General features: G+C 41.2%; 2 protein-coding genes across 2 annotated transcripts in view; both read right to left on the reverse strand.

Moving 5' to 3' along the window:
• Positions 1 to 24,855: 24,855 nt before the first annotated feature.
• On the reverse strand, positions 24,856 to 51,934 carry Nus1 (NUS1 dehydrodolichyl diphosphate synthase subunit). The gene is made up of 5 exons (XM_034524562.2): positions 51,374 to 51,934; positions 35,109 to 35,234; positions 34,227 to 34,376; positions 30,259 to 30,358; positions 24,856 to 27,517 (listed from the first exon to the last, which is right to left on the reverse strand). Exons 1-5 carry the CDS (start codon positions 51,792 to 51,794, stop codon positions 27,427 to 27,429), a joined length of 888 nt encoding a protein of 295 aa, XP_034380453.1. The 5' UTR covers positions 51,795 to 51,934; the 3' UTR covers positions 24,856 to 27,426.
• Positions 51,935 to 65,003: 13,069 nt separating this feature from the next.
• LOC117724890 (nephrocan) overlaps positions 65,004 to 72,089 on the reverse strand; it is an 11,283-nt gene continuing 4,197 nt past the window's right edge. The window contains exons 2-3 of the mRNA XM_034524864.2: positions 68,520 to 69,421; positions 65,004 to 65,451 (exon numbers count right to left, since the gene is read on the reverse strand). Coding sequence (XP_034380755.1) covers positions 65,004 to 65,451; positions 68,520 to 69,421 — 1,350 coding nt within the window. The remainder of the gene's footprint in view (positions 65,452 to 68,519; positions 69,422 to 72,089) is intronic.

Below are 72,089 nucleotides of genomic sequence, written 5' to 3' on the forward strand. Positions count from 1 at the left end.
CCAACCTAATACAGAGGTACATTGCTTTTGATAATGCATATTCCACAACAGGTAAGAAAAGCATTCTTGTCAGAATGACCTAAGACAGGCTCAGTCTTGTTTATGAAATAAAAAGGGGAAGAGGCAGGGAGCTTTGGGGGCTGCTTGGAAAGAATCTGACATGGGCCAGGGACAAGGAAATGGGCTGCTTGGCAGAAATATGACATTGGCCAAAAACAAGAAAGTGGGCTTCAGGCAGGAATCTGACATTAGGCTAGAACAAAATAGTAATTTCAGGCAGGACTCTAAATCTTAGGCTAGAACAAGGAAGTAGGCTTCAGACATGAAAATGACTTTGGGCTAGGATAGAGAAGTTGGCTCAGATATTTTGGTCATCCTGATAAGCCCTTAGGAACAGTGATCAAGGAAATGTTCACAAAATTTTGTTTATCGCCTTGCTTGTTCTTTGACTATTTGTGTTTATTGTCTTCTTTGTTCCTTGACTATTTCCATCTATTGTATTGCTATTTCCTCAACCTAAAACTGACCTTATTATTTGCATGTAATTAAAATGGCATAAAAGCAAAAAGGACAGAGGGATGGAATAGGGCATTTTTAGAGAGGGGAAAGGGGGAAAGGGGATGGCATTTAAAATGTAAATAAATAAAATATCCAATGAGAGAGAGAGAGAGAGAGAGAGAGAGAGAGAGAGAGAGAGAGAACGCTCTGTTGGGCAACACAAGATTATTATTCTTTGATATTTATAAAACAATGCTTTCTGAATTTTTGGCACTCTTCAATTTTCTTCCTCCTGAGTTTATATTTTAACTTGAACCAAATGATTCTCAACCACTGTGACTATTCAGAATCATTTGTATAAATTTTTAAAGGTCACATGTGATAAATTCACTTCCTATGGTTGCCATTATATCAAAAATTTTGACAAATTTGGAGATGGTGAGATGGTCCAGGGGATACAAATGCTTATAGTACAAACATGATGAACTGAACTCTACTCTAAGATTCCATTTCATAAAGACAGAACTGATGAAGAAACTGTCCTCTGCTTCATACACACACACAAAGAGAGAGAGAGAGAGAGAGACAGAGACAGAGACAGAGAGACAGAGACAGAGAGACAGAGACAGAGACAGAGAGACAGAGACAGAGAGACAGAGAGAGAGAGAGAGAGACAGAGAGAGGAGAGGGAGGGACTTTTATATTTTGACATGCTTTCTTTGAAGGCCTCCTTGACTGATAGGTGACTCTACCTTCTCTGTGACCTCAGTGTCAACTCTCTACAAGTGTATCCTGGTGTCTCTATGTCAGAGTCTGTACTGTACACAAAGACACTAGTCAAATTGGACTAGGTCCAACCCTTGACCTCATTTTTTGTTGGCTTATTTTTGATATTGTATTGTTTAATTTTTATTTATTTATTTATTTATTTATTTTAAACTTCAGATTTTATTCCCCTCCCTGTTCACCCTCCGACGGTTCTACATCCCATACCTCCTCTCAACCCCCATGTCTCCATGAATATATCCCCACCACACTCCTACCCCACCAGAGCTCTAAACTCCCTGGGGCCTCCAGTCTCTTGAGGGTTAGGTGCATCTTCTCTGACTGAACCCACACCTGAGAGTCCTCTGCTGTATATGTGTTGGGGGCCTCATATCAGCTGGTGTATGCTGATACATACATGGTGGTCCATTGTCTAAGAGATCTCAGGGTCTAGGTTAATTGAAACTGCTGGTCCTCCTACAGGGTCACCCTCCTCCTCAGCTTCTTCCAGCTTTCTCCTAATTCAACCACAGGGGTCAGCAGCTTCTCTCCATTGTTTGGGTATAAATATCTGCATCTGACTCTTTCAGCTGCTTGTTGGGTCTTTCAGAGGGCAGTCACGGTAAGTCCCTTTTGGTGACCACTCCATAGCCTCAAAAATAGTGTCAGGTGTTAGTGCCTCCCCCTGAGCTGAACCCCACTTTGAGCCAGTCACTGGACCTTTTTTTCCTCAGGCTCCTCTCCACTTCCATCCCTGCAGTTCTCTCAGACAGGAGAAATTATGGGTCAGAATTTTGACTGTAAGATGGCAACCTCATCCCTCACTTGATGCCCTGTCTTTCTGCTAGAGGTGGGCTCTACAAGTTCCCTCTCCCCAATGTAGGGCACTTCATCTAAGGTCCCTCTCTTTGAGTCCTGTGAGTCTCTCACCTCCCAGGTCTTTGGTACATTCTGGAGGGTCCTCCCAACCTCCTTCCTCCTGAGGTTGCGTGTTTCCATTTTTTCTACTGGCCCTCAGGGATTTCAGTCCTTTTCCCCCCACCCAATACCAGAACATATTCCTCCTCTCTGCCCCCACCCCATCCCCTTTCCTTTCCAGGTCAATCCATCTATCCTTGTGGTTGCTTTCTTCTCCCTCCCAAGTGGGACAGAGGTATCCTCACTTGGGCCTTTCAGCTTGTTGACCTTTTTGAGTTCTGTAGGCTCTATCTTGGGTATTCAGCACTTTTTTGTTTTGGCTAATATCCACTTATTAGTGACTACATACCATGCATGTCCTTTTGTTCTGAGTTACCTCACTCAGGATGATATTATTCTAGTTCCATCCATTTGCCTGCAAAACTTAGGATGTCCTCATTCTTAATAGCTGAGTAATATTCCATTGTGTAAATGAACTATATTTTCTGTATCCATTCTTCTGTCGTGGGACATCTGGGTTGTTTCCAGCTTCTGGCTATCACAAACAAGGCCACTATGAACATATTAGAGCATGTGCCCCTGTGGCATGGTGGGGCATCTTTTGAGTATATTCCCAAGAGTGGTATTGCTGGGTCTTCAGGTAGATCTATTTCCAATTTTCTGAGGAAACTCCAGATTGATTCCCAGAGTGGTTGTACCAGTTTGCAATCCCAACAGCAATGGAGGAGTGTTCCTCTTTCTCTACATCCTTGCCAACATGTGTTGTCATCGGAGGTTTTGATCTTAGCCATTTTGTTTGGTATAAGGTGGAATCTCAGGGTTGTTTTGATTTGCATTTCTCTGATCACTAAGAACTTTGAACAATTCTTTAGGTGCTTTTAGTCATTCGAGATTCCTTTGTTGTGAATTCTCAGTTTAGTTCTATACCCGATTTTTTGATTGGGTCGTTTGGTTTCTTTGGCGGTTAGCTTCCTGAGTTTTTTTTATATATTTTGGATATTAGCCCTCTATCAGATGTGGGGTTAGTGAAGATTTTTCCCAATTTGTAGGTTGCCAATTTGTCTTATTGATTATGTCTTTTGCCTTACTGAAGCTTTCCAGTTTCATGAGGTTCCATTTATTAATTCTTGATCTTAGAGCACGAGCCATTGGAGTTCTGTTTAGGAAATTTCCCCCTGTGCCAATGAGTCAAGGCTTTTTCCCACTTTCTCTTCTATTAGATTCAGTGCATCAACTTTTATGTTGAGGTCCTTGATCCCTTTGGACCTGAGCTTTGTGCAAGGTGACAAATATGCATCTATTTTCAGTTTTCTACATATCGACAGCCAGTTAGGCCAGCACCATTTGTTGAAGATGCTTTCTTTTTTCCATTGTATACGTTTGGCTTCTTTACAACATTTCACCCTTCCTTTTTTTTTTTTCCCTCCAAGCCCTCCCATAAACCCTCCCCAGCCCCTTCAAATTCATGAGCTCTTTCTTTTATCAATTGTTATTACATGTATATATGTATTTGTATATCATATATTTCCAAATATAATCTGTAAGGTTCATATAACATATGTCTATGAATGTTCTCAGGGCTGATCTTTTGGCACTGGACAACTAATTAGTGTGCTTTCCTCTAAAGAGAACTGAAGTAGAAATTTCTGTTTGTGTCATATAATGCAGACTCATGTGTTGTTTTACTGAAGCAGACTTATATGATGTTTTGCTGAAGCAAGACCCATAAGAGGACATGTGATGTTTAGAGAGAGTCTAAGCAGGACCCAACAGATAGTGACAGCACACTTAAATTGCTTTTCACTGATCTTTACTTTGTTGAGAGATGTATGGCAGAGAAATTCTCCTGGAGTCCTGTCTGGTTATGGTCACTCCCACTGCCCCATGCTGATTTGGCAGAGGCCTGGCTGTTTCTGCTGGATGCTTCTGATTCATGTTTGGTGAACTTGTCTGTTGGTATCCTGACACTACTAAACTGGACTGCTGTTATCCTGGTAATGCAGATTATAATTGCCCCCAAAGAACCACTTCTCAACAGGTCCACATTCCCTTGTCTTATTTACCATGTTTTCTCTCCTACCTTGGATGGTGGGCTAGAAGGAAGATCAAAGCATTTGAGAACTCTTATTAAGATAGTTTTTGAAAACTCTAAGCCTACAGAGAACCACCTCTCAGCTTTACTCAGTTGTCTGTATTTGTACAGTGTTGAGAGTGCTTGGGCTTTTCCCTGTCCAGCTCGTATTGTTATTTTTATCCTTGTTCAGCTCACATTTGGAAGGTCATGTGGGTGAGACTTTACTGGTGTGGTTTCTAATGTTACTAGGAGACAGAAACTCACAGCTCGGTCTCTGATCCTCTGGCTCTTACAAATCGTTTAGCCCTGTCTTGTTCCCTGAGCCTTAGGTATGAGAGTGTTTTGTAGATGCACTGAGTGGGTTCTATACCTCTGCATTTGGATTGATTGTGGTATTTCATAGTGGTCTTTGTTGCAAAGAGAAATATCCTTGTTGAGGGTGGGGACTACACTTATCTACAGATAGAAGGACAAATGTTTACTAACTGTTGTTAGGGATTATGCTGGTTTAGTAGCTTTATAGTCTCCAATAACCATGGTTTCACTAGTGTTAGCTCTCAATCCCCAAACAGATCATTGAGGTGCCTATTAATATAACAATATGTTCTCTCAGCATCCGTCAGTCTCTACCTGTTACAAGGTCCTCCTGGATGGCATATCTCACCCCCTAAGGATGGCATATCTCACCCCCTAAGGATGGCATATCTCACCCCCTAAACTTCTCCAGTCCAGGGCTGCCTTTTCCCCAGCTGCTCTTTCCTATATAACCCAGCCCTTTTGGCTACAAGGTCCTCTTAGGCTCTTTTGGCCTCTTGGCCACAACTCCAGCTTCCTCTCTCCATCCCTCTCATCACATAGCCTAGTTCAGTTTGCCGGTCATGTTGAATCCGTCTCCTCCAATTGTCTCTACCTCTGGCTATGTTCTGCCTCATATCTATATAAACCCATTCTTCCACTATATCTAGAAACATTCATGTTCTCTCTCTCTCTCTCTCTCTCTCTCTCTCTCTCTCTCTCTCTCTCTCTCTCTCCATTCAGCTAGCACGAATGAGTTAACTAGGTTTCCAGGCCCAGATATCCCTCTTGTTGAACGGGTCTTAAGTCTAATTAGAGAACGGTTTGTTCCTGCTACTAGCACACCTACAGTTACTGTGCCACACTGATTGTTGTTGTGGTCCCCATAGGGGTTGTAATTGGTTGAATCTGTACAGATCTCTCAGCCCTGTTTCTGAATGGGTGGTGTATTCAGAAAAGGAGACTTATCATCCCCCTCTGCTGGGTAATAAAGAGAAACAGCAATAGTCTGGGGGCTTAGGGAGTCTCTCAGCCCCAGACAACAAATCAAAAGAGGACTCCTCATGCCTGGTATTGTTACTTTGATTGTTGTTCTTTTAGCTTTGAGACAATTGGTCTCTCTGTAGCCCTGGCTGTTCTGCATCTATGTAGACCAGGCTGGCCTCAACCTCACAGAGATCTGCCTGCCTCTGCCCCCTGAGTGCTGGGCTTAAAGGCATCTTTACTATAGTATTGAAAGTTTTGTTAGGTGGTCTTTGGCTCTGGAGGGAGCACCATAAGACCAGAAGATAAAAGTTCATTTAGTGTATGTAATATAAAATATATTAATATATATGCTAAATTAAGTAGGTTTTTGGATAAACCGTTAATAGTATGATTCCTTGTAGCTTTTTCAGTTGTCCATATTGTTAATCACATTTTAACTTAACCACCTTCTTTGGAGACATTCAGTACATAAATTGATAGTGGGTGGATCAAAATTCAGCTCACAATGCCTGCCAAAGCCTTATTCATGGGTTCAGTGGGGAGAACTTACCTTGGAATCTTTATGTTTACAACTACCACAGGGAACATAAAACACACAGAACAATTCCATGGACATTATATTTTCTGGTAGAAGTGTTTCTAGTAGAAATATTCTAGAAATATTTGCTTCATAAAGCTAGAAACTGATTGGTGCACCTGTGTGTGCAATCACATTTGTTTTACAGTACCTACCACACGTGTTTAGAAAATAGACTATTTTGTTTCCAGTCATTACTATATCCTTTCTGGCTTTTCCCTTCTATTTATGCTCAATATTCAATTCACTGTGGACATGAGCATTTCACTGTTCTTTTCTGGGGGACCATTATCCTCTCATCTCTCTGAGTCTGACGAGGATTCACCTTGCTACTGCCCCCTTAGTTCTCCATTCTCCACCTTTATTCTCCAAGGTTCAAGGATCTACACCTCTATTGAGAGAACTTTCTAGGATGATCCATATTTCAAATAAGATAAATTCAAGGCAAACTTGCTACTTGTCACATCATCCTTGTACCTCTGTGTTAGCGCCTGGGCTCCTGCCCTGGTTTCTGTATTATATCCATGTGCCACACATCTCTTCTTGTCTAGTTCACTGGCTGATATCTAGCTTCCTGCTTCAGTTGCTTCTCCATTGCTCTAATGCCTGTAGTTGGCGTTTTCCCATCATTGGAATAAATCATTTAGGATAGAAAGCAGCAAAGGTTTTATGTTAAGAAATGAGAAGTAAATTAGGCAAGGTATTACACGTGTGTAAATTCAAAAGCTAAGACACAAGTTTGGGACCAGCCTGGGCTACATAGTGATTTCTAGACAGCATAACAAGCAATAATCAGGCAGTAGAGACCCAGAAAATTCCTGGAGATCTGCTGGTCTTGTCTGTGCTCAAAGGTTGGAAGAAAGCAGGCTCTCTTCAGCAGAGGATGGCAGCGGTAGCAGCAACAGAGTAAATGCACTCACCAGCAAGAGGTGAAGACAGGAAGGCAAAAGCAGCACTGTGTTTCCCTCAGGTCTCTTATATTTTGGCTGCCAGAGGTATTGCCCATTATGCAGAAGGGTTTTCCCAACCTAGTTAACCCTTGCAGGAAATAATCTTACAGACTGGGCCAGAGGCATGTCTCTTAGTTGATTCCAGATTCCATCAAATTGACAACCAAGATTATCATAAATGGGAAGTTCAAGATCTAGGTGCTTGAAGATGTGGTACCTGGTGAAACCCACTTCCACATTTTCAGATAGCCATCTTTTGACTGTGACCTCACAGAGAGGGAGGGAATGACCCTGGTATTTTTAGCCCTTTATAAAGATAGTAAATCCATTTATCATAGTTCCATCTTCATGACACAGTCACCTCCCAACAGCTGCACTTCTTTAATCTCATCACATTGGAGATTAAGTTTCAACACAGAGTACAAATTTAGACCATATCAAAATCTAAAATTTTCTTCATAAAAATAATGAGTCTATAGCTTTAAAATAACAGATTCAAATACTGGTCACATATTGGTCTAAAATACTCATAACAAATGAGAATACTTAGATGTGAAAAACAAGAACAAAACAAATGCTTCATCATTGGTTGCAGAACTGATGTCAAGGAACTGCTTTTGAGTCCATGCATTATGCTCTGATACTGAAGGAAACAAGGACATGACAGCTCTGAGTTATGGTTGAGGAGATGGATCTTATTGTAGATATGAGGGAGAACACAGCCAGAGACATCTGGAAGGGTTCTGACTAAACTGAGCCATTGGGGGGTGGGGATCAAGAGGAAGGAAGAGAAGGGAAAGAGAAAAGGCAAGTGGACCAAGACAGGAGAGGAGTAAAAAGAACACATGGCCAAAGTGGCAGGGTTATATAGGAAAGAGAAGCAGAGAGAATGTAATCCCCTGGGCTGAAGGGGTTTAGGATCAGGGGCATGGTGAGAAGAGCAAAGAGGAACCAGAACTCTGTAACGGGTACTTGTGATGCTGAGAGAGCATGCACTTGGTATACTGATAGCCATCTGTTAGCCATCTGTTCTAGGTTTCTTTGGGACCCGACAAGACATCACACTCCAGTCAGTGTCACACAGCCACAATGCTATTGCCCAGTGAAGATAGAGAGAGAGGTGCTTTGAAGTATGTACAGGAACCACTTGCCTTTTTAGATTCTACAGGGAGCAATATTCCCCACTTTAAAAAAAAAAAAAAATTGCTTCGTGGGTGTGTGATTAATGCTGTCAACATCTGCAAACTCTTAATAACTTTTTAGCAAGAAGCCCTGAACTTTCATTTTGCACTGAGCCCTGCAAATCACACAGCTGCCCCTGTTCTTTACCATCGCATGCTTATGTATTCCCTTTTTGTAGTAAGACTCCACAAACATCCTGAGAGGTGATTTCCCAGATGACTTAATTATCTTAAGAAATGCTTGCGATTCTGACCTGCTTCTAACCGACTCAAGTGTCCAGGGCTGCTGGTTTATTTATGAGCTTTACAAACAATGGAGTGTGATGACCTAAGGCAAAATCTGCAGCCAGCCAAGCCGGCCCTTGAAGTTTGCTCTCATCCCTCTAGGAATAGCTTCCAGACTTGATCTTTACCTGAATCCTTTCTGATCCTGTCCCTACCCAGAGTTCACCATTACTCAGTCTCCACTCCATTTAATTCTCCCTGACCAGCATATACTCCTTGTGTAGTATGTTCCAGGGCCAGATTTACTTCTATTACTTGCTTTCCAAGATTACAGTAAATAAACTCATTTGTACAGATGGAATTTAGCAGACATTCTTGTTTTCCACATCTGTTCCTAACAATCAAGTCACACTTTCGTTTGGACACCCACATTTAACACATGGGCACAAATGCAGAGGAGATTGGCTTTATCTCCCAGCCCACAGCTCATCTGTATGAGGAAGCCATGACTTTATTCTCCTTTCCAGTGCCAGCTCTGAGAAAATGCATGGCACAGTCTAATCCAGGGAATGGTACCAGAGGGTGGAGGCTGGATCCGGGGTGGGAGAGGCTTCTGAGCTCTGGTGTCCTGCTCTGAGATGTTGTAAGCAGCACCCTTGTTTTTCCTCAGTGTGCCTAGCTTTGTTCCTTAAAACCGAAAAGCTCAGATTTAATTGGCCCCTTCTCAGGGTTGACCCAAGCAGAAGCCTATTTTTTTGTGGTTTAAAATGACCGCCTAAGCCAGGTATGGAAACATGAATTTATACCCAGCACTAGGTCATCACACAAAATAATTACAAGTTTCAGAGCAGCTTGGCCTATATAATGAGACTGCATCTCAGAAGATGATAGATAGATAGATAGATAGATAGATAGATAGATAGATAGATAGATATAGAGATACATAGAACAACATTATCCAAAAAGATACATTTTTCTAATAAAAACATCAAAATTTTCAGAACTGCAAGGACTTTATAAATAAATTACACAAATTTCTTCAACTTAAAAGAACAAGCCTCTCTCCAGACTCAGGGAAAATACGAATAAAACTGATGAGTATTGTGATGAACCGGTAAGAATGACTTTCAAGGAACAGAAGAGGCTGATGGAGACTTAGAGGAAAAGGAAGGCAAACTTGAGAAATAACATTGGAGCAGCTTTCATGGAGGAATTGTTAAATCAAGAGGAACTGAGTTAGGTAGAACAACTGCCAAAACAAATAATAAGCCAAACTTCAGCAGATGAAACGCTGGGTATTGGTGGAAGAGTAAAGCCACTCAATCAATATAATTCAAAGGTCCAGACATTGAGGAGTGTGTGTGTGTGTGTGTGTATGCGCGCGCATGTGCGCACCAAAAGCCAACATTTGCGAGTCTCCTTACACCAAGTCCCAATTGTCAAACTAGGATCATCAGGCTTGGTGGCAAACTGCTTTGCTCACTAACATCTTATCACTCAAAAAAAAAAAAAAAAAAAAAAAAAAAAAAAAACAAACAAAAAAAAAAAAACCTCAAAAGTGTTGGGAGTAAAGTTCAGAAAGCAGCAGAAAAGGCAATGGTTCTAAACCTATGTCCCCAGCAAAACCACTCAAGGAGTCCCCACCTGTGGACACCTGTTAGTGGAGGCACCTGACAGGGACATGAGGAAATACGAGACATCTCAGCCCAGCAGGCATGACTCGAAGCAGAGGTGGACTGGCTTTTCTCTTCCCTGTCTGATTTTCTGATCCTGAAAATTTGTTTTCAGCCAGGTAATTTAGGGTGCATCATTCTATTCCACCAGAATGCTGAAATACATGTCACAGATTAAGCAGTACAGGGAATGCTGGGGGCTGAAAGAGGAATAAGAGGTAACATAAGGAACCAAAAATTACAGAACAGAAGAAACTGAGGCATGTGCAAAATAACGAAGGATATTTCAGAAATCTTGGACTTGTGTTGGTGACTCTCTGTTTCCTCTATGTAGCACGTTTAGACACCACACTACAAGAGGGAAGACACCACTGGACTAAAGAACGCTGTAAAAGCAGCAGTCTAGAGAGATGCTTCTGCCGACTCCTTCACAACCTAAGGCATACTTATGCCTTATTTATTCTACACCTCTATATGAAGATTCTCCTTGTTTACAGCTGAGCTGTAATAATGAGATTTCTTAGAAAATCCCACATAATTTTCAAGATGAAGGTGTTCTTTTAAGAAGAATACATTAGGAGCCAGGCGGTGATGGTGCAACAGCTTTAATCCCAGCACTCGGGAGGAAGAGGCAGGCAGATCTCTGTGAGTTCAAGGCCAGCCTCATGTATAGAGTGAGTTCCAGGACAGCCAAGGGAAAACCTGCCTTGAAAAATAAATATACTCAGATAGCTCTGTGGTTAAAGGTGCTTGCCACCAAGCCCACTAACCTGAGTTTGATCCCTTGGACCCACACTCGGTAGGAGTGGACAGACATCTACACATTGTTCTCTAGCCTCTACACACACATGCTGCCCCTACTCCTCCTGGCTCACAAAGTGCTTATTTTTTTAAGTATGCATTAAGTTATCATGCCACTGTTTCAAATAAATTAACAAATATGAACAAATTGAACTACAAACTCATCTCTGCAATTCTCCAGATGGCTTTGATCTACATGTGCCAATCAGCTGCACCATATATATAATGTATATAATGCCCTTCTGAGAGTCACACAGCAAAGGGCACATGGTAGTTAGACCTGGCTTTGCTGAAGAAGCCCTAAGCTCACAGAACTGACTAGTATGATACCAAGCACTCTTAAGGCCCTGAGTTTGATTCCCAGCAACAACCTAGTCTCAGTAACCCCTAAGGGTGTAAGCAATGGGGAGTAATATAACTCTCAGCTACCTGCTGTTTGCTTTTTCAAATACCTTTGTCTTCTCATAGGAGGAGGAACAAGCAGCACTATCCCCTGTATCCTGTCTCTGCTACCCTCTCCCAAGGAATACTATCTAGACTGGATGAGAATGTTGCTTGACCACCTGAATTTGTATAATAAAAACTTAAACTACTCCCATTCAATGCTTGTCTTTCCTTCCGTTTTTCTGTTCTGTTTTATTTTGTTTTGAGACAACTTCGTCGTCGCACTATGTAGCCTTGCCTACCATGAAATTCCCTGTTTAGGCCAGGCAGATGTCTTAGCCTCCTGAGTGCTGGTATTAAACACACTGCCACACCCGGGAGGGTCAGATAATTTTGAAACATTCAAGTTTGACTTAGGATAGTCATGCTCTTTTTGACAAAGCTGCCAAATGTTCTTATTTCTAAAACTCAAGCAAACACAGACAAGATCATTGACATGAACTGTGTTTATGAAGTCTTTACCACTGCCACAAACCACTGGGGTGTCTCTAATAATGCATTTGCAAGTCAGGCTCCTGCCTTTGAAGACAATCACTAGTAAATTGCATACAGGTAAATGAGTCTAGTTCATTTGCCTGGCTCACAAAGAAGGTTAAAGATAGAATAGGCAAAAGAGGCCGGGCAGTTGCAAACAAAGTGAAGCAGAGTTGAGTGCTTGAGAGTTCACAGGGGGGAATTCAGGCTCCAAAGCATCCCTAGAAGTAAAGACGCTTTACAGTGAATGGCCAAAAGCCATAGCAGAAATACAGCAGTTCCAGGTATCTAAGTATAAAATATGTATGTTGCCACCATAAAATAGATTACAATATAGGCAAGGCAGAATCAGCAGAGACATACTAGTAATGCTTCAGATCAGTACAAAAGAAATAAAACAAATACATGTTATGTATATAAAAGGCCTAAAGAAGTAGTTAGTAAGGCACATATTATAAATCTCCAAAATTCCTGACGTTAGAGAATCTATTCTTTTCAAATAATGTGAAATATTCAAAGAAATTGACATATCACGAAACAAAGAAAGCTACAGACTGTTGCAGAAACTAGAAAGAGTGCCCACAATATTCTCTGATCACAGAACTGTCATTTTAGAAGCTAATAATTCTTTTAAGTAAAAATAAAATAAAATATAGCTGAAGAGATAGCTCAGCATTAAGAGCTTTTCTTGCTCTTACAGAAGACCCAAGTTCAGTTCCCGGCACCTACATCAGTCGGGTGACAACTAGCCATAACTCCAGCTCCAGGAACTCTGACACCCTCTTTGGGCCTTCATGAGTCCAATACATGGCACTCCTTCACATGGTGTTTCGGACTGCTCTATCAATGTTGGAACCCGCACTGCCAAAAGCCTTGGGGGCTAAATTGTTAGAGCCCGCACTGCCCCAAGCTGCTCCAGTCCAAGGGTCGGTGTTCAGCAAGAGAGAGAGTGAGGACTGACTCAAAGAATGGAGACCAGACAGAGTGTGATTCAATCCTGTTTATTCTTCAATCTCTCTTCTTCTCTCCAAGTCCCTAGTTCCAAGTCCAAGTCTCAAGTCCTAATCCTAGTTCTAAGTTGTTAGTCTCTTTCCCAGTTCCAAGTTACCTGCCTCAAGTCTCAAGTCTCAAGTACTCTTCCAAGTACAAGTGTCTAATAATCTCTTCTGTCTGCCTCTCGCCTTTTATATGTCTCATTTCTAAGCCACACCTTCAAGTCACGCCTTTAAGTCACACCTCTAAGTCTTATCTCTAAATCACACCTTTAAGTCTCACACACCCAAGGGAAGATCCTGGGTATCTAAAACAAGATGTTATCAGACTGTGCTCAGCTGTTGTAGGCTGTTGTAAACAAGTCTCTTGTCAGGGTATATGGCTCAAGGTGGTTGCAAGGATGATAGCCGCCTTCTGTCGGCTCTGCACAACATGGGAACACAGATGTACATATAAATAAAACACAAATGTACATATAAATAAAAATTAACCTTTAAAAACCTAAGACTATAGGCTGGAGAGATGGCATAGCAGTTATGAGCACTTGCTACTCTTATAAAGGACCTGGATTCAGTTCCCAGCACCCATGTGGTCTATAACTCCAGTTGCAGAGGATCTGACTACCTGTGCTCACTTCCATAGGAACCAGGCATGCACACAGAGAAACTAAAATGCATAACTCTAGAGAAATTAAAGTCTAGAAACAGATGTGATCCACACCATAGCCTAGAACTTCAGAGGCTGGCAGAGGAGAGCAAGGGGCTGAGTGAGCATGACCTACACAGCAGAGCCTATCTCAAAGCAAACAAGCAAACAAAAGAGTTCACATATAACCCAGGCAAGTCAGAGACAAATAAAAGTCAAGATTGACAGGTACCTACAAAAATTCCAATACAGATTAGATATTAAAATCTACAATATGAAATTAAAACAGCTGTTGGTAAAACTTTAGAGCCTATATACTTCTCCGATAAAAATGAATATATTTCTTAATTTTAGAAGCTACAAAATAGCAATAAAGTCAGGCAAAAGAAAATGTAATAAGCAAAAGGTAGAAATAGTTATTTAAAATCAAAATAGCAAAGTAAATGAAAAATATGGCTCAAAAATATTAAGCAATAAGAAGAAATGATTCACTGATCAGCCAGTCAAGGGGCTGGGGGGGGGAGGAGACTAAACACAAGCATACACAGAACAGGAAGTGAGAAGGGAAACAACTTGGGTGCCAACAATGTATTTGAAAAATTAAAAAAAAAACAAAAACAAAAGATTATTTACTTTGTCTCTTTGCAAACAAGTTTTAAATTAGATAAAATAGGTAATTACCAGAAAAGAACACACTTACCAAATTTGACACAGGACAAATTATTGCAAGTTTGAAACTCACCAAAAGCCTAACCTAAACAAGCCAGGACTATACAGTTCCACCAAATCTTCAAGGATCAAATCATGCCAGGCTCCTTAAATAGTTGTACAAGGAGAAAATCATTCACTTACTGTTACAAAGAAAACACAACATCAGTTGAAACACTTGAATTGTATTTCAAAGAATGAAAAATTTCAAACGTAACTCATTTAAGAGCAAAATTCTTAAAAAAGTAAATATTAAACAGAGCCTAGTGGCATATCATAAATGAATAAACAATAAATACCTACTATCTGTGAATTCTTACAGGAATATAAAAATAATTGTTAAGAAATCCATTAATTCATCATACTAAAAGATCTGAGAAAAAACTATACATTCATGTCTACATAGTCTTTGTGTGAGCATATGTGTGTGCAGATGAATGTGGAGGGTAAAGGTTGACATCAGGGGTCTCCTCAGTCATATTCCACTTTATTTTAACTAAGAATTTTTTCATAGAACAGACTTTCTTGTTGCCCCTCCTCTAACTTCTCTCAGATTCTTCCCTACCCACATAATTTTCCTTTTTTTCTCCCCACTCCCCCAAACAGCAAAAATAAATAAATAAATAAATAAATAAATAAATAAACCTGGAAATCAAAATACAAAAAAAATGTGAAAATGAAAGAAAAAATTCAAACACACAAAAAGAAAACAAAACAAGCAAACAAACAATGGAGTTCATTTTGTGTTGGCCAACTAACTACTCCTTGGGAGGGGGGCTTACTCTGAGTGTGTGGTTGAAGCACCCAGTGACACTCCACTAGAGAAAAACGGATTCTCCCTTTGACAGCAAGTGCCAACTACAAACAGCTTCTTTGTTGGGTGGGACCACATGTTGACTAACCCCTCTCAATGCTGGGACTCCATCTGGTTTAAAGTTGTACCAGGCTTTGTGTGGGCTGCCACTGTTTCCGTGAGTTCATCTGTGCTTTGGCCCTGTTGTGGTCTGGAAGACACATTTTCCTTGGAGTCATTCATCACCCCAGGCTCGCACAGTTTTTCCATTTCCTCTTCTGCATAGAACCCTGAGCCTTGAGAAAGAAGATTTGATAAAGATACCATTTACATAGGAGTGCTCAAAAGCCTCCCACCCTCAGCACATTGGTCCAGTTGTGGGTCTCTGTGTTACTTCACATCTACTGCAAGAAGCTTCTCTGCTAAGGCTTGAACAATGATCTGTGGAAATGGCAATGTGTCACTAAGAGTCCTTTTATTGCTATGTTCTTCAGCAACATAATAGTAGCTTTCCTCAAAAGGCCCATGAACTATTGACCTCAGGTTTCTGGATATTTTAGTAGTAGTATCAGGTATGGGTTCTATCTCCTGAAGGGAAATCCAATCAAAAAGTGGTAGGTTGTCATCATAACATTTGTATCTGGAAGGCAGGTGGCTGTTGTAGATCACAGGGTCCATAGTTTGGGTGAGATTACTTTTCTCTTCAGATAGCATACAGTGTGCCTTCCAGCACCATGAACACTAGTCAGTAAGTGTTAAAGTTTCTAGTTATGCACCGACTTGACTTTTCCATGTCAGACAACCCAGGTTAACTGTTGTCTTCAGCAATAGAACCTTATCATCAAGTTGTGAGAATAACCAATAGCCTTGACAACAGCCTGTGATGTTGAGGGTTAGGGGTAGGTCCATGGGAACTCTTAGGCCAATGACTCAACGTGACATAACTCATTCCTGGCACTGGATGTCTAACTTGATAGCCTGAAATGTCTAGCTGGGCCACTGTCTCCCCCATTATATGATAAATCCTTTCATATATGCATTTATCTTAGAAAGCTTTTACAGTAGGTTTTTATGTGGCTTTTGAAAAGTCCTTTAGTGTCAGCTGCCCCTCTCCATGTCCGGATAGAATTGCCCCAGCCCTCTCATCCCCTCCCCAGTTAATCCTCCTATTCTGCTCTCTTTTATCTTTTCATAACACTATATTCTATTCCCCCTTCATATACAAGGAAAACTATAGTATTTGCCTTTTGGGGTCAATGTTACATCACTCAGGATGACTGTTTCTAGCTCCGTCCACTCATCTGCAACTTTCTTCATTTCATTTTTCTTAGCATCTGAATAATATTCCATTGTGTAAATTCCCACCATATTTTTGATCAAAGATCTAACTGAACCTGATTCGGCTAGCCTGGCTGGCCAACAAGGCCAAGAGATCCTGTCTCTGCCTCTCCACGACTGGGATTACAGGCACACTCATTTTTTATGTGGGAGCTGGAGCTCAAACACAGGTCTTCATGCTTGTGCAGCTAACAGTTTTTTGAATAAGCCATCTCCCAGCTCCTATGTCTGAATATTCTGAAATATCTGCAACCAAATTTAGCATTTATTATAATAAATAAGACCCACATCTATTTGTATATAAAGAAATATATATATATATATACATATATATGTGTATATATGTATATATATGTGTGTGTGTATATATGTATGCATATATATATATATATATATATATATATATATATATTTTTTTTTTTTTTTTTTTTTACAAGTATGGCCAGGCAGTGGTAGCTGCCTTGATCACAGTACTCAGGAGGCAGAGGCAGGTGTATCTCTGTGAGTTCAAGGCCAGCCCAATCTACGGAGTGAGTTCCAGGACAGCCAGAACTACAAAAAAAAACCCTGTCTCAGGAAAAAATTATATATATATGGGTACACATAGTCCCCAAACAGTACTTAACCCAAATATGCCACATGGATGACCATAATCTCCAACCCTGTACATCTGAGGTATCAACTAACCTGAATTTAAAAAGAAAAATATATATATATAAGAATTTGCATAGAATTAAATCAATATTATTGTCCCAGTTTTCTTTCTGTGACTGTCCAGAAATACTGACCAAAAACAACTTGGGAAGGAAGGGATATTTCGCCATACACTTTATAGTCCATTATGTGAGTAAGTCAAGGCAGGGGCTCGGGCAAGCAGGAACCTGGAGGTGAGAACTGAAGCCGAGACCACCACGGAGGAGCACTGTTTACTGGTCTTTTGCTTCTGCTCAGCTAGCTTCATTCTAAAAACCCAGGGCTATGTGTTCAGGCGTGGCATGACCCAATCTGACGGAGGCAATTCCTCAGTTGATGTTTTCCTATCCCAGATGGGTCAAGGCTAACAAGGACTGCCAACATTCAGAGCAGTATCTCGTCCTCAGGCTGTTCTCCCTCCCGCACCCCTTTAATAAGTCATAAACCAATGTTCCAGACAGTTTAGTGTGCCTAGACTTAAACAATAGGATCTTGAATGTACAGTTTAAGAATGTGTCTTGATATAATGGATTAGAGGGGAAACTGTAGGAAAGTGACACGAAAGGACTTTTACAAAGCATTATGTAATGCAAACAGGGAGTCCTAATGGCACCAATTTAATTTCAACATTTTCCCCACACCATGTAAATATTGTAAGAGTTAGAAACACCAAATCTCATAGATAGATAGATAGATAGATAGATAGATAGACCTATAATGTGTAACTTAACTTTTTCAAAACCTATTTTTAATGATGGTTTGACCTCCTTTGTAGCCCACCATCTACCAGAAGTAGTGGGAAAGAAAGGATATGGGGAGAGTAGACCTATTTAGAAAGGTCCTTTGGAGCAACTCCTTTCTTTCTGTGTTGTCTAGAAATTGGCAATTCAATTCACAGGCCAGCCATGGCAGCTCAATCCACTAGCCAACACTTCATGGATACACCAGCAGTGCAGTTCAGTAGAGTCAGGACAGCAAACACTGATCAGGAGCAGTGGCACAACCTAGCAGAGAGAGCCAGGCCTCAGCCTCAGCACGAGTCAGCAGGAGGACCAGGAAGAACACAAGGAGAAGTTCTTGGAAGCGTAGAGACCCACAAGCATTGCACAGCTAGCTATACCAGCAAGCCAAGCTCAGCCTCCCACACTGTTCATCCAGTCCTAGTTATACCCTCCAAACGTCATGTGTCCTCCATGGGTCTTGCCTCAGCACATGCACTTGCCTCAGCTGACATCAATCGCCTGAGTCCACTGCAGCAAAAAAAAAAAAAAAAAAAAAAAAAAAAAAAAACCATAACAAACCACCAGACCTTTTTTTGGCAAGTTTCTCTCTATGGAGTCCCAACAAATAGAGCTCAACTACGCAATGTAAGTTGAACCAATACATGCATGTTGTTAGCAAAGAATCCTTCATCACGTGTCCTTTCACATGTTTGCTTTAGCAGAACATCTTTTCTCCTGTGTCTGCTTCAGCTAAACGTTCCTTCACATGTTTGCCCAACGAAGCCCCACCCAACACACCTGACTATCCAAAGATCCCTTAAAGTTTCCACTTCAATGCATTAAAATATTTGTTAAGAAACTACTGCATTGCCGGGCGGTGGTGGCGCACGCCTTTAATCCCAGCACTTGGGAGGCAGAGGCAGGCGGATTTCTGAGTTCGAGGCCAGCCTGGTCTACAGAGTGAATTCCAGGACAGCCAGGACTACACAGAGAAACCCTGTCTAGAAAAACAAAAACAAAAACAAAAACAAAAAAACAAGGAACTACTGCATTTCAGACATAGAAGTAAGTCTGTCTGATAGAAAACAGAACATTCTGTGTGGTGGAGTGTCTCAGGCAGACAAAGCTGCATCTAGCTGAGAGAAATGAAGAAGACATCATAGAAGCAGCAACATTACCGATGGATGACAAAAGGTAAACGATTCTAACAGAAACAAAAGCACATTCCTATTAAATCCAACAATTTGAGCAAAGTTTCAGTATACCAAGAGCAAACGGTGCGTGATTACAGTAAAGCTATAGTTATTTTGTGGGTGTTGTGGGTTTTTTTGTTTTTTTTTTTTTTTGAGATGGGGTTCCTGGTAGCACGAGCTGGCTTTGAATTCCTGACCCTCCCAAGGGCTATGATTACAGGTTAGAGACAACAAACCCAGCTACTACGGAGTATTTTTTTAAAAATGGGAAACACGTTGGGTGTGGAGGCTGCGATTATACATAGGGCTCCTTACCTGCATGACTATGACACAGAAGACGGGAAGCATTGCATCAGGAATGAAGAGGGCAAAGTTGTGCTATGGGAAGTTTTTCTGCAGTAACTTATAGAACGTACAGAAGAGAGACAGGGTGGTGTAGCGGTTACAATGAGAATGCCCCGTATTGGCTCACATAACTGAAAATTTGGTTTCTAGTTAGTGGATTGTTTAGGAAGAAGTGGGTGTGGCCTTGTTGGAGGAGGTGTGCCACTAGGAGTGTGCTTTGGGGTTTCAAAAGTCCATGCCATACCCAGTTAGGCTCCCTCCCTCCCTTCCTACTTCCTTCCCTCCCCTCTCACTTCCACTGTCTCCAACTTGTGGGTAAGGTGTAAACTCTCAGCTGCTGCTCCAACACCATGCTTGCCTGCCTGTTGCCATGCTCCCCACTATAATGGTCATAGACTCACCCTCTGAAACTGTGAGGAAGCACCCAATTAAGTGCTTTCTTCTATAAGCTTCCTTGGTCGTGGTGTCTCTTCACAGCAATAGAACAGTAACTAAGATGTTGGGATAAATGGATTAGTCTCCTTGGACAGCCACAACAAAATACCATACACCGACATATAAAACAAACAAACAAACAAACAAAAATCAGGTTTCCTTTTCTGGAAACTGGGGCTCTCAGATCAAATCAGCATCTGGCTGAGGGCTCCCTTCTTGACTTGCATCCGAAGGCTACCTTCTTCAGCTCTGACACACCCTCCTCTTTAGAGGATAGCAATTCGGTTGGATTTGGGTTCCACCCTTACAACCTACTTAACTTTAATTACCTTCCCTACAGGCGCTATTTCCACATAACAGTTCACGAGGAAGGTGGGGTGGAGGAACTGCTTCAGGATATGAATTGGGAGAGAAACAATGCAATGAACTAATTTAGTGCTGAACATAACAAGTAGAAAGGGCCAGCTTTAGAAATGAGAAATTTCTTACAATCCAGCAACAAGGTACATCTGCGGGCCAGATAGTTCTAATAAAACTTAGACTTTTAAAGGCAGAATGGCTCAAGAGAATAAAAATAAAATTACAGAAAGACAATCTCCTCAGTCCTTTGAATATGGTGATGCTATTTTGAGTTAGGTGAGTATGCTGGGTAGTTTTTATGTTAACTCCATACAAGCTAGAGTCATCGGAGAACCTCGGTTGAGAAAATGATTCCACAGAACAGTCTGTAGGCAAGCCTATAAAGCATTTTCTCAGGGTTTGGTACAGGAGGGCGCAGACCATCATGGGCATTGCCATCCCTGGGTTGGTGGTTCTGAGATCTATGGACTGACCAAGACAGGAAAATGAAGCAGTCTAGTTTAAAGCAGTCCTCTACGACCTCTGCATTCGACACTGCCTTCAATTCCTGCCCTGACAACTTTCAGTGGCAAACTGTGATATGGAAGGGTAGACAAAATAAACGCCTTTTTAATTCAACCACAACACAAACAAGTTAAAGACAATACTAGTGGGTCTTTAGAGTTCAATTTTTAGGAAAGGAAGTAAATAACAAATCCCAGTAAGTGTTTAAGAATTTAAAAACTCACAGGCACAGAGGAGTGTAAAATGAAATAAGAAGTTGGCAGACACATAGTGTCCATGCCTTTAACCCCAGCACCTGGGAGGCACGGGCAATCAGATCTCTGTGAGATAGATGGCCAGCCAGCCGGGGATACATCATGAGACCCTGGCTCAAAAAGAAAAGTAACAAAAATATAGATTTGGCTTTAGTAACATCCAGGCTAATGTTGCAAGTTAGCAAATTAGATTTCAAAGAGTCCTTATATTTTCATTAATTAAACAAATACCAAGCACTTGATACTGAACAAGGCAAGTCCCTGTCCTGAATACATAAAAGTCAGAAGAAAAGCATTTAATGGTGTTTCCATACAATTACCTATAAAAAAGAAAAATCTAGAAAACAATCTCACTACAAAACTACAAGAAATAAATACTTGGAAAAGTGTTCAAGGTGATAAAAGATATATACATTAAAAACTGCAAAAACATTTATGAAAGAGATAACACAGAATATAAACAAATGGACTGGGAAGACACTCCATGTTTGCAGACTGGAGTGATTAACATTGCTAAAATGTCTACATTACTTGGAAGTGGAGTATAGCATACAGACAGACAGGAAGGGAAGGAGGGAGGGGAAAGGAAGGAGGAGGGAGCGAGGAAGAAAAAAAAAATGAGAAAACAAAATAAGTTGAAAATTAAAGCCTTGCATGTTGGTGGTAAAACAAGCTACTAGAACCATGGTGAAAGCAAAAGTATTATGTAGTGATCCAGCATTCCCATCACTGGGCTTGTATCAAAGAAAATAAGTACACTGAAATACAGCCTGCCTGTTCATATTCACCAGCCACCTGTGTGGTATAAATGCATCATTCAGTACTATTTTCTTGTCTAAAGGTCATTTTTTATGTGTGCACGCTAAAGACACTGCACAGGGCTAAGCATAACTCTACTTCCTATGTCTTTGAGTTCAACTTAGTATATACAACATGGAAGCAAGATCATGCCACATTTGTGGTTTTGTGCCTGTTTCATTTAATATAGTGGCTCCTATGAATTCCCAGAACCCATATGGCAACTCACAACCATCTGTAACTCCAGTCCTGGGGCTTTTGATGTGTTTTTCTGGCCTCCTTGGGTACTAGGCATGCATATGGTACACACACCACTCAATTTTTTTCAAAGAATAAACTCTATTGTGTGACATGGTGACTGAAGTTAACAGAATGTGTTGTATTCTTAAAAACTCCTATTCGTACTACTATACTACTACTATTACACACACAGACAGACAGACAGACAGACAGACAGACAGAGAAAGAGAGAGAGAGAGAGAGAGAGAGAGAGAGAGAGAGAGAGAGAGAGAGAGAGAGAATGAGTCAATCAGCCATTCCAGTGTACACACGTATCAGATCACTGTGTTGCTGCATTCTACCAACAAGCAGGCTGTATAAACAGCTGCATAATTAACTGAATCACACAACTGAATCAGAAGATGTTGTGTGATACTGGGACGAGTTAAGGGGTCGAGAATTTGAGGCAGTAAGAAAGGAAGTTTTGGAGGTGTTTTACCAGTGAAGGGTGACAGAGACAAAGCCACAGCTTGAAGAAACTACAAACACTAAAAGCCCAAGCACATTTGGAGCTGGGAGTAAGAATGAACAGACAGAAAATAGGAAGGGGCAAAGTTCCTGACAAAAGGAACCGATCATATTAGACGTCATTAGCTGTGAAAGGATTCAGGGCCAGCAAGATGGCTCAGTGTGCAAAGGTGACTACCAGCAAGCATAAGGACTTGCGTTCTATCCCTAGGATCCACGTGGTGGAAGGAAAACAACTTCTCAATGTTGCCCTCTGACTTCCACGTGTGACGTGGCACACACAAACATATAGACATAAATGTAAAACAACACATTTTAACAAGAAATCCTTTGTTCCCACAGAGGAAGAGACTTAGATTTAGAAAAGATAGGCCTAACTACCAAGTGTGGTTCATCTTTTTAAACAACTTAAAAAAATATGTAGTTTACTATAAACAAAACCTCTCAATAGATGACTTTGGGCAACATCCAGTATTACTTCTCCCCAAACTAGGAAAACAAACAAACAAAAAAAAGACAAAACTCTAGAAGTCATAACTAGAAGAAAGATTCTGAAGGGTTTGAAACCCTAAGGGTGGATGATTCTGTTGGGACGGCTGCCCTGTGCATGCCTACCCTAGCCTCTTCTAATAAAGACAGTCATCCCTCCTTGACCAACTGACAAATGTCTCCACTGTCATGCGAAGCACTGGACAAACCCTATGTCCGACATCTCCAAATAGATCGTTTTCTCGTCCCATTTTCTTTCAAGTGATCTGAAATTGATCACAGAAACACTTGGTCACTGTCACTATTGCCAACCCCCACTTTCACACTAAATAGAATAAATTTAATACAACCCTGTAGAGCCAAAGGACTACCTAGTACTGCAAGGGGTACTCACTACTCACAACAGACTCCTACAACCAGACTCCTACTATCTTGGATGGGTTTATCCAAGATATAGCTACTGAAATACATGAACCACAATGGACATACTCCTTGACAGACCACAGACTTGAGCTGACACACCCATTTTCTTAGGGTTTCTATTGCTGTGAAGAGACATGACCACGGCAACTCCTATAAAACATTTAATTGGGGCTGGTTTATGGTTTCAGAACTTTAGTCCATTATCGTCATGGTGGGAAATACAGCAGTATGCAGGCAGACGTGGTGCTGGAGGAGATGAGAGTTCTACATCTTGATCAGAAGGCCTGGCTTGAGCATCTAAGACCTCAAAGCCTGACCCCCACAGTGATGAACTTCCTCCAACAAGGCCACACCTAATAATGGCATTCTTCTGGGCCAAGCATCCAAACAGGATTCTGCTCTTATTCAAACCACTACACTCGTCTTCTAAACTGAGCTGATGATTGCCCATCTTCTGACAGCTTCTTTCCTTCCCCACAACCCCCCTCCCCACAAGCTCCAGAGTTTCTTGTCTTCCTAACGGAAACTTGTCACTATTTCTAAAGGAATGGTCAACAACAAAGAACCAGATATTACCTTTCTCTTTTGCACTCCTTTGTATTTAATGCTAAAATTAATTTCTAGTCCCTAAAATGTTATAGGATGGAAAGAATTTGGACAATAATTAAATACTCATTAAAATGAATGTGGACTGTCCTTTTTCCAAATAGCTGATGGGCTGATATTACTTTTATATCTACAAAATAACCAAATACCAAACAGAAAAACTCAAATTCTAGGTGTAGAGCTTAAAAGAGTATCTTTATTAAGCCTGATATAATATCACATTTTAAAATAAAAGTACGAGTATCCTGAGAGGATCATCACCAAAAATGTAACCCTTCCTTTTTGTTCCCAGAATCCTTTTAGTTTCTTAAATTTTATTAGTCTGTATCAAGAATGTTAAGTCTTGAGCAAATTCTTTTCACATTCTCCTCGGCAGATTTTATTACTTTACAGATATTGGTTAGAATCTTGGGCAACAGCTAACACTGGCCCTGGGTTTTCCTTCAAACCATCCTGCTGTAGTCACTCTCGGGAAGTCACCTACAGTCACGTTTGTTAAAGGCATTTCCTATAAACAGTTAAAATGTGGCCTTGGGGAGACCTAGACATAGATGAGTTCTATGCATATAAAGCTGCCTTACACTGAGGTCTTCAGAAAGGGAACACTACACTGCAGAAGACATCAACGTTCTTATCTTTCAATTAAAGTACTTCTTAAAAAGCTATACCCTTGTTTTTAAGTTAGTTAACATTCCTATGTTCAGTGAAAATTCAGCTTGCAATTACTGTGGAACCTGAGAATCCCAGAAAGACAAAGCTGAATCTCGCTCTGGTATTAAATAGAAAACAAACATAAGATTGCAGATGTTTAAGTAGATAAAAATGAAAATGCATTCCAATCAAGAGCATGCTATCTAAAGGCAGGATTGCTATCTGGTCACACATGTCTCCTTATACTTCAGAATCTGCAACTGTCCAAACTAAATGTAACATTTACATACTACTGCAGACCATGAAAAGAGTATATTCTTTTATTGATTTTTTTTGTTCATACATCTTATTTCAACTTTCAATAATAAAATTCAATAAATTTGATTCCTTAATCATAAAAACTTACTATACACATTATTTACAAGATGCCAAAATCTACAAGCATAACAAACATCACAAGGACTTCACTGACTTCTAAGCATGGGACCATCACATAGAAGGGAGTAACTAACATACATTCAAATGGAAAATTATGATCTGCACAGTGTATTTGGCACTGTTCATTAATATTGGAACATTTTACTGTCAGAAACAGGCATTCTTAGGCCTCAGTCACAACATAACAACACACCAGAACTTGCTATTCACAGCCAGCATTTCAACTTCAAACAATAACTCTTCAGTTTTAAGGAGCAATCACGATCAGACTTTAGAACAAAGTTAATCCCGCCAGTTCTTCATATGCCCCATGTCATCTGCTGAGTAGGTTTGACTTGGTGTCTCTGCCATCGTGGAGAGTGTCAAGGAGAAACAATGTAAAGGAAACACCTTTTGATACACATGAACACGAAGCTTTTGGGAGTACAAAGTGTTTTGATGATATCCAACTTGGGATGATCTTGGAAGGAACTGAAAAATGCTGAGTGCTTCTCGAAGCGTGGAGATTACATTAGCAGTTGACCTCATGTGAGGAGATCCTGAAGGCCTATATTTAAATTCCAAACACTTGACTTGCTTAAGCAATTGTTCCTAAGGCCACAACAGTCTTGGCTCAGAGGCTACAGATTTGTTTTGTTGTGTGGAAGAAAGAAAGTATAGAAACTCACCTCTAGGATTTTGGGTCTATTCCAAAGGGTAATTTGACAAACTTCATTACAACAAACTGTGAGTCCTCTTATTTCAACTGTCCAGTAAATTTAACTCATTAAAGCTGCATATCCCAGAAGGTCTATAAAGGACATTTATACCTACTGTGTTTATAAAAGGCCTTAAATTGCCTTAAATTACACAGCACTCCGTCCCCTCCCCCATCCCCAGAGGGAATAAAACCAGAGGAACACAGACCACACACAGCACAGGGGAACAGAAATGGGGAGTTCTCTAACAACCTTTAGATACACTGTAACTTTACACAGAATTTTGGCAATAAATTAAGTCTTTAAAATTTTGTACAAAAACAAAACAAAACAAAAAAAAAAAAAAAAAAAAACCTGAAGTGCAAAGTAATGTCACTGGACCAAAATTCATTTTAATCGTTTTATTTCAAGTATGTTTAAAAATCATAAATGGGGTTTGTAATCCAAACCTGAAACACATCTTCAGAGTCTGACAAGCATTCCAGACCATACGTTCCAAACCCATTTCTTTGCTGTCTTTTTTCAGCTTTCTGAGGCCTAGTATTTAAACTGCTCTACTGTCCATGACTCTTGTACACCTGGTGATAAAAGTTTTCTGAAAACTGTCTATCAAGTATAAAGAATGGTTTCCAACCAAAAATTAGCAGTGTGAGAAAAAAAATTAACCATTTATCATGAATTCAATTCTGTCAGAAGCAGTGCTGTTCTCTGGAACACAGAAGACCAAGTTCAGTTATGCTTACAGACTTTGGTAATATAGGCCTCCATCCTACTTCATCAACAAGATGCTGTCACTGAGATTTACTGGGAGAAAAAAGTCCCAGGTGCCACTCAAGAGGAACAGGTTACTTCTGAGGACACGAGCTGCCTTGATAACTTCTCTCCAATGTTTGTTTTTAAATGCTTTGGGTGTTCTCCAGCACACGAGTCTTCACACAAAGAAGAAAATCAAAACTGTCCTTTAAGAGGTTTCCCATCTTTAGATGATTGTTTATTCACTTTGTTGGTTTTTGAGTGCCTAATTCAGTATTTACACATTTTATATTCTGTACATCAAATATTGTAAGATTTTTTTTTCAAATAATCTCTATAACCCAGAATAGACACCAGACTAATCCTCTCAAGTCATACTGTTTACTCTAATGAAGAAATGAAACGGACGGAAATCTGAGAACGGATGTTCCCTTTGCTCGGCAGGTGAGCAAACGTGAACATCCAGTGCCTCTGAATGTCACTCAAAATGAAAACACTTCCCCTTAGTATGTCAATATATTATTCTTAGAAATTAAAGTTTGGTCACTAAAAAAGACTGAACAAAAATTATCCCCACCCACCACAGACAACTAACTTAGTCCTACTCTCACCTTCTACTCCCCAGACAAACAGGGAAGTAGCAGGAACTGAAGCCTCTAGGCCTGAAATCCCAGTTCCTAAGACACAAACTGCTGCTATCTGCTTGACCTCCAGTCTATGTGCTTCATTCTCCATGTCCCCCATTTATAAATTTCCATACACACGTGCACACACACACACACACACACACACGCACGCACACACTCACGCATACACACACTCAATCACTCTCAAGTAAGACACTTTTTTGTGTTTGTTGATAAATTATGAAGAATATGAACTAGGTGTGTACAGGGTTTTATAGGTACTTTGTAAACATCAGGGTCACTTGGGTCCTTTTCTCCAAAAGCCTGAAGTCAAAGTATGCAACCGGGGACCATTACTTTCCCAGACGCTGTTCACAAGCTGCATACTGCCGGAGGGCGGAGAAAAAGTCCTCATAGCTGATGTTTCGGTGAGAAGGCAAAGAGCTAAGAAGAGAACATAAGAGGAAAGATTAGATAACTCACTATAATATGGGGCCGAGGGGTCAAGAGGAAGTCAAGGGCAGAAAAAAGGAAATTTTACACAGAATAGGCTAATCTTGTTAAATGTGATGCGAGACAGCTCAAGCAAAAGCAATCTGCCCTTCTTTTTACAAGAGAAAACTGATAGAGAGTGAGTTACATTCACAACATATTAACACAAAAACCGATGTTAAGTTAGAAATCTGTGTATTAACAATGTACTCAAATTCACTGTAAGGATTCTGCATGTTCATGGTAAAACCAGTCCTCTTAACAGCTCGTGGAAGCCAGGTTTAGCCCTGGCCAGAGCTGTGTGCAACTCCCACACAGTGACACAGTGAGCAACCAGTAAGTGACGTCTACCCCACCCCACCAACTGCTGCAGGAACACTTATCCTCTGAAGACAAGCATAGGGCAGGCAGTGTGAACACAGGATGAGAGGGTTCCAGGTACTTTAAATACAAATTGTTGAAATAATTTTCAACAATCAGTATGAAAAAGCCCTCTATTTTGTACAAATTCAGAATGAGATTTGGAAACTCAAAACTGCAAGAGGCAAACACACGGTCAGATTACAAAAGCCATACTCAGAGCTCCAGTCACATCACACACACACCTTTACACACACACAGCACCCTACAATTAAACAACCTCCTGCCTGACCCCTGACCCTATGACTGTCCTCTGCTACAGTTCTTTACTATCCTTCCTCCAAATGCCAAGACTCTTGAAAGTGGCCAACTTTCTCTCTAACCTCTCAACATTGAATGAAAATAATCATGTCTGCTGCCAACCTTGCCTTACTATCTCTATTCAAACGAGATTTGATGACACTGTTCCTTAAATCTGCTTCATGCCCTCCTGGATGAACCATGGACAAGGTTTCCAACATCCCTATGTGTTCCACATTTGAGCAACTGCCCTATCTACCAGGTGTGTCTACTCTGTGCCACTACCTCTGGTGTCAGATGCTGCTGAGGCTTCTTAGCTTCTGACCCTCAGATTACTTGACGTCATGGTCTTAGTCTTCTGAACAGCATATAAATACAGACAAACCTCAAGCAAATACAAGCACTAGGAGAAATGTACAGACAGAAGTACAATGGGCACCCTGTTGTGTGATGGGTATCTGTCAACTGTGCTATACAAATCCTCAACTCTACATTCAAATGCCTATTTAAAAATAACAGTAGCCAGGCGGGTTGGTACATGCCTTTAATTCTAGTACTTGGGAGGCAGACAGATCTATTGAGTTCAAGGCCAGACAGGTCTACATAGAAAATGCCAAGACTAGAGAGACTCTGTCTTATGAATAATAATAATAATAATAATAATAATAATAATAATAATAATAATAATAATAGATTATTCCAATTTCCCCAGGCTACGTTACTGAGCTGCATAGCTGAGACTCAAGACCTAAAGGTCTTTTCTCCACTTCCCAGCTAACTTCTTGGCACTGACCTAAGAAATTCCTGAAAAGAGTTGGCAAACCTTGGAGCAAACAGACACAGGCCTCTCAGAAAGATCCCCAGGCCTGGAGAGGCGAGCTGCATGCAGTCTGCTTCCCCTTTCCTCCCTGTGCATCGGCTGGACAGTGGCCACACTCTAGTATGCTCAGGAGCCTCTTCAGTTCACGCTTTCCGTTCTTCTACTCTCAAACCTGCAGTTCTTACAGGGCGCTCTGGAGAGCTCCTGTTCTGACCAGGCCGACCACTTCTAGGGAGCAGGTGGTCCTTTTCTGTTCACTCTTCTCCCATCACCAAGTGCTTCCATTAACAAGTGTGCAGCCTTGCCATCCTCTCCTAAGTGTGACTACAACTAGTAAAGTACTAGTCACACTCAGTAAAGAATCCTCACGGGCAAATGATTTCTAGTGTTGTTCCGTTCGTAATGTAGAAGCTGAATATATTCAAGTTTACTCAATCTCTCTTTTATTCTAGCTGGCATGGAAGCACACACCTTTAACCCCAGCACTCAAGGCAGAGACAGGCAGATCTCTTGAGTTTGAAGACAGCCTGGCCTACAGAGCAAGATCCAGGACAGTCAAAGCTACAGAGAGAAACCCTGTCGTGGAGGGAAAAAAAAATCTCTTTTTTATTCTAAAACAGGGGTCAACAAATAATAGACTGTCTTTGTTTATTTGTTTTGTATGTTAGACAAGGTTTCAGTCTTGTCTAGAATTCAATTATGTAGGTCAGGCTAACTTTGACCTGTTCCTCCTGTCTCAGCCTCCTGAGTACAGGAATTACAGGCATGCCCAACTTAACAGTATATTTTTATAAGTAACAGTCATACTTGTTCATGAGCAGTCTGTGATTTATCTGTACTTGCTAAGTCAGGCAAATTTAGTGGGTTAAGCAGGAAATACATGACCTAAAAAGTCTAAGATACTCATTTTCTGGCTATTTTCTGTCTGCAAACCCTGCTCTACATGACTAATCTCATGGCCTTCATCGTACTAGTCCCCAAACCGCAGGTAGAACCCTTCAACTGTCTTCTCACTTTGCTTTCTCCAGTCCAGCTCTAGCCATAATGGCCAAATAAACCTTCCAAAATCGCCATTCCAGTATTGCCTATGCTTCAGGCTGTTTCCACTACCAGTCTACTCCTTCTTGTTAGAGTTAGAGGAGGAGGTATTGGCATTAGATCTAGTAGAGTGCTGGGATCAGACAGCAGAGCCCACATACTTTCAGTTACTTACACGATCTCAGTCAATCTGATTTGCCAGGGAAGAAAGCCTAACGTGCTGTCCACAGGACCAAACTTCAACACTAAGTCAGGGTCAGGGAAACCATGTGAACCTGGGGAAGAAAGACACACATGAAATTACCATGTACCATTTACACACAAACATTCAAAGGCTTCTTAGGTTCCCTTGCCTGTTCTCTTCAGAAGCCTCATCTGAACATCGCCAGCCCCACTCCCTCCAAACAAATCCTGACATAGTTGTGTTCACTTCAAATGTGCAAATTCTCAAAAGTCCATCCAACTGCACTGATTACTTTATGAAGTAACTTAACTCTCACCCTCCCAAGGACCTTTTGTCTTAGCATCTTGGGAAAAACACTGCTTTGAGCACATAACTGCTTATATTGGCCCCAGAACTAAGTAACTTTAAAAAAGAAAAAGTTTGTCAAGAATTAGCTATTTCTGGGCTGGACAGGTGGCTCAGTGATTAAGAGCCCATAATGCTCTTCAGGAAGACTAGAATTCAGTTCTCAGCACCCACAACTGCCGCTCTAGAGGATCTGACACCTTCTTCTGGATTCCCAGGGTCCTTACACTCTTGTACTTAAAAGCTTAAATAAATAAATCTTAAAAAAAAAAAAAAAAAAAAAAAAAAAAAAAAAAAAAGACAAATGAGAACTCAGGAAGCAGAGGCAAGTAAATCTCTGAGTTTGAGGCCAGCATGGTCTAAATAGTGAGTGAGACCCCTATCTCAAAAAAAAAAAAAAAAAAACACAAAATACAAAACAAACACAACAAAGAAGAGGGAAAAAAGAAGGAAAAAAAAATCTCCTTTCATTCCGTGGCCATATTTTAGCTAAAAAAAACAAAAAAAAAAACCAATTCCCAGCTACACCTTATAAATTGTCTTCAGTGTTCCACTGACCTAAAGCAGCCTTAAGAGAAATGAGGGCCAGACAACAGTGATGTAAAAAAGCATCTGAAATCTTGTGTGTTTTACTTTTACAAAAGCTAAGTCAAAAAACTTGTAAAAGAAGAAAACACCAGAAGAAAGAATTGAGACTGTGGGTTAGGCAAAGAGCCATTACACATGAAAACAAATGTGTATATTATATCCACACAATAAAAAACTGCACTCACAAAAATTAAACATGTTAACAAAATCACTTTTAATAATGAGAAAGTAAGCCAAAGAGGTATCTGTAAACCCTGTATCTTATCACTCCTTTTTTCAAGTGCATGGAGACTATCAAAGGGTCATCCTAAGACTCAACATTAAGAGTAAAGGTGCCTGCTGCCACAACTGACAGCCTCAGAGTGATACAGGTGGAAAGAAAGAACTGCTACAAGTTGTGTCCTCTCATCTCTACAATGTGCAACACACACAAACACACACACACACAGTAGCACATAATAAAAATAGGCAAAATATTTAAGCACATACTTTACCAAATAAATTATAGGTGGCAAATGAGCACAAAAAAGATACTCAACAGCATTCATTACCCATGAAAAGACTATCACATACTTCAGCAAGAATGAGGAGACCGCTGTGTGCCTCGCTGACAAGGATATGAAACAGATGAAAGACTCATTCAGCACACAATACAATTCCATTATTAGGTATCTACCTCAGAGAAAAGGAAACATACTCACACAAAGACATGCATGCAGGTGGTCACAGCAATATTAATTATCAAAAACTACCAACAAAATGTCTATCAACTGGTGAATGGATAAAATGAACTGAATCCACAGAACAGAATACACTCAATGAAAGAATCTAGAGTAATGAACTACTAGCAAACTAAACACAGACAAACCTCAGGAGTATTATGCTTGCTGGGTATCACATCACATGCCTTTAATCCCACACCCAGGAGGGAAAGGCAGGTGGATCTCTATGAGTCTGAGGCCAACCTGTTCTAAACAGTGAGTTTCAGACCAGTCCTGGTATCATCGTGAGACACTCATTAAAAAATAAAATAAAATTATGCTGAGTACATATATGCTCAATATTAGGCAGAATATGAAAATCTACATACTATATATAATTTTTAATAAATATATAGTCAAAAAGCAAACCAATGGTTGTCTTCTGTTTTTTTTGTTGTTGTTTTTCTTTTTGTTTTTGTTTTTTGTTTCTTTTTTCTTTTGTTTTTTGGTGGGGAGAGGGAGCACCCAAGGGAAATGTGAACACAGTCATAAAGGACTTTGGGAATGGTGGATTCAAAGTGTTTGGTAAATAGCCTATCATTTAACTAAGTTTAAAAGATTGTAAGATCAAGAAAATCAGGGTATCTTTGTGAGAATGTGTCCCCTAGTAATCTGAGAAGCTACACCCATAAAATGTTACCAATATAACTGCCTAAACATGTGCCAACAGGGATAACAGCAAAGTCATGCTAAATTGCACAGGAGGGAAGCCCATAAGGCCTCAACCCTCCACAAAAAACTACAGGCAACCAAGAATGTCAAGAGGAGAAAGTCTTCAACTGGTTATCCAACACCAAATGGTCAGTCCCCAAAAACATACATATAAGTAACATTATAAAGACTGAGCAGATTATATTTAGGGGAAAGAGGATGGGAGAGAAGGAAGAGAGAGGGGTGGGGAGAAAGGAGGGGAAGAACTGATGCAAGGAAAAAAAACATAAATATAAAACATAAATATAAAAGGGGAGAAGCAGTGGGAGAGGACATATATATATATGATAAAAATAACTTCTAAAAATCTGTGTACATCCTCATAAATTAACAAACCCTGAAGCTCCTAGGCTCTGCACTACATTCTTTCCCATGGGCTATCTGAAGGCCATCTATGGGGCCACCCCAGGCTACTATTTATTACATATTTATAAATTCCTCTCTGATTAAGCTTCAAACTGTCCAAGAAATGGTCACTATCCCAGTAACTCTGATGAAACAGCTCTCTCTACAATGGTCTGCTGCTCACTGAGCTCACTGAGCCAACACAGTTAACCAATGACAGAAAGCAAGAGGTGAGCAGTCCACAGAAGTAGATAGCAAGTGAGGGCAAAGGACCAGAATGAAGAACTAAGTAAACAATTGAGGCAGAAAATGCATGTTAGTAAATAAGGCATGTGGTATTCTATGGGATGAAGGAAAAATGAATGTCTTGGTATCACAAGCCATCAATGGACAGTAATTTTTAGAAAGATTCTTTTTTTCTTTAACCCATTAAAGATAATGCTAGGAAGCAGGACCACCAAGTTAGGGCAAAAGGTTCCTAAAGGAACTGCAGTGAGAAACGGCACATCAAAGACTATATCATAAGCAGTATGGCGTGAGGTGGGGGATGCATAGACATGTTTATGTATGAGCATTTACATGTAATGCTGTATTTTAACAAAGTGTAACATATACAGTGGTTTGTATTGTAAATTGAATGAATGCTAAAAGGAGAGATGAATAGGCTGTGCTGGGGAGACCACCTCACAATAAATTGTTTAAGCTAACAAGGGAGAAGCAGTGGGAGAGGACAGAAAACAGCCATGGCCCACTGAAATCCCAATTTCCAAGAATACTCATTTTCTAAAAAAATCCTCAAAAACCTTTCCCTTGAGCTATCAAAATGGGGAAAGAGAGCTCCACCCAGCCTGGAGGCTAAATTCACATTCACACAGTGGAGGAAGAGAAGCAATTCCAGAAAGCTACCTTCTGATCGCTGCCCACATGCCCACACACGTACCCAAATTAAAATAACTAAGTAAATCTTTTCATTTATTACGTCTTCACATTAGGTACAAGGCGAAGCTCCATATCTTGAAATCATTTTCATATGTGGGTCATTAAATGTCAGCGCTGTAGAGGTATAGCAATAAAAGCCTCCCCCTCTCCCCATTCCAAGACAGTGTCTCACTCTGTGGCCCTGGCTAGCTCTGGTACAGAACAAAAAGAACTTAAATACGCTTTCATCTGTGTGTTTGGGAGACAAACTGGAAAACATTTCAGCCTTACTAAGTAAGCTGTCTAGCAGATCTACATCCAGATCTGTGGGCTTCCTCTGCTGCTGGGCTACTAACTGGCAAAAGTCTTGGGCAGCTCTCAAAATATCCGCTTTTCCATCTTCTGGGGACAGCACCTTCACTGCCGAAGGGCAATTTAAAACTAGAGAAAAGAACAGACAAGATAAAATTTAAAACACTCTTCAGTATTTATTTCAAAATCAGGTTTATGACGTAAGTTCAGACCAAAATAAAGACGAAATTGTTATAACCAGGAACCACTCAAGTTCTTCCGTGTCAGTATCTTAACAGACCTACTCTTCTCTGAAAGAAGCCAGGCACACAGGTCTACAAGAAATGGGGCCTATTTTTATAAACACCATCTCCTAAGTCTCCAAATCCCAAAAGTAACCTTATATAGTAAAGAAACCCTCTATAGAAGGGGCTACCTACAATCTCTGCTTATCTAAAAATGCCATCTACACTCAGAGTCAATTTAGTAGTAACACAAAAGAAAACTAGGTTTCAGTAGAGTGTGTGTGCACCACCCATATGTCTTTCTGACTCTGGAAGCTACTTTATAAATGTTAGGACTCTAGCTAACTGGTAACACTGCAAAAGTATTACTTACAAACATTCTTTCATATTGCTCTATAGGAAAACCAGGTTTGCATAATTTACATACTCACTAACTCACTAATGCAAATTATCCATTCCTGGGCTTCTCTGCTCGAGGACTATAAAATCTGCCTGGTTAAATAGTCTTTAATGTGGATTTATTTATATAATGTCAATTGTTGTTTTATCATTTTCTAAACATTATTTTCTAGCAAGATAACTTACTGAGAATAAAGAATAACAAAGCAAGATAAAACAGGTCAAGTCACAAACTTACCTTGATCGTCTTTGTCATTACTATTTGCAAACTCTCCTGAGTATTTGGAACAATCTTGGCCCAAAAGTTCCTGCTGTTGTTTTAAAATTTCATCCATCAATCTGGAATTATTCCTCTTGAAAATACCTGAAAAATAAAATTATGAACAAATAAATTCCAGCCAGGTTAGGTGACGCGCTTCTGTGACTAATCACTTTCTACTGTGGATTCAACAGTAGACCCAAAGCTGCATTTCAAGTAGAGCACAAATGACCAGTCTCAAACTGGAATCTAAAAGGAAACATGACAGCAGAGCTGGTTAATACCAGAGTCTGGCTTTATTCTCAGTCAGAAAAAGGGCCAGGGCTACCTACTTGGAAGCAAGTAAACATGTGAGTATGAAAGACTAAGACCCTCAGAGGAATTAAGAGACCCCTCACCTGAAACCTTTACTTACACAGTAAGAAACTGAAATCTAGTATCTGGATGGAGCTGGACTTTGCTCCTGATTCCCAGTCTAACATCTTTACTTTGCATATTTACTATATACATTTTGATCTGTTTTGGAATAAAAGTAGTATAAATTATACACAAAGTAAAAGATAGAATAAGAGCAAAATTAAGAAAATTTACATTGAAGTACAAAAGTGCAAAAGTAAAATGTGATCTTCCAACCACACACGGATGCTCACATTTGTTACCACTACATCCCTGAGAAACCATGCATACATTTAATGATTGAACTTTTTTTAAAAACGGAAAAAGAAGTGGGGAAAATGATGGGGCAGGAAAAGAAGGGAAAGAGAGGGAAGAGAATCAGTGATATGCAAATCTTAAGCTGGGCTCATCCCTGTAACAGCAGTGTGGTGGTCTCAATGACAGTGGCCCCCACAGGCTCCCAGGGTGTGGCATTATTTGAAATTAGGATGTGTGCCCTTGTGGAATAGGTGTGGCCTTCTTAGAGGAAGTGTGTCACCAGGGGTGGGCTTTGAGTTTTCAGAAGCTCAAGCCAGGCTTGGTGCTTATTCTCTCCTCCTGCTGCCTGCCAATCCAGATGCAGAACTCTCAGCTTCTCTCCAGCACCATGTCTGCCTGCATGCTGCCATGCTTCATATCACAACCATAAAGAACTAAACCTCTGAAACATGAACAAGCCCAGGTTAAATGTTTTCGTCTATAAAAAGTGCTAGGATGTCTCTTCACAGCACAAGAAAACCAAAACAAGACGTAATAAAAAGCAATGTCTTCCAATGGAAGAAGGCTTATTATAAGCATGAGGACCCACAAGGTGTCTCGGCAGGTGGGCAAGTGTTTGTTTTGAGGTCACGTTCAAAGGCCATATGATGCAAAGAGGCAACTTCCACACACATGCCCTGGCACATATTCACTGCCATCACCACCACCACCAGACACACACAGACACACACACACACACACACACACACACACACACACACTAAATAGATAAATAATAGAAAACAGTTTGTTAAAGCAAGATTTGAGCTGAACTGAATCTAGGAAATTAAAAAGCTCCATATAGAGAGGGCATTAGATAGGCAAACTTAGGACAAAGTGGAATCTGGAATGTACAACACACACACAAAGGCTGCTGATGAAATGGCACGCGTGAGAAAAGGAGAGAGGGAAGGAGACGCTGGTTGTATTTCATTCTGCTTGCCAACAAGTATGGAACAGTTTACAAGCAATGCAGAGATAGGCAGCAGACTACTTCAGGACTCCTCAGATAACTCAAGGACAACTATAAGCAACCTGAGTATAGAGAATATGACATAGAGGAAAATGTAGACCACCCCACAGCTTTTATACTAGGTAGTAGAAAATCACATTTCTTAAAAAGTATTTATTTGAGCAGGAATGCCTGACTGCCATGGGGCATACAAGTGCCACAGCACATGCATGTGAATGTCAGAAGACAACTTTAAAGGAGCTGGTTCTATCCTTCTGCCAAAAAAGGCAGGGCCTAGGGTGGCTCAGCAGTTAGGAGGACTTCTTGTTCTTGCAGCAGACCCAAGTTCAGTTCCTGTGGGAAGCGGCTCCGCTCTCGCAATTACAAGGTGGTGTTTGGCATAGGCATTACTTGAGAGAAAAGACAACTCCATATATGGAGTTGTATGCGCTGAGAGGTGTGGCCAATTAGTAGTGACATTGTGACAATCGCTGATTGGAACAAGGAAAAGGTTTTAAGGGGATGCATGGGGAGGAGAGAGAGAGAAAAAGAGAAGCTTGCTGCACAGGGATAGCTGAATAAACCACTTGAAAAAGAACATGGTTGCCGTTGTCTTATTCCTCGGGTCGGACGTGGGTAGTGACAGGTTCCTAGCACCCACACCAGGCAGCTCAACCACCTGGAACTCTAGCTCCAGTGAAGCTTATGTCTTCTGGACTCTATAACTGCCTGCATCCACACCTGCACATTCCCTCACACATATACAGAATTCAAAGTAAATTTTTGTTCTTTTACTTTTTCTCTTACTTGGGCATTTTCTTTGAGAGTGACTGTAAATTAGGAAATATAAAAGTGAACTTAAGAGCTGAGAGTGGTGGAGCACACTATAATCCCAGACCTTGAAAGGCGGAGGCAGGAGGACCAAGAATTCAAGGTCAGCCTTCCTACAAAGTAAGTTCAGAACTAGCTTGGGCTCTGTAAGGGGGACAACACCACACCCACACTCAAAAAGTGGTTGTTTTGAAATACCCATATCCAAGCAAGTTTGAATTTAAAGAATACATATACACAATTTTTTCAGAGGAAAGTGGTAATATCAGGAACTATGTGCAGCAATGTTCAGAATAGGCATACTTATGTAAAGACAGTTACAGATGTTGTTAATTTCAAGTCAAAACCCCACATGTATAATACAAAAATGTCTGTGCTATGTCACAGGGCAGATAAATACAAGATACAGACATGCAAGTATTACAAGTCTCAGTTACCTACTAGAATGAAGTCCAGGCCACCCAGGGCCAGAGTGAGATCCTGTCTCAAAGAAAAATAAAACAAAACAAACAAAAAATTTGACAATTTAAATTTAAAAAAAAAAAAAAAAAACTTTCTTAATTTAAAAAAATTGTAAAACTCTCAGTAACAACCAGCCAGGACATATCAATTTATTTTAAAAGATGGCTGAGTGGGTCTGAGAGCTTGGTGCACAAACATGAGGACCTGCTCAAATCCTAGAACTCGGTTAAAACCAGGAATGGTCGCTTAAGTGCCTGTAACCCTAGTTAGGCAGGCACACGGGAGAACTGCGGGGACTTACCAGCCACCAGCCTAGCTGCAGGTCCAGTCAGAAGCCCTGCTTCAAGGGTAGTAGAACCAGATACTTGACAGTCTTCTTGGCTTCTGCAGCGCACACGCCCCATGCGCACACCACACTTGCACTCACATGCGCTAGTCTTGCTTCTGCCTATCGAGACCACAATAATCCCCCTCTTACTAACTTTTTCAGACCTACACGTTAGTCCTCATTCATTTCTCAGCTTTACTTTAGCTTCCAGATTTAAAGTGGGAACACCTCAGCAACTCTTGCTCTAAGGCATCCCAGAGCCTTTTGCATTCCCGGGAAGCACTCTACCAGCACAGGCTAAGGTCTGCCCAGAACTCAAATCTCTTGCCTCTGTCTCCCACAGTGCTGGAATCCCAGGTACCAATGGTGTACTTAGTCACCAAAGTGGGCCCTAGGTCTTCCAATCTTTACTCTTCCCTCCTCAGCTTCCAAAGACTATCAGCATCTGCTTCCTTCTCACATTTTCTATTGATGGCAGGCCATTACAGAATGCTCCGTCAACATCCTCCTCTTTCTCTACTGAACCTATGTCCTCCTACCTCCCCAAATGGAGAAAACTCAGCCCTCTCTCACTGCCCACGTGCTTTTCCTTGGGTCTAGTCATACAGAGATCTTTAAATCCACTAGGGGACAGGACAAGGGTAAGATAAGTATGGAAAAATTTAGGGTGCATATTTAAAGGTATGCCAAGAAACCTACTAAGAAAATAATGCAGCATCTCTATAAAATGAATGAACAAGACATTTAAATCTTAAGTAAGAAGCTATTGTTTTGTCCCTAATATGTCCAGTTCATTCCAACACTCACAGCTACCCTAAATTTCTGTAAAAAAGTAAATGTGAGCAGAGTGAAGACATTCTAGTATATCATCAAAGGCTGGCTCTCAAAACAATCAGGGCAAGTTGGGAGATGGCACGGTAGCTCACACCTGTAAGCCCAACACTTAGGAAACTAAAGCAAGGTTACTGCAGATCTGAGGCTAGGCTACATCCAAAATTCCAGGGCATCCTGGGATACATGCAGCTTGAGGCTGAGACCTCATCTCAAAAGGGGAAGGGAGCTGTAACAGTACAAGTTATATGCATTTAGGGTCAAGGCATGGAGGAAAACAGTAAGAACTATACATGGATGAGGTGAGTGGGCAAGCTTCCGGTTCTGTTTCTAAAGGCTGCATGACTTGCCCAGCCACCCAGGCATCTTTTCAACTCGGTAGCATTACCACCTTCCTGCCACTACTAAGCTAAGCTCTCTGGCTACTCTACAGCAATGGCTTCTACACCCTCACTCCCTTCAGTCCCCTGCCACTGTAGTTTCCAGTCACTGCAGCCCTCTTCATGCCCTCCCAGCATGCTTCACTGGGCTACCAACTACTCAGCTTTGGGTACACCTTCAATCCTGGCACATTCCAGCTGTCGTCTTCAATGAGTCCATGATGTGATAACCACCCAACATAAACACTGCTGTCTGTGCTTCCATAGTAAATGGGCAGAAATAATACATGATCAGGAAACAAGTCAACCTGTTTCTTCTCTCTAGCTTTATAATCGGCAAAATAAGGACTGCCTTACACTTCTGAACAGATGGGGTCACCCCAACCCCTATCCTTGGTGTGCCCTTCCCTGGCCTACCCTGGAAAAGCCTCCCAATTCTTTGCAGGGCAGCTAAAGTGTCGTGCCCTCCAGAGACCCTCCCCAGTGTCCCATTCTTCTCCCAACATACATAAATTTTGTTCCAATCCATTAATAAAGTCAACACTGAACTTTTAAGTAACACTAACTTAACCAACCACCGCTGCCACTGAAATACATTTCTTACCTGTGAATTTCTAGCTTATGAATCTCTTTCCCCAAGTCACTTTCCATGTAAAAGAAATTCAATGTTTATTTAATAAATAATCCGTGTACACCAAAACCTAAGGGACAGAAGACTGAATGGGAACTCTGGTCTCCAGGAACCTCCCACAGTACAAGGAGACACTTCCTGACTGCATGCAGAATTCACAAGAAAAGAACGGTGGAGCCAGGCAGTTATGAAGTATCTCTATATAGACTGGCAGGAAGTTAGAGAGAACCTTGCTGCAGGCTGAGCTGGACAGATAACAGCTAAAACATAACCTATAGTTTCTGTCTGAGGCTTCTGTGAATTAGATTATGAAGTAAATAATTCCTCATGATACACAGCTTGACTACTATAGACAATCGTACGCTATGGCATTTATTTCATCCATGAGGTATTAAGTATTGCTGGTGTACATTTCTCTGTAGCAATCTACACACAGCTCACCTGATACACAACAAAGGCCATAGACAGAAGGCTGGCTTTGACTGGCAGATGTCTGAAGTAATAGCGTAAGGTATGTGGAAGGTTTTTTTCTCATTTCATATTTGCCTTTCACGCCCAAGCTGACTGAACCAAGAATGATGGAATGAAAAAGGTGAGCACACATATCCAATTTAACCAATTTAAGGAAATCCCATCTGAAAAAAACAATTCTGAGAAAACAGAATACATTTTGCATTTTTAACCTGGTGGCGCATGTGGCAGGGAGACTGAGAATTCAAGTCCAGCCTGAGTTACATAGTAAAACCAATAAAATAAAATGTTTATCCTACCCTTGAATGACGAGGGAATAGATTCAAGATGGTCAAACAATTGTCCTCAAGTGTTAAATGATTTGATCTGAAATCTGGGTGTAAATTACTACTCATTCAGTATTTATTGCGCACGCATGCACGCACACGTGTGTGTGTGTGTGTGTGTGTGTGTGTGAGAGAGAGAGAGAGAGAGAGAGAGAGAGAGAGAGAGAGAGAGAGAGATTAGGTGCACTTGCCATGTTTATACAAGTCAGAGGACAACTTTGTAGAGAGGCTTTTCCACAAAGGCTTTGACATGGATTCTGGAGATGCAACTCAGGTTGTCAGGTACACAGTATTCTTGCAGTAACCTGGAAATCTCATGTAAGTTTTGTAATGACATAAGGAATTTCCATTGTGTTGCTCTATAACCAGCTTAAAAAGACTTAATTTCCCAAAGGAAAGTAATCATAAATAAAGAAGGTTTGTAAAAAAGTCATCCTTGGAAATGCACCTGCATGTACACAGAGGCACACTCCAATTTCCATGAAAGAGAAACACTTATGCTAGGAAACCTGTATCTCAGAAGAAAAAAAAACAATTTTTTTTTTGGGGGGGGTTAGTTTTGGTTTTTCCGAGACAGGGTTTCTCTGTGTAGCCCTGGCTGTCCTGGAACTCACTCTGTAGACCAGGCTGGCCTCGAACTCAGAAATCCACCTGCCTCTGCCTCCCAAATGCTGGGATTAAAGGCATGCGCCACCACCGCCCGGCCAAACATAATTTTTTTTTAATGTTTCTTGATAAACATGAGGTTGAGAGCCAAACATGTATTTCTTTTTATAGTCTACGAAATGTTTTTAACTGTGGTACTAAAACCTAAGTGCAAGGTTTAGACAACACGAGACCTTGCATGCTATCTAATGCACTAGAACGCCCCTGCCCTAACGTAACGCATCGCATCATACCACAGCTGTTCTGCTTCTGTGGACTCGCCCCTGGTGCATGTCTACACACAGCACTCCAGGAATCAGTAGCAGTGCAGTGTGCCTGCTGTCACTGATACAGCAAGGATCCTTCCTTGTTCCACTGTCCTGGATATTCAATCCTGGTATTCTACCAACAACATTTTGGCTGATTTTGTTCAAGTCTCAGAATAGAGAAGCTGGTATTTCTGGAACTGAATCATGTAGTCCGGAGGTAGAGCACTTGCTTAGCATGCTTTAAGGCCCTGGGTTTGAATCCCAGTTATCACACATTAGCCAACCAAGAAATCAAGATTTCCTCAGCTGCAGGCTATCCAGAGCTAGCTCTGTTGTGTATTTTCTCAGCATTCAAAGCTCATCTTTTAAGAAAAGAGTACAACTGTGAGCATTTACAAGAAAGTGGAAGAGGAATTGTCCCAGTTGACTTAATTATCTTGGTTTTTCTGAGAAAACATCTCACTCTAGCTGAGGCTAGCTTGGAACTCACTTGTTGCCTAGGCTGGCCTTGAACTCAACATCTTTTAGCATTCCATTCCTAACACAGGTGTACACAATCAATCCTGGCTACAATCTGTTTTATTTTAAAATAACATCATTCAAACTGAATAAAACCCTGTAGTAGATTCCTATTGTACTTAGAATGTTATATTCACTACCAGGACTGAGGGGCCGCCTCAAGTTGTGTTTTCCAATGTCTCCTGTCTCACATAATACCCCACCCAGTTCCAGTTTTATCACTGTTGTTGTAATAAAGTACTGTGACCAAAAGCAACTCAGGGTAGGAAAAAGTTTGTTTGGTTTATACGTAACACAATTTACAGTCCATCATTGAGGGAAGTTAGGGCAGAAACTCAAACTGAAACCAAGGAGAACACTGCTTGCTGGTTCTATCACAGGTTCATGCTTAGCTACCTGCGTAGGGCCCAGGACCACTGCTTAGGGAATGATGCCACCCACAGCATGCTGGACCTTCCTAAATTTGTTAAAAATTAAAAGAGTCTCCCACAGACTTGTCCACAGGTCACTCTGATCTGGGTGATCTCTCAATTGAGAGTTTGCAGGTGACTCTTGGATGTGTCAAAATGATAATTAAGTCAACTGGAACAATTCCTCTTTCCACTTTCTTGTAAATGCTCACAGTGGTACTCTTGTCTGTGGCAGGGTATTCACAGGCTCTATATTTACTCCCAAATCCATGCCATCGCCAGAAAATTATTTTGCTGATAGGTGAAGAATGGATTAGGGAGGGGTCAGAATCTAAATAAAGACCAATGGGAGTGGGGAAAGCTAGAGTAGTAACACAAATGAAAGGTAATGTCACTGAAACTTGGGTGGGACAAATTACACCAATGCAAAGGGGACACTTCAGACATATTCCACACACGAGGCTCCAAAGGGCTGATAACAAGCTCTAACTTCCACAGAACAACCTTCAACATGAACAACTTGAGGAAAGTGACTCCTATTTTCTAGCATGGAGGAAAATATGAGAGGGCAGATTTGGTGGAACTTTCAAGACTACTGTTTTAGACATGCAATATTGGAGATACAGTGTCAAGTTATGAAGTGTGGGGAGCCAACAGAAGGCGGCTATCATCCTTGCAGCCATCTTGAGCCATATACCCTGACAAAAGACTTGATTACAATAGCCTACAACAGCTGAGCACACTCTGATAACATCTTGCTTTAGATACCCAGGATCTTCCCTTGGGTGTGTGAGACTTAAAGGTGTGATTTAGAGCCAAGGCTTAAGGGTGTGACTTAGAGATCAGATTTAGAGACAAGCCCTAAGGGCATGACTTAAAGGCGTGACTTAGAGGCATGGCTTAGAAGTGAGACATATAAAAGGCAAGAGGCAGACAGAAGAGTTCAGTACAACTTGGAACTAGGCATTAGGTTAGAGAGTACAACTTGGAGTTAGTTATTAGGCATTAGGTATTAGGCACTTGGCACTTGGAGGAAGAACTTGGAATTAGACATTAGCCACTTAGCACTTGGAAGAAGAAACTTGGAACTTGGAGGCACTAGGGACTAGGAACTAGGGACTAGGAACTCAAGACTTGGGACTTGGACTAGGAAGAGAGACTGAAGAATTAAACCGGATTGAATCACACTCTGGTCTCCATTCTTCACGTCCGTCCTCACTCTCTCTCTTGCTGAACCCCTACCCCACCCGTGGACCGGAGCAGCTTTGGGCAGTGCGGGCTCTAACAGTTTAGCCCCCAAGGCTTTTGGCAGTGCGGGTTCCAACATTGACAGAGCGGCTCTCAACATTCCTGGCCCCCAAACGTAGGGCAGCTCGGTTCGAAATATTTTTGGCACCCACTGTGGAGCAGCTCGGGCTGCAACAATGAAGCAATGGGGCTAGAGGTACAAACCGCATGTCAACACACAGTGATACTTAAAATCACAGGAGAGACACCTGAGACAGCACTAAACTGCCCATACTCAGCCAGCTGTTCACGGCCAAGCTGAGTAGAAAGACAAGAACTCACCTACATCTCACGTTTAGAAGAGAAACAAAAGAGAAGCCAGGCATGAGACTTCATAGATACAGATGTGAATCAAGACATCCAAGCAAACATGGTGTTACAGAAACCAGGAATACCTACATTTCAAACAGAAGTAAGTCTGCCAGTCTACATATAAGATTACAAACTGATCGCAACTTTTAAAATCTCTGCTCTGGCCTGGTGGCATGGTGGTGGCAGCGGTAGTGCGTGCCTTTAATCCCAGCACTAACCCAGGAGGCAGAGGCAAGCAGATCTCTGTTTGAGGGCAGCCTGATCTACAAAACAAACTCCAGAACAGCCAGGGCTACACACAGAGAAAAAAAAAAAAAAATCTTCGCTCTGAAAGGTAAATGACATTCTGGAATCACGTAGAGGTCTCAACATTCAGCCCACCCTCATGCCCAAGCATGTGCAAACTAACCGGGTGATAAGACAAGACACGACCTTTCCAAATTAAAAGAACCAGGAAACAAGTTTAAACAAGTATTCTTTCAACAAATCTTGCCTGTACTTCTTAAAGGTTCTTTCAAAACTTATGTGAAATATATAATCAATCTAATAAAATGACTTTTAAAATATGTATTTAACATATCTTTTGATATAAGTAACTACTACTAAAATAGTGGAGAGCCTCATTTTTCCTCACAGACCAACAATTATGCTAGAATGCTAACATATCACAGCAACAAAACAAACATGCTGGTGGCTTCACATAATGGCACCTCAGACCCAGGAAGTATACGCTGAAAAAGACGTATACACAGGCTTTCTCAGCTCCAGCTGCAATTTATGTGTCAGTCTGTTTCACCAACATCCAGAAGCAAGCACAGAGCTTCACAATGAGGCAAGCACATCTCCAATCCACCCCCAATGTACCCCAGCAACCTTTCCAGCTAAAGCTGCACTTCTGAAACAAGAATGTCTTCATAACTCTGCTTATCTGACACACAGTTCAACCGAGAACAAAAGCTCCACAAAGTTAAGCTGTGGTCATTAAACAGGTATCCTACAGCTTGGGGTGAATGTTAAGATCAGTGAGATATGATAAGGAAAACTATCGGCCTTTAAATGCCTTTTATAAAAAGTTTTTATCACCTGTAAGTCAGTACCATGATACCAGGACCTGAAGATGATGCAATATGTCAGTCCATAAAGGGACTATTGTCTGTTCTCTAAAAGGGGAAAATCAACAAAAGTGATAAGAACAAAAGCTTTAAAAACTTGTTCAAATTCTAAACCTGGTTCCCTAGGGAATATGTCTCCTGGCTTTCTGATTGTCTCTTGAGCTGGAAATCTTTTGACATACTACATTTTTGCATAGCAAGTGGCACACAGTAAGAATCAGCAGAGGGGATGTCCAGCAAGTCGAGGCTCTTCTTGTCTTTGAGCCTGGAGACCTGAGTCACACGTGCTGGAAGACAGCCAACTGCTACAAATTGTTCTCCAACCTCCGTGAGTGTGCTGTGATACACACACTTCTGAACCAAAGAACTAAGTGGCTTTTTAAAGAATTTAACAAAAAATAATCGTTTCTGTTAAAATTTAATACCTAGGGCTGAAGAGATAGCTCAGTGGTTAAAAGCATGTACAGCTCGTGCAGGGGACCAAGTCCACGTCCCATATCCAATACTTTAACACTGGCTTCTGCCCTCTTCTGGCCTCCTTTTGTGGCCTCCACTTACGGCCTTCGAGAATACCAGCACTTAAAGAGCACACACACAAATTAAAAATAAATCTTTGTTTAAAAGGCTTAATGCATAGATCTAGTACTAGTTTAACAGAAGAGTATTAAGAACAAAATTATTTTTCACATCAAAAAACAAAGCAGGAGAAAACCTTTCAAAGAGAAAGCAGGACACGGATGAAGATCCTACAGAGGAGCAGGGCTCGGCTTGATACTCTAAGAACCATCATACCGAGGGGGTGGGCTTGGCTGGATACTCTGAGAACCATAATAGGATTTTGGTAAAGAATCCTTTGTCAGAAAAAGGAGATGGTAAGATAAAATGCAAAGTTCTAGGAAAGAGTGAGCTATACAAGGGTGAGATGTACGGGCAGAGGTTCTCTTCCACTAGTTTCTACACACAGGAAAATAAACACTCCACACACACTGTTCAGTATATAAAATACAATCCTGAGTGTATTTGGACTTTCAATACCTCTGACATCTAACTCAACACAGGAGAACAATCACATTAAGAGTTATACCTCCTGCTAGTATCTATGTCATAGGTCAAACTAGAACAGACTAGTTTACTTTCCTGAAGGACTCTAAGGTTCCACTCTTGGGAAACAAGAGCTGCAACTCTGTTCCCTGTGCACAGCCCTCTTGGAGTCGAAGAATGTGCACTGCCCGACCACAGTAGGCATTTAACACCAAACATACCCTGGAAGAAGCCAAAACAAGAAACAGAGAGGACATCTACAGAGCTTCAGATGTATGGACATCAAGTGCAGACACACAGGAAGAAAACACAAGTATCCTTAGAGGTGCCCAAGGTTCTTAGGAGATCCAGGAACAGGGTATGGCAGAGGCAAGACTGACTAACAAAGGGCAGGAGACACTAGCACGAGATGAAGGCACACGCACAAGGATCAGAAATAGCCATCTGTGAAACAGAGAGTGAATACTCCAGAAGGAGGTGGTAGCCAATGGCCTAATGTGGATATGATATGAGGTACTGAGTTGGGGAGAAATAGGTTGTGAAGGCTGAGGTGGCACTGCCGTCTTTTTACAGCTAGTGAAAAATAATTACACAAAACCTATTGCACAGCACAGATTTACAAATAAAGAGATAAAAACAGAAAGAACAACAAAATATTTTTGCTGTCCTGTTGCTGAATCTCATACAGAAAACAATACCTTGCTGACTCATTTCATTTATAATAAGTAGCACTTCCTCCAAATTGTCCTCACACATGAATAAGAATGTAAAGGCTATAAAGTGTGGTGCGTGCGTGTGTGCGTGTGTGTGTGTGTGTGTGTGTGTGTGTGTGTGTGTGTGTGAGCGCGCGTGCGTGCGTTCGTGTGTATAGGATCTCAGTACCATATCCACTAAGCTACATCTCCAGCCCATGATTACTCTTACATAAGGCAAGTGGCAGAGGACCTTTTGTTCTACGCTAAGGTCAAACTCCAGTGTGCAGAAACATCACATAAGTAGCTTGATAAAAAGAGAGATGCCCGGGTTGGACTACCTTAATTCAACTGATCAGTGAGTGTGCTGAATTAGTGTTTCCTATGAACATTCAAGGACTCATTCTCAAACTGTCCTAAACAAACCTACTGTAAGTGTGGTACCAACACAACTGGGCAATAAGGGGGTACTCATCCCATTTGGAGCACTGTGTACTTCAAGTGAACACAAAAAAACATAAGAGCCCCAAGGCTGTAACATCAAATACATTTAAGAAACACTTTTCTAACACAATTCCTATCATAATCATTTTCCAAATCATAATCACATAGACAAAATAGTCAATTCTCTTTATGAGAACTATAAGCTCAAAACTTCCTGATCAATCTTCTAAGAAAACTTTAATTTCCAATGAATAAATACAGCAGAAGTTAGCATAATCAGAAAAAGTTTGAAGTATAATGAAAAAGTATACAAGCTTAACTGAATCACTCAGGACTACAGTGTTTAACTTGCCAAAAGCCCAGAGTTTGATCCCCAGAATGACCACCAAAAAACAAGAAACTCCAGGTATTCAGAAGAACTCATTTATAAATAAATAAATAAATAAATGCATGCCAGGTTTGGACACATGCCTGTAATCCCAGCAGCAGAGAAGCTGAGGCAAGAGAATCTTAAACTGAAGGCCAGCCTACTATGTGACAAAAGCAAACAGACTTGGTCATCAGTTCACAGGAAGAGACAATGAAAGTAAATGTCAATGGGTATTTTAGTCTAAGAATTAAAAGCAACCTATAGCCCATCATAATCAGAATGAATGGTATTTAAACACAGATTTGAGGTTGAAGAGATGTAGGCTAGGGGGAAATTAAATCACAGGCATGTCTCCACAGTGGCTGCTATCAACTCCCCTCAGAGCTACCTTGAGGCCTAAGCCATTTTCCCACTGAGAAGTAAAAGCAAGTTCCTTCATTCCAGACAGACAGATGTGTGAGTGCTTGCTTAAACTAGGCCCTAAAGCCTTGCAGCTTTGGTCTAATTCTGGGAACCTTTGATCTGGAGGCAAGTGGGTCATTCTGAAGGCTCTGTTACATAAGAAAGCCCACAGTAGCCTTATGAACACAGGTGACCATTCCAGCCATTACGAACCAGGCATAAAATGGATGACCCATGGCAACCTTTATGTCCCTGCCAGTTAACTGGCTGCAATCACGTACGTGAGTGACTCCAAGGAAAACTACCCAACTGTACTGAATCAACAATTATTTTAAAACACTGAACTCTGGGGTAGATTTCTACAAAACGGCTTATGAGAGAAATGAGCATTCATTTTACCTTGTTTTCTAACATTATGTTACTGAAACCTGCCTGTTATATTCACGCCTCACTCAGCGCTATTGAAGTAAAATCTAATGGGAATGCTACCAAAGAGGTGGCATCTCCAATTCACACACAGGGAAGGACAGGTGGTGTTTGAGCTCCAAATCTTATGTACCTTTAGTAGTTCCAATGCAAACGTGTCCCTTTCCCTTCTTCCTAGAGCCACCCGGGGACAACAGCACTTTTAAGGGTATTTCCCCTCTTCTCTACCTGGTCTTTCATACTTATTTGTCATGACTTATGTATCAGCCTGCACTAATGTATAGTAGACATCCCTCCTTGAATGTTTTATCATTTATGTACATGTCAATATGCAAAAAAAATTCTAAATATCTATAGCAAAACAATCTTAAATAGAGGCATACTAGAGGAAACAGAATAAGGTTTAAACACCATTATCTTTGTCCTTGGCCACCCACTTTAAAACCTGAGCTTTTCCTCTCAGCTATCATCCCCTCTCCTCTCCCCTATTTTTCCCCATTATGTATCTAAAACTATACATTTTCCAACACATTTATATTAGATGTCAGACTCTCCCTAAAGTAATAGTTATGTTCTGTTTTCATTTACTCTGCATGTTCAGGCTTAGAAAACTATGGTATTTTGTATATATATACACCCAACTATGGCTTGCTAAAAGAACGAACCAGTCAAAAGCCAGGATACAGAAAGTGAAGATCTCTTATTCAAACTATGAAATTATAGCCTTAAAAAATGCTTTTATATCAGCACATAGAATCCTTAAAGTCTATTCAGGAAAAAAAAAAATGCTCCTTAAATTCCCATTTAGTTCTAGGTCAAAACTTAGTTTAAGTTGATTTCTTTTCATTGCTAGTAATTTTCCCTCTAAAAGGATGTGACACAGGACTTGAGTCACCTCAGAAATTCAGTAACAGGAATTGCAGGAACAAGGAAGTGTGGCTATTTTGTGAACCCTGCCTGGAAGCAGTGTTGTCAAACAACTCAGCTCTTTTCCTTCCTTGATGTACGTCAATCCACATTACTTAATGCTTTTGATTTTCATTTTTTATTGCCTTATTATATCCCACACTACTGACTGCACTGGTTCAGGCAAGAGCTATGTCACCTCCTAGACTTAAACTGGTCTTGTGAGTCGTTCAGGAAACTCTGTATTGTCAGTCTCTGACTATACTGCACTTTACCCTATAGGGCAAACCATCAACTCAGATGACAGGTTCCTGGGGAGCCATGCTCCTTGCTAGCTGTAAAAAAGAGGATAATGTAGTCAGAGGTCACCAAACTCCAACCAAACCCCCCAAATCAAATACGAAGCTGATAAAGATTTAAAGATAAAACTAAAATTGCTTCTCTGGAGCATGCAGGCAATTTACCGGAGAATAAGGCAGTCATTTTTCCTTCCTACATACCAATCCTCCTGACTCATCCTTCTCACAACGTCTCTAGCTTTAAGGAAACACCAATGCACTTAGAACGGACGGAAATCCAAGGCTGACATTTAGAGCCTCCACTTTATCTCCCTCCCAGTCTTCAATGCCCTACTCATATTTCATCTCCTCTACCGGAACTCTCAAGTTCCTCTCTTCAGAATCTCTCTCCTTTCTAGTAGGCACTTCACTCCCCAAATGTCATCCATCACCTATGTGTGTGCGTGTCCCTTTCTCCCCGCCAGCCGGAGACGAGGGCAAATTCCAATTAATATATTTGGCATAGCGCTTTAGGCTTGTCGTCATGCGGTGTTGACTACTGGAGTTACAAAACCGTGGTGAAATCCATTGCCTTGATTAGAACTTGCAGGAAGACAAGTGTATTAATTACTGTACCCGCCACTAAGGAGAAATGGTAACACATGATTTCAGGCCTTGTTCCAGGCCTATCTAAACTCTTACATACTTTTCAGAAACCCAATTCAAATGTCGCCTAACTCCGAGCGCTCACGCGGCTTATGGGTAAATCCTCCTCTGCCTGGTCGCCCTTAAGATTGAACCCCCTTGAGGGGCACTTTCAAGAACACACAGACTGGTTACAATTATTTACCCGTTACTTTCGTGACCTTGGGCAAATCAGTTAATGTTTTGAACGTCAGCTCCCTCTTTTGCGAAACAAAGCCAGAGGAAACCATCTCCCCTAAACCATGTCCCCTAACAGACTACAATAAATATCTTTTAAACGATACAAACACTAACCAAATCCAAAGACTTAGCCAACGCTCAGTAAACTGATCTCCCTTCCTCGAAAGCGCCGGCACCGTGATTTTTTTTTTTTTTTTTTTCCTTAAGGGCCAAGGGCTACCGAAACTCCCAGGGCCTGGAGAGGGCGGCGGCCTCGCAGGGCGACCAGGAACCAAGTAGCCAGAGACCAGTCCTCAGACTCGGGAGCGCCTCTTGTCACCCCACCTCCCACCGGGTCTCACCTTGGTGGTCGTAGACACTAATGTAGGAGATCCCCACGGCCATACACCACACCACGAGGCTGGCGACGTCCGAGAAGCTGGGCTTCTGAATTTCCTCGGTGATCACCAGGCTCATGTGCACCGGCAGCTTCTGCAGGGACCGGCCGTCCGCGCGCCAGCGCAGCCGGGGGTGGGTGGCGGCCGGTCCCGGTGCCCCGTGCGGGTGCGGGTGCCGGGGATGACGCCGGTTCCTGCCGACGGCCGGGAGCTTGCGGAGCGTGAAGCCGAGCGGCGCTAGGACCGCGGCGGAGACGGCGCGAGAGCAGCGCCGCCAGATCCAGTTCCAGGTGCCGAAGCGAACGCGGAGCCAGGAGGTGAGCGTGCGGTGCAGGCAGAGCAGCGCGTGCAGCACCCGCCACACCAGCTCGTGCAGCCCTGTCATACTCCTGGGGCGCTCGGGCACCGTCTCCTCCCTCCGGCCCACACCCGCGGCGCGACGGGGGTCTTATCCGCCCCAGCGGCCGGCGCGGGCCATCGCTCCGCGTCCCCCCACCCCCCGCGCCCGAGCCCCTCGCCACTGCCAACACCTCACCTAGCCCCCGCCGCCATCTTCCGCCGCCCTCGGCAGCCCCGCCCCCGTTAGTACATGGGCAGTTCTGATTGGCTGCCGGGGAACTCCGACGCGCCTGGGAGTCGGGGCCGGAGCTTCCACGGCACCGCTAAAGAGAGCGTGCGCCGGAGAAGGAGGCTGACTCGCGGCCGCCGGCGCCCCCTGGGGGTAAGGAGGGCGACGCGCCAACGCCTCTATCCTTCCTCTTGGAAGGATTGGGCTGTTCCTCAGACTGAAGAGGAGGATCGGCATCTTGGGATGTGTTGGCCATCTCCTCTCACAGCCAGGACAGAAACGATTCCCAAGGAGTTAAAAGTAATCTAAACGAACTGGAAGTTACAAAGAGAGAATCCACCGCAATCAGCAAGTGCAGATGCTGGAAATCCACCAGGGTCCCCAAATAGATGTCCCCGAAGGCTCGAGTGTTCTTGGAGAGGTCTCATCACAGTTCTTTGTCCATTCTTCCGACGAGAATAAAACTTCCCAGAGTGGGAATGAGATCCTATAGCATAGGACCTGGAAACAGACTAACATGACACTGTTAGGGTCAGAATCAGGCCCTAGTATCCCTAACAAAGCAAGCTCTGCCACCTGTCCTTAATAGACCAATGAAAGAATAGACAGTGAATGCAGAAAGGGAAACTGAGTCAATGTGGCCGCACTGAGAAGAGATTCAGTGCCGAGATACACACGCATCCACATGGTGTCCATCTTCAGGGTCCTAAAATGAAGTTTAAGTACACATAGAAAACAAGACTATGTATAGCTAAGAAATCCTAGTCAAGGTGGTGTAACACTCTCTCAGCCCCAGTCTCTTCCACAAAAAGAGTCTAACAAGTTGTATGAAGTCGTTTTCCCAGAGACAAATCTCTCCTTTTGCTTCAAGTTACAGCCTTTTACTTTTCTCAACATGTGATCCTTGTGGAAAATCCAATTTCTTGGGGTCTATTTTGTTTCCATAATCTAACAGCCAAGGTCAGGGCAGGAATCAGAAGTGTCTCAGAATATCTTCATTCTTGCTAGAGTAGGTACAGAGTCCTTACTGGCTACCCACCACTTCTATGTAAAATGTGATCGACCACCTGATGACCCAGTGGCTTCATTCATTCAAGAAATTCTGACCTCCAGTTATGAGTTAGGTTTGCCGTGGATAGGAAAACAGGCATGATACTTAGTCATCTCTGCCACCTGATGTAAAGTGACCTCTAGCCTTGTTATTTTTACAGCCCCAAGTTCTAGCCAATCTTCACTTAACCTAATCCTCTAGGCTGCTCTGAACTTCCCCTGCAGCAGTTCTGGGAAATTATTGCCTCTTTTGCATACACTCTTCCTTCTGAACTCCTGTTTCCCAGTGTGGTATTGCTCAGATCCCAATCCATTTCTCAAGGCTTACCTTTGTGTACCTATAGCATATGTATGTATTATATTTTCATACAAATAATATAAGCATGTATAGTTGGATCTGTGTAATACAGCCAGATTTTTATCTGTATAGCCCCTTTTCCCACTGGGATTTGTCTACAGGCCTTAATATTTTGACCATTGTCTCCTTTTTCAATTGGTCTCATTTCTGTTTGTAAGACTTTCTTTGCTTTGGTTTAAAACTCGAGTCTCATGTTGTTCCTGCCTTTGGCAGGAAATGCCTGTGGAGGAATTTTAATCGGGCAACATGGCTCCTCTCAGAAACTGTAGCCAAAGATATGATCTGATCTGGCTGGAATACGGACACTCTCTTAGCATATACCTTTAATCTCTGACAATGAAGGTAAGGTTATTTTGTAGAAGGAAGCAGCCATGTTTGAAAATGATGTTTAATTGAAAGGCAAAGTGATGAATCAGAGAAAGATGTGACAGAATAAATCAGAGATAGGATATGCCCAACTCACGGAAAAATAGACAGAAAAGAGAAGCTACTTAAGAGCAGAGAGAAAGAGAAAAGAAGAGAGGGGAAGGGGAGGAGAGGAGAGGGGAGGGGAGGGGAGGGGAGGGGAGGGGAGGGGAGGGGAGGGGAGGAGAGGAGAGGAGAGGAGAGGAGAGGAGAGGAGAGGAGAGGAGAGGAGAGGAGAGGAGAAGGCGTGTGGGTGGTGGGTGGTGGGTGGTGGGTGATATATGTGTATGGCAGTTTTACAATGACAGTTTTACTGAAACCAGTTACAGAAAGAACAAGCTAGATACAGGTGAAGACAGAATGAGAAAGAGCCAGAAGATTAGAACATATTGGCAAAGTTAGTATGAAGCCAGGCAGAGCAATTGAGTCAGAAGCCAGACTGAATCAGTCAGCTTGGAAGATTAGATTGTATGGAGGCTGGAATCTTCTGGGCACAGGTCTAGGGACAGTTAGAACAGAGAAGGAAACACTCTGGGCTCAGCCTAAGCCATGTAGTCATATAGCCTGGGTACAGGCCTCATCTTATCCCTTTCTCTGCAGAAGTAAAAGAGCCATTTATAAGTGTTAGCTAGGGCTGAGGCACAGCTTACATACTTCTCTCCCTCTTTGCCTGCTCATCGCAGCTCTTCTGAGAGTAGATAAAGCAGTGGGAGAGAGGAAAGACCATGAACAGCAAAACACAGTCTTCTGCACTGGCTGCAGCTTAATGTTCTGCAGCCGGGATGATCTCCTAAGGATGCTGCTAGACACTCACTGAGACCTGGCTAACTGTTCTGGAGGCACCAAACCTGATCGGCCCAGCTGCCACCCTATCATGTTTCTCTGGTGTGCTCAGTTCTTTGTTCCCATGCTCCCTACTCTGGCAAGATTAAAGGCATTGATCTCATGTCCTGTTAGCCAATTCTCAGGTCTGCCGCAGCCTGTGAGCTGTATCTATGTACTGCTTTGGATTACAAACTCAAGCAAGAAGTTTCTGGTCCCATCTCCATCTGACATAGCCCTCTGATCTGTGGATCCTTCACCTCTAGGCAACCATTTTCCTTCTAAGATAGCTGAAGAGGTAGACAATGTCCTTATATTAACGCTGTTCAGCCTCCTAATGGGATAGAGCAGCAGAGGACCACTGTTCTTCTTTTGTGACTCTCAGTAGACTAAGGACAGAATCGTCTTACACAGGACAGTTCTCTGTGTCATTTTGGACTGGCATAGTTCTCCCGTTTCCCTAGAGGTCTCAGGAATAACTGTAGATGTGTTTGGATTGTAACATCTTGAGACACTGAAGTACTGACCTCGACAACTGGGTCTTTGTTGGAATACGCCCGTGGAAATGATGTTCTTCAGCACTGTGACCTAGCAAGTGGTCCAGATTATAGAGCCCTGCACAGGCCACCCTCTGCGGTGCCTCGTCTGCCGTGGAAGTGAGATATTTGAAAACGAGATTCCATCCTCTCTGGACAGATTTTTAGGATAGATACATCATGAGTCCTAGACTTCTGTTGTCCCGTCCTGCCTACCTATAATAAAATCACCTTATATAACTAGATGTGTGGGTACACTTTTGCCAAATTAGATTGGGGCAATAGTAAAAGTGCATTCAAGATATAGTGGTGCACCAAAGTACTGCAAATCTACACCTGGTAGTGGTCCCCACACCCTGGCCAGGCTCTCCACTCAGAGCATGTCTTTCATGCTCAACTGCTATTCTGAAATGACAGAAAAGCCACAGTGGACGCCTCATGATGCATCTTCTTGTTTTGTTAATATTGCCCCCCCCCCCCAAGGGCAGTAATGTCACCTTTTAAGAGAATTTGGATTTCAGAAAATAAAATCTTTTTTTTTTTGTTGTTTTTTTGTTTTTGTTTTTCGAGACAGGGTTTCTCTGTGTAGCCCTGGCTGTCCTGGAACTCACTCTGTAGACCAGGCTGGCCTCAAACTCAGAAATCCACTTGGCTCTGCCTCCCAAGTGCTGGGATTAAAGGCGTGTGCCACCACCGCCCAGCCCAGAAAATAAAATCTTGATTTAACCTAATACACCCTACATTTGACCAGAAACAAACACTAATGTAGAGTTATGCAGCCTCAGATAGGCACAAAGTTCCAAATATTACAGATTCAATTTTTTCTTTACTTTTCCATTATAAAAGGCATTATTTAACTTAATTATCACATTGAACAAATACTCTGTGGATGCCAGATGAAGCCATTTTGCTTTGACAAACAAATAACAGTTTGTAGATGATTAAGAAGAGTGAACAAAAGGGCTGGGGAGATGAGAGACAGTTTGTTAGTTAAGCACACTGGCTGCTCTTCCAGAGGACCCAGGTTCTATTCCCAGCACCCACATAGCAGCTCACAACCTTCTGTAACTCCAGCCCCAGGGGATCTGAGACCATATTCTGGCCTCTGTGGATACTGCATAAGTGTGGTATACAGACATACATGCAGGCAAGCCACCCATACAGGATGAGGATGATGATGATGACGATGATAAATAAAATGTTGAAAATAACTTTAAAAAGTTTTAAAGAACAATGAATAAGAAGCCAGGTTCTGACTCAACAAACCTAATTAACCCCGCCTAGCCCCTTACTCTCATTCCTGCAACCTCATCAAAGACGAGATAGTGGCTGTGGCCATTCCTAATGATATTCATGGCTCCTGGTTCCTCGAAAATGTTGTCCCTAGCTTCTTCTGATTGTTATCAGAACTAAAGCAATGGTGTGTTCAGGATGTTTCCTGTGTCTTTCCAGCACGTGGAAGACACTGAACATATGATAAATGGCTTCACGCTATGCCTGCCTCCACCTTGCCCTCAGCTAGTGTCCTAAACTTGCCTGAGTGTAGTCTCTGGGCTGCCAGATGAATAAAGGGAAGTTAGCCCTTTCTTTGGGGTCCTGCTTCTGCTTTGACAAAGGGGTAAAACCCACAGACTTCCCTTTATCCTCCCTCCCTTTGGCACTCTTACCAAAAACACTGTTCATGTTTCTACGTATTCACTTGTTTTCTTGCTGAAACCAGTTGATATAAAAATTTCCACTTTGAAAAAAATAAAATAGAAAAGCAGGGCCCATCTTCTGATTCTTGAAGAATAGAAACAAATAAATACAATGAAGATTATTGGGGGGAAAAAAACCCCAGCATTTTAAACTAGCTTCACTAACAATTTTACATTTCCAAAAGCTTTCTAAGGGTGGTGGTCACTGCTGACAATCTACATCTCTAAGCTCTTTCCTAGGGTGGTGATTGAATCATTAATCTGCTCCAGTAGCAGTGCCGCAAACAGATCAAGCAACATTATTTTGAGTGTCAGTGGTGTTGCCCCCTGTGGGGTTGGGAGCCCCTTAGAGTTTTCAGACAATTCTTAGATTAAGAGGGATGTGAGGGCAACAAGCAGGGCAGAACTCCACAACAGCATGAAGTCCTCAGGACACATGGTCCTCAGGGTCTTACCTCACTGTGACTCACCATCACGGCTGTGCTAACTCTTGGGCTGCATTCTCTGAATTCTCCAGCCGTTTGCCATTCCTCCTGCATGGCCCTCAGCACATGACTATACCTGGCACATTAGTTGATTACTGAATTCTAAACAAGTTGCTTCCCTAGAATAAGTCTTGTATGGTCAAGATATATGATTCTTTATTTACGTTCTTCTATTTGATCTGGTAATATTAATATTTCACATTTGTGCTAATGAGAGATATTAGCCAATTATTTTTTAATGGTACACAAATTCATGCCTTTATCTTTAAAAAAATTATTTCAACAATATTTTACAATGAACAAGAAATTAACTGGACTTAGTTGTAGATCAGTGCCTAGCGTGGGCAAAACTGAGGGTTCAACCCTCCGCATCTCCAAAACAGAAAAGAAACAATTATCAAAATCAGTAAGTATCTATAGCTAAAACCATTTCCTGCACCAAAACTGAGCCTTAAAAACCTTAGCATGTTAAAATTTTTCAAACACAGAAGGCCAGCCCCTGACCTCCGCCCTTTGAACATTCCTCACTCTCCATTCCTACCCTCCACAGAGGTGCTTTCAAGTCAATTATTAGGTAAATGTTCCTCATGAAAAACAAACTTTTCTAGGAAGCAGGTTCTATGCAACAAATACTAACTGCATATTATTTCTGTAAGAAGTCAAGGTCAAAACTTTTACGAGTTGTTCCCCAAATGTTTCCCAAAGCACAAAGCTAATTCTGAAGACGCTAGCTGGGAAAAAACAGACTTATACTTTCTTCCATAAATATGAGGTTCATTCCAAGCTATAGCAATTGAGGAGCTACATAATACTGACAAACTGTAAAGGAAGGCTTTAAGTCGTGCTTTTAGAAACTTTAGGGGTCACAGGTAGGGGTGACAGAAAGAGTAAAGTATAAAATAAGACATGAGATTCCATAGTCTCTCAGTGAGTGCACTGAATGCCCTCACAGTTTAATTTAAATGCTGACATTTTACAACAATTTGAAAGACCCGAACTTTCTCTCAGATGGAAATAAAATACCATATATAAATAGCTAGTGAGCTTCAAAATAGAATTATTTGTTTTGTTAAAAGTGTCCTATCAGTCAAAATCAAGAATTTTCATATAAGCACATGCATGTAAGTATACATCTGTGTACACATATGCATATAAATATGTGTATGTATGTGTATGCATATACAGATGAAAACGTTCCTGCAGAGGACATCCACTCCTGGGTCCTGATGCCATTCACCCAATGGGCTAGTGCTGCACATGGAAAGTTGTCCAAGTTAAAACAAAGAAAAAGGTTGCAAAAGTCTGCATTTTCAAAGGCAAAACCATGAAAGACATGCACATATATGTAGACAGACATAATAGAAAGCATTCCTGAAAACTACAAAGAATACAAGGACCAGTAAGTAGTTCCATCAAGTGTGAAAATCAAGTTGGAGAGGGAAACAGTCTTTTTAATGTATGGAAGTTTTGCCTGCATGTTTGTCTGTACACTATATGTGTCTATGATGCCTACAGAGGCCAGAAGGGGCATCATATCCCTGGAACTGGAATTACACATAGTTGTGAGCCAACATATGGGTGCTGGTAATTGAACCTACGTGCTCTGGAAGAGTAGCCAATGCTCTTAACTGATAAGCTATTAGCCAGCCCCCAAACTATAATTTTCTTACAATGGCCTATTTGGTTCTAGTTTAAGGGAAGTTCTGCTTTCATAGGATGAGTTAGGAAAGGACTATTTGTGCTTCTATATTCTGAATAATATTGTAAAGAATTAATATAACCTTTTTCTTAAACATTTGGTAAAAATCTCCACTATGTAGATATGAAATAAAGTTTGTGGTTTGGGTCAGTTCTCAACCAGTCCTTAAGTTCGTCCCAAGGATAAGTTTTATGTTTCGACAGAATGATTTTTTTAAAATCATCTGTTCTTTCTAAAACCTAAAGTTTCTAACTGTGGGAGAGAATGGCTTAGGAGGCAAACACTGGAAAAGGCAAAACAGTACCAGGGTGGCTAGGTATATAGCGCAGTAGATAGCCTGCCCAGCATGCATGAAACCCTACTTTGATATCACAGTGCATTAATCCAAGCACTCAGGAGAGAGAAATAGGAGGATCAAAAGGTCAAAGTCCCCCTTAACTACATAGCAAGTTAGAGTTCAAGGCCAGCCTGGGATACATGAGACACTGCCTCAAAAAGGAAACAAAGCCGAAACATACATAGGTCCAAAGAAGGACAGATGGCGTCATTTTTCCACTCCTTCGTGCAAATCTTATTCCTTCAGTCCCAGCCATTATGAGTTCGTGTGTGCAATTTCACTGTCATGTCTGGAAAATGTCATTTTGCAAATGTCTACTCCCTCTGGCTCTTACTATTTTTCTGTTCCGTCCTCTGCTACGGTTCTTGAGCCTGGTGGAAGAGGGTGTGATATAGACGTCCCCTTTGGAGTTGAACACTCCACTGTCTCTCAGACTTTGCACAATGAATAGTTATGGCTCTCTGTATTAATTGCCATCTACTGCATAAAGAAGTTTCTTTTCTGTGGTTGAGAGATGCACTAGTCTAGGTATAAAGATAAGAATTTAGAGGGTAATCTAGTACTGTGTCCATTTAGTAGAATCACAGGGAAGTACTAGGTGCTTTCCTAGGGCCTATGATCCTTATGTCCTGTGACTCAGGTATGCGGTGTCTTTAGTAATGGGGTCTTACCTTCAAGTTCTGGTGGGTAACCAAGAATAACAGCAACAGCATGTAACTCGAGCTGGGAAAGTCTGTGAAACTCTACTGATAAATAACTTGAAAAGAGGTAATCCATACCAAACAATAAGCTTTTTATTTAATAGCTGTATTAATTAAGTTTGTGTTGCTGTGATAAGATACCATGACCATGACCAAGGCCACGTTATGGAGGAAAGAGTTTAGTATGTCTTAGGGTTCCAGAGAGAGAAGATTCCATCACGGTACAGAGGCACGGCATGAGAAGCTATCACATCTTCAACCACAAACATGAAGTAGAGCAAGAACTGGAAGTGAGTAAAAGCTATGAACTCTCAAAGCCCACCCCAAGTAATATACTTCCTCCAGCAAGTCTGTGCCAGCTCCCCAAACAGCTCCACCAACTGAGACCAAACAGTCAAATACCTGACCCTCTCTCATTCAAACAGTACAATAACCTGTCATGTCTGGAGGATGCATTGTCCCTCTCATTATAGGGGAACTTCATTTAAACCCATAGGAGGGAAGAAACTAGTAAGATACCAACAGCGGATATGAAAGGATGAAGAAGAAGAATGGAACAGGAAGAGTGAAATAGGGTGGGTTGAGGCCAGGATAGAGGAGGAAAGAGTAGCTAACACTAAAGGCCTTTGAAAATGTAGAATCTACTTAAAGACCTGTGTGCATGTATGTGCATGTTTGTCTATATGTATGTCTCTGTGTGTGTATGTCTATGTGTCTGTGTATGTGTAACAGAATCATCATTCACACACTTTACAACTTGTTTTCTTTAATCCCACTATATACAAATTCATTTATTTAGGTTTTTTGTTGATAAATGCTGTTTTTATTTTATTACAAAGATCACATAAATATCTCCATGTATATAACTTGTTTCTTATGCAGATGAGTATGCATACATATCTAATAAGATACATTCCCAGCAACTCTGTTGCTGGGAAGATCATGAAAACTCTTAAATTATGTTTTATCACAATGTCATATGCAACTTACATAAGCCGCAGAGCACAGTAATATCCCGGTGAGCACTCACAGTGTTTACACTTTTAAAGGCCCCTAAACAAAGGAAATGATGGGAAAACAGCCTAACGTTCACTCCTTAGGAATGAATACAACAGTGGGAGGAGAGAATTTTCTTGTGAAATCTAACAGCAGAAAGGAAACCACGAAGGGCAAGAAAGGGTCTAAAAGAAAAGAGATGACAGAGAAGGTGATGGGATACATGTAATGTATAAACCAGAAAGACTTTGATGGAAGAATAGGTCCAACAAGAGGGGCAGAGGAGCTGGGAAAGAGATAGAAACTGCAACGAAGTATAATAACAGATGTGTATAAAACCCATGACTTTGACACCTAAAAACAATGAATAAAAAAAAAAAGCCCTTTGATCAACTAAAGTTAGCAACACACAGCCTGTAAGATAGACAGCCTATTTTTGAATTTCACCAGTGAATCATTACTAGCCTGGGCTACATTTTAAATAAGTCTCGGACACAGAGTCTTCAAGTAATTTTCCATGACCTTTGTGATTATTGAGAGAAGCTGGTGCTGGGGGTGAGCTCAGATGTGGAGCACCTGCCCAATTGCACAAGGCCTTGAGCTCAATCCTCAGCGCTAAAAAAATGCATAACATACGTGGCCAAGGAGAAATGAGTAGTCTCAGCACTCCAGGCCACTCCCCAGGCCAGGCTTGGAGGTGGAGGGCCCTGGGAAGGAAATGGTTGCAGCTGAATGACCATAAACCATTTTCTGAATGCACATTAGATCCGGTATAAACACCCACCCTGTACAGATACTTGTCCATGACAGCCTTAATTACTTCTTTTGTTTCTGTAACTGAGTACCTGATAAGAAAGAGCTTATGTATGAATATACAAGAGGGTTTGCTTCAGCTGTGGCTATGTTCCCTTGTGGTAGGGATGGCACAACAGCTGGCACAAAGGGAAACTATTTGCCCCCATCCGGGGAAAGGGCAGCATCAGGAAAGGGGTTGCCCTGACTTGATCTTTTTTGGGTCTAAGTCCAAGCCTTCAAGTGGCACCGCCCACATTCAGGGTGAATCTCTCTCCAGTTAATCCTTCTTGGAACTGCACCAGACATGCCTGGGGTTTAATCTCCTACACAATTTTAAGTCCACTCAAGCTGACATTGAACATCAGCCATCCAGGCAACTACTTAGAAATTTGAATAATGGCTATTACATCAAATCTTCTATATTGGGTTCCAAAAAACAGTCTTTAGTGCAAATTTACAGATTATCAAAATAATACTTTGCCTTAGATATAAAAATAGGAAAATCTGCTGTGTGGGTTATTCCTTGTCAAAAACAGACACATCTAGAATAAAGGTGAACCTAGGGCTCAGAGATAGCACAAAAACCTGTGCACCAAACTGCTAAGATAATCCATTATTAGAACTGGGTTGTCGCTAGTCACACAGAGTTTATTGTCGTAAGTTGTGCTTTGAGCACTTGTGCCATTCCCTGTGGTTTTGAGTTGCTTTGGCAATAATTCAGTTTTTAATATTCATCAAACAACTGCAAGTATATGATGGAAAATTATAGAATTTCTGGGTCACTGATAAGCACAGTAATTCATTGATGTGTGTGTTTATGATTAAGCAAATTTAGCTGAGCAAATCATCTAATTGTCTAAATAATATTAGAAATAACAAAGTGTGTGTATACATATATATACATATAGGTGCATATATGCACATGCATATATACATATGTATATATGTTGTGCAAGCCTGTAATCCCTACTCAAGGCAAGAGGATCACAAGTTCAAACCCTGCCTGGGCTACAGAGTGAGTTCAAAGCTAATTTAGTCAACATAATGAGGTCTTGTTTCCAAATAAAACATTTTTGAAAGATCTGGGGAAATCGATAAATGGTAGAGAACTGGCCTAGTATGTGCTAGGCTCTAGGTTCAATTCCTACACACACACACACACACACACACACAGAGAGAGAGAGAGAGAGAGAGAGAGAGAGAGAGAGAGAGAGAGAGAGAGAGAGAGAGAGAAATGAATGCTAAGGTGGAAGGCTGCACTCAGACCAAAAACAGATGCAGGGGTGGAGTGGATCCGGTAGTAATGCCCTGGATAATTCATCGACGAGCACCCAGCCCTGGGTTCAGTGCTAGAGAGCACTAAAAACACACAGCCCAAGTGTGATGAGGCCTCAACTCTGCGTTTCCCTGTCGGTGTGCCGCTCTGGGACAGCTCCATCATGTGCAAAAGACCACCTTTATTCTCAAGCCCTTGCAGCTTGGGAGCTAAGAATAAATATACAGAAGGTATTAGAGCACATAAATCACACATCACTAATGTGTTTAGACACAACTATAGGTCTAATGCTTGTAGTAGCAAGAAAAAAATTGTATAAATTTTCTTATTTATGTATTTCTGCATTGGGCCAGGAAGTGCCAATGTGCTAGGAAACCAAAAACCAGAAACCAAAAGACACCTGGGGCTCTTCTCAAAGAATTTCAATTTTCATAAATATCTTGAAGATTGAAACTACAAACATAAGTTGAATAATGTATAAATCTGTGTGAAAATTTAACTTAAAAGACACACCCACTGAGGAAAGTTGTATCTTTGGTGGCTTCTTTGCTCAACTTAATAATTCCCACTATTTATTTTCTCTGCCATGAGAGTTATTTGATGAAACGCTTCCTTGACTATTACACACGGAATTTTTACTAATGAGAACAAAAACTAACATTTGAATGGGGGCTTCAAATGTATTCACAGATAGATTGTACCCGGAAATGAACTGATAGAAAAGTATTATTCTGCGGTCTCTGTGCTCCTACATAAAGACAAGCAACAGTTAACCAGAAGGAAGGCACACTGTGGAGACTGCGGTTAACTCGGAGGAGAAACTGAATGCTATAACTCAGAGCACTGTGCAGCGACGTCTGTCATAACACAGCGGTAACTTACACTTCCTCTCCTGCTTTTCTTTAAGTTTTAGTAAAAATAATAAGACCTTCTGCCCCGAGGCAAACAGATAAGTCAAACTAGGCCAGATGTCTTCCCTCCCCACCACCACCAAGGGTAGAAATCTTGAGGGGAGGAACACAGACTTCAAAAGTGCTAGAAGGCAATTTATTCTCCAGAGAGGAGAGCCTGGCAGGAACTAAGGGCATCTCCATCCCATACTTCTGTGGGAAGCCCTCGAGTCGTTCTCATTCCTGGATCCCATCTTTGAACCAGAAATGGCTCCTGAGCTCCACCCGGCCCCCACCCACGCCACTGTTGAAATGATGGAAGCTGTAGAGACTAGTTGGAGGAAGTTAGATGATGAGGGCTTAGTTAAAAGCCATATCAGGTTGGTTGGCTCCCTTCTCTGTTCCCTTCCTGGTTGTCATGAGGTGAACAAGGCCTCCATTATATGCTGTCACCAAATAACTCTGCACTGATGCCTCCGAAAGCCGTGAACTAGAAGAAGCCTTCCCCGCTGATGGTTTAGGAAGGGAGCACGCTGTTCTCACAGACGCTCCAGCTTTTCCTTGGATTCTGTGAGTTATTGGGAATTGTTCTAGCAAGTTGTTTCTCACCTGGTCAGTCTGTTTTTGTTGGTTATAGAAGTTTGTAGTGTAGGCCATTAAGAACAGCTTTGTATAAAAATGTCAACAATTATTTGGTTAAATGAAATACTCTATTTGTGGAAAGTTGGTTTAAATGATAATTTTATTTGACATTGTTATTTGTCTAGGTTTCAGACTAAAACACAAATTGTTTCAAACCTGGAAACACATCTACTTTTTTGTCCTCACACGTTTTAACTAATCCTTAACCCTTACTTCATCTCCAAAAATAGCAAGAACCACTCACAAAGAAGTCTTGCAATATCTAAACGATAGCGTATTTCTGCTTAAGACAGTAGGCATTAAAAATCATTTTCTAAACTGGAAACAAAGCTTATCTCTAATCTATTTCATAATCATCGTCTTCGTCATCCATGCTGAGTCTAATGCTGGAAGAATCTTCCGGTTTTGGCTTCTTCTTGGTCTCTTTGCTTTTCTCATTCTGTTGTAAGTGATGTTCACATTGCCTCAGGATCTTCTTGGAGGACATCCAGTTCTCCCCCTGTCGCTCTGCTGGGGCTGCACACTGTCCTCCTTTCACGTCAGTGCCCTTGGCCTTCAGGACTTCCCTGGCTCGTAGGAGACTGCAAGTGCAATTCCAAGGATTTCCATCCAGGTACAGATGCCTGAGCCGAGGCAGCCCCTCCAGCGCCTTGAGGTCTAAGGCAGAGATCTTGTTGTTCCTCAGGTTGAGGACCTGCAGCTGTTTGAGGTCCCTGAGCTCCGTTTCAGCCATGTCCTGGATGGCATTGCCTTTGAGGTCCAGCCTGGCCAGGGTCTTAGGGAGCCTACAAAGTTACAAAAAACAGCATGAAAGAGAAGGCTGCAAACATGAGCATCATTCAGAGCCTCCTAGGCAACACTCAGAGGCTGCTTCTCTATAGAGCCCCTTCCCCTCACAAGATAGGAAACAAGCTGTATGTTTGATGTATGAAATTACAAAATGATTTGGTTTTAAGCTTTAAAATGTTTCTTTCCAAGAGGTATACAAAAAAAAAAAATGTAGAGGAATCATCAGTTGGTCCCATTCCAGAAACAATGTAGTGATATGTAACAAATTTAAATAATGTCACAACTCCAGCTAGGAAATAATATGAAAAGTGAAAAAACACTTATTTGTAAGTGTTTGTAATATTTTGAATTATAAATGCAAAAGGCAATACAACACTAATATTCAATATTTTAGACATTATAAAACAATGAGCTATTATATGACTATAAAAATATTATCAAAATATTTAAAATAATAATTCTATTTTTAAAAGCTTCCATGACTCAAAAATATAGAAACTATTAAAAACTGATAAATTAATCAATTTAATCATTTTTTTTATAGGGATAAAGAGAAGGCTCAGTGATTAATAGCATTGGCTTCTATTTGGTCTAAATAGAAGGTCCTGAATTCAATTCCCAACACCTACTTGGTGGCTCACAACCATCTATAACTATAGCCTCATGGGACCATATGACTGCTCCTGGTGTGCAGATGGATGAACATGTAGACAAAATACCCATATTTAAGAAATAAAATTTTAAAAATTTCTATAGCAAAAGGTATGTTCAAAGTCAAAAGACCGAAGAAGGGCAGCTCTGCCATGGCCAGCAATCTCCCTATCACAGGAGTCTCAAAGCTGAGAAAAGATGGTTTTAAAACAACATAGAAAATGGACAGGAAAGAATAAGTAAAAGTTCATTTCTCAAATCACTGTCTATACATTTTAAATGTCAAATTCCCTTGTGTGGGGTGGGGAGTTCACTTTTTGATGTTTTTGACTGAATACACACGTCATGCTATACAATAAAAAGTTCCTTCCCAGATAGGAAAAAAAGTCATACATATTAAAGATAATTGTTCCTTTCTTGATTGTCACTGTAACTAATAATGAGTTAGGTAAAGTGGAAGCCACGGGAGTGTATGGAAGCCAGAAGCAGAGTCTCACTTATAAGAAACTTGATAAAGATAATGCACATGACAAAAACCCTTCTGTTTTGTTTTGTGTTTAGAGGAAGTGTTGGAGAGATTCTAAGATTTTTTTTAAACAAATATAATAAACAAGGTGGTATCTTTTAAAAGATGGATAATGGGGAGCCAGAAAGATGGCTCAGCCAGTAAAGGTGACTACTTCGAAGCTTGCCAACTTGAATCCAAACCCCAGGACTCACACGATGGAAGGGGGAGCGCCAACTCTGGCAAGTCATTCTCTGACCTCCATCTTGGAGCCTTGGCTCTTGCTATAGACAAACATGCACACAGATGTAAATTTATGAAGAGATAACGAGTAGTTAAGGAGATGACTGAGTAGTTAAGGAAGGGTGCAGTTGAGTAGTGAAGGGGACAGTTGAGTAGTTAAGAGAATAATTGAATAGTTAAGGGGATGGTTGAGAAGTTAAGGGGACAGGTGAGTAGTTAAGAGAATAATTGAATAGTGAAGGGGGTGATTGAGTAGTTAAGGGGACAGTTGAGTAGTTAAGAGAATAATTGAATAGTTAAGGGGATGATTGAGTAGTTAAGGGGACAGTTGAGTAGTTAAGAGAATAATTGAATAGTTAAGGGGATGATTGAGTAGTTAAGGGGACAGTTGAGTAGTTAAGAGAATAATTGAATAGTTAAGGGGATGATTGAGTAGTTAAGGGGACTGTTGAGTAGTGAAGGGACAGTTGAGTAGTTAAGTGAATAATTGAATAGTTAAGGGGATGGTTGAGTAGTTAAGGGGACAGTTGAGTAGTTAAGAGAATAATTGAATAGTTAAGGGGATGATTGAGTAGTTAAGGGGACAGTTGAGTAGTTAAGAGAATAATTGAATAGTTAAGGGGATGATTGAGTAGTTAAGGGGACAGTTGAGTAGTTAAGAGAATAATTGAATAGTTAAGGGGATGATTGAGTAGTTAAGGGGACAGTTGAGTAGTTAAGAGAATAATTGAATAGTTAAGGGGATGATTGAGTAGTTAAGGGGACTGTTGAGGAGTCAAGGAAATGATTGGGGAGTTAAGGGAATGACTGAGTAGCTATGGGGACAGTTGAATAGTTAAGGCGGCAGTTGAGTAGTTAAGGGGATGACTGAGTAGTTATGAGGACAGTTGAGTAGTTAAGGGGACTGTTAAGTAGTTAAGAAAACAATTGAACTGCACTGTGTATAGAGAGAAGGATATTTGCAAAAGGAGCTATGGAGTGATTTGGGGAAAGGAAGAGAAAGAGGAAAATAGAAGGGGAAGGAAAAGTTAAAGAGAGAGGAGAGGATGAGTAGGAAGGGGAGCTAGAAGGAAAGAGAACAAAAAATGAAAGAAAGCAGATACTTAGCAGAGGTTAAGGCCAAGGCTGATGATGGACTCACCACTCATACAGACATAGATGGATTTCACAGAGCCTGCTTAAACCCTTAGGTCGTAGCTCTGAGAAGAATATGAGAATTCCTAATGTGTAATTACTTTATATATTCAATTTTCTAAATGAGTATGACTTTGATTCTTTTTAAAACAAAATGTCTTAGCAAATATTCCTCATTGATATTTCCTCGTGTCCTTGCTAGTGGCTACCCGTGCCCAATCAGCCACTTTTGCATACTTAGAAATCAAGACATACTTTTTACAGTGTATTTATATTGTGCTTATCAGTGTAGATATTGTGTGTGTGTGTGTGTGTGTGTGTGTGTGTGTGTGTGTGTGTGTGTGTGTTGTTTCATCAGCAAAAGTCACTCCCTATGCATTTGGTTTGCAGACTGGGAATTCTAAACCACTGTTTGAAGCTTCTTCTGTCCCCAGCACCTAGTTTTATTGATAAATCCTCACGAGCAGCTGATTTGTCCCAGAGCCTGGCAAATACTTCTGGTATCTATAGTAAATGACAGTGCTCACTCACCTCAGAGGGATGGACAACAGCAGATTCTGCTCCAGGGCCAGGTTAGACAGCTGAGAACACCTCTGAAGGGCCCCAGCCTCGAACAAGCTGACAACATTGTTGTCTAGAAACAGATGTTTCAGGTCTCGGAGGTCCTGGAATTCTGGTGCTGTCACTCTCTGAATGAAGTTACTGCTACAGTCAAGCTTCTGTAACCTTGATGGTAGCCTGGGAGGCAACATTTGAAGCCGGTTTTGGGAAACCTCCAGAGTTGTTAAATTGGTCAGCAGCTGTGCCCCGTCGATGGAAGACAAGAAGTTTTCTGACAGGTAAAGATGGGACAGGTTCTCCAAGTGTCTCATATCTCGAAACCTAACCACTTTGAGCTGGTTTCTCTCCATCTTTAAAGATAGCAAGGATTTGGGTAGATTTATAGGAATTTTAGTCAGAAAGTTACCACTGAAACTAAGGAACTGCAAATTCTGCAGAGAAGTGAAGACATTCCCTGGTATAAGGTGGAGTTTGTTGTTCTCCATGCTCATGTACTTGAGATGTGGAAGGGCCAGTGGTCCAAACACAGACTCTATGGTGTTACCATCCACCATCAAACTTTGCAAACTGATGAGTGAGGAGAGCATGCTGGGAGACAGGGATGAGATCAAGTTGTTTTTAAGTTCAAGGACTTTTAAGTTCTTTAGTCCTTCAAATTCTGATCCATGTAGAGCACGTATCAAATTATCATTTAACTTTAACACCTCGAGGTTGGCTGGGAGAGCACTGGGAACTTGTCTCAATTTATTTTTCCAAAGTTCTAGGGTCTTTAATGTACTCAGAGTTTTGAAGGTGTCATTTTCTATAGACTCTGTTCCACTGGCTAGCAGAATAAAATCTTCCAGAGCCAACAATCCAGTGAAGTTAGATAGCTTCAAAATAGCAACAATAACAACAACAACAGAGATGATGACAAAGAGGATAAAGTAAACAAGAAAACAGAGAAATAAATTAAGATACTGTAAAAAAAACATATACATTATCATTACTATACTAATGATAATTTTAGACTCCCCTTCAGATTCCTTTTAAAGCTATGTTTTGGAATAATACTTTAAAATCAAGTCTAGATAATTTTGGTAATTCCATACATGTTTATAATGTATTCGGATCATCACCACCCCCGTTTTCCCCCTCCCCAACTCTTCGAGGATTCCCCTTCACATCTGCCTCCCAATTTAGGAATTGAGAAACCTGACTCATGCGGCCTCCATCAGTGTAAGACATTGACACTACTCTTTCACACGCTGCTGGCAGATTTATGATATTAGTCAACTCTTACCACATTTTTTTTTCTGACCTAGAAAATTTCTGTCTAGGCAGAAGGGCTTACAAATTGCACAATGCTCCATACCCTAGAGTGATCTCTTGTTGCATTACAATAGCCAGAAATTTAAAAATCTACAAATGGTTCACCGTACTGTGAAAAGTTTCTAACCCTAAAAACTAAGATTACAAGAGGAAAAACATGAAAAGTGAAAACTTGAGTGTCGTAGATTCTTCAGGCATTGGGGTATTCCTCAAGACATTTTCAGTTATGGCAGAATTTAGAAAATAAATCTAACTCTTTTCTATTCCCAACTTACATTGAACTAACGAGAATCCTAGGTATTTATCTTTTATACAGTATTGGAAATGGACATGGACCTTCACTTCTTGACTTGTTAAATCTCCAAAAGAAGAATCTGGTGTCACTAAAACTTTCACTTATCCAGAATGGCCACAAACCCTGATAACTCTGTGAGACTCGTCTAAAAGATGGCATGGATTCAGATGAGTAATTCATTTTGGGATGAGACAAAGCACGCTGTCAAAGTTTCAATTTGTTTTCATTTCTACGTATGGAGTGCAGAGAGTGGCTCACACAACAGAGACATGCTGCCTGGTCCCAATTGAATCTAGTAGCTAGCCTTTGCCCCTTTTTTTTCTTTTTTCTTTTTTTTATATTTTATTTACATTTCAGATGCCATCCCCATTTCCCCTCCCTAGAAAACCCCTATCCCATGCCCCCTTTTCCTTTTTGCTTTTATACATTTTTTAAAATGTTAATCAAAGGCTTTATAAGTTTGGTAATGCTTAATCAGAAGTGTAACCCACTACCCAGCCTAGATATATAAACTATCTTTGACTGATGGAGACACATGAACGTCTGCCTCCCTGCCCCCCCTCTTTCTCTCTCTTTCTCTCTCTCATCACCTAGCTTTTATTAAGCATGAAAAATATTTTTTTTACTCTTTTTTGTTAGAGTCAGCATGGATTGGTTTTGATGGCTATTAATTAAAATAGCCACTTTTCTAAAAATTTACTGTTCAATTTTTTTTTTTTTTTTTTTTTTTTTTTTTTTTTTTTTACAAAGCATGATTATTGACTCTTCAGAGAGGAAAGCTAAGGCTTAAGAAATTGAAATTTCCAGGTGATGGTGGTGCATGTCTTTAATCCCAGCACGTGGGAGGCAGTGGTAGGTGAGTTCGAGGCCAGCCTGATCAACAGAGTGAGTTCCAGGACAGCCAGGGCTATATAGAGAAACCCTGTCTCAAAATAAACAAATGAATAAAATAAAATAAAAATAAAATTGCCTGCCACAGCATATGTTGCCAGCAAATAGAAAAGTTACCAGCACAGATTTCTCATTCACGCATATATTTCTATGAATCTTATGGCTGTAACATACATTTAAGTAGGGAATGTAGAATTCTACTGATAGCTACAGTAAAGAAGACTTCCAGTGATTTTGAACACTGGGGATGGGTTTGCTGAGCCAACACTGGGAAAACTGAATCTGCCAGACCAGATTTTCCCTGTCCGTGACCTTAGCAAGGATGTGCTCACGGAAGTAGAGATGCATTTGACCTAGAGCTAACCTCGGTATGGCAGGCAGCTCACTCAGGTTTCTTAATACGACGAAACAAGTGGTGTGGTGTGCAGCAGGTTTGCTCCCACTGCCTTTCCCACACACAGCTCTTCTCAGACTTTTTACAGGTCCAAAGATGACAAAATGGCGAACCCCAGAAGGAGATGGCTTCTGACCTGTATGAAGCAACCAGGAAGCAGTTTCTAATGCAATCATGACATTCTTCTCTGATTAGGAAAGGAACGCTCAGTCTCTATAAACTATCTTAAAGCTCTGGGGAAATATCGAAAGATAATAAAACTAACCTGTAATCCCACTGTAAAGTTACCCATATTAAGAACCAATATAACTTCTCTTACACACACTAATGTTATGGTAGAATAATTATAATTTACTACCACAACTGTATTCACATTTGATCCCTGTCATAGAAGAGAATCCAGAGAAGAGAATCCAGAGAAGCCTAAGTGGGCTTGTAGGCTTGTATTGAATGACAATGGTGGGGTCAATTTAGCTCTGTTTTGCAGATGTGGACACAGAGAACTGAACTGAATCTTCACACACACACACACACACACCCAAACCGGAGTGAATTCGGTGCCCTGGCAGTACCTTGGTACTTTGACATCACATGCTTTTCATGTCTTTCATTCAGTAACAATCACGTATTTAAATGTAGCTTAAAAGTA

Source organism: Arvicanthis niloticus, chromosome 20, assembly GCF_011762505.2.
Source record: "Arvicanthis niloticus isolate mArvNil1 chromosome 20, mArvNil1.pat.X, whole genome shotgun sequence".
NCBI classification, from domain to species: domain Eukaryota; kingdom Metazoa; phylum Chordata; class Mammalia; order Rodentia; family Muridae; genus Arvicanthis; species Arvicanthis niloticus.

Coding starts and splice junctions, on each gene's coding strand:
- Nus1 (XM_034524562.2), bottom strand. CDS start 51,794: ATGACAGGGCTGCACGAGCTGGTGTGGCGGGTGCTGCACGCGCTGCTC. Junction 34,377..35,108: donor TAATGACAAAGACGATCAAG/GTAAGTTTGTGA, acceptor TCTTTTCTCTAG/TTTTAAATTGCCCTTCGGCA. Junction 27,518..30,258: donor ATCAGATTGACTGAGATCGT/GTAAGTAACTGA, acceptor TTCTCTTCTTAG/CTCTTTGCCTTCTCACCGAA.